At 46.7% G+C, this 71603-nt stretch overlaps 2 protein-coding genes across 4 annotated transcripts in view; both read left to right on the top strand.

The window, feature by feature from the left end:
• The window catches only part of LOC8032676 (2-acylglycerol O-acyltransferase 1), a 69971-nt gene extending 57099 nt beyond the window's left edge, over nt 1-12872 (top strand). The window contains exon 4 of the mRNA XM_029973086.3: nt 12459-12872. Coding sequence (XP_029828946.3) covers nt 12459-12610 — 152 coding nt within the window. The 3' untranslated portion in view covers nt 12611-12872. The remainder of the gene's footprint in view (nt 1-12458) is intronic.
• A 6368-nt stretch (nt 12873-19240) lies between these two features.
• Nucleotides 19241-69379, top strand: LOC8036269 (2-acylglycerol O-acyltransferase 1). Of its 3 annotated transcripts, XM_042293854.1 has the most exons (6): nt 19241-19498; nt 33941-34028; nt 40155-40657; nt 46165-46339; nt 49326-49525; nt 68707-69379. In XM_042293854.1, exons 3-6 carry the CDS (start codon nt 40168-40170, stop codon nt 68856-68858), a joined length of 1017 nt encoding a protein of 338 aa, XP_042149788.1. In that variant the 5' UTR covers nt 19241-19498; nt 33941-34028; nt 40155-40167; the 3' UTR covers nt 68859-69379. The 3 variants fall into 3 exon arrangements, with proteins under 3 accessions (XP_042149788.1, XP_042149789.1, XP_029828947.3); XM_042293855.1 differs by lacking the exon at nt 33941-34028 and having other exon boundaries at nt 46165-46282; XM_029973087.4 differs by lacking the exon at nt 33941-34028 and having other exon boundaries at nt 19262-19498.
• The last annotated feature ends 2224 nt before the right edge of the window (nt 69380-71603 follow it).

The raw sequence follows: 71603 nt of genomic DNA, 5'->3' as shown, positions 1-71603 counted from the left end.
TTGCGGTACAGGGCGCCTCCTCCGCAATAAGCTTTTGTCAGAGGGGGGGCACCTGGGCTGGGACTCGATCTCGCCAACGGGGGACCCGTTGTCCGGCTCCTTTCCTTGAAGCCACCAAGGCGGCTGTAACTAAAACTTGACGAATCAACCCCGCGGCTACTTTTCCGCTAACGTTTGGCAGGGAATGTTCCAGAAGGCGGTTGTTCAAGCAAGTGCCCGTCTATCTCTTGTATTTCCATTCACACGAAAATGTTAGGGTAGAAATGATTCCTTCAACGGTTGAGACAAACACAAAATACCAGGGGGGGCAGAGTGGCATAGGGTTAGAGCCGCGGAAAAATTTACAAAACTTCAAAAAAGCTACAGGAATAAAAGAAAAAAAGAGGGGGAGGAACGATATGGTAGAGAACAGTCCTTTCCAAAAGTGAAAAGGAAAATTGTTTACTACAACAGTAACACCAGGCAGCTGAACGTTTCAACCGCTAAGCAAAATTGAAAACACGGCTCTCTCCAGCCACTACCCATGACTCCCGTTATGTGTATAAAGTTCAAAATCCTTTTTAAAACAATAAAAGATGCAGTCACTAAACACATCTTTGTGTAGAAAGAAAAATCAGTCCAGCTGTATGTACGTAGTGTCGTACAAGGCTGCCACGACTGTGAGCTTTTCTTTTAATTCTAGAACTATTTTTGTCTCGGGGACACAGGAGGGGGAGGGGGCAAGCTTGGCAGTGAGATGCGAGCCACACTTGAAGCGAAGAGCCGCAAGCGGCTCCCGACCCGCAGTTTGGACACCCCTGCTCTATCTATACTGTGTTTTTTAGGGAAAAATGTCGGCGGAGAGGAGACGTTGTTTAGTCGGCGCGTGTGTTTACTTTAAATGTACAACTAATATTTGCACATTTAAACATTTGACCCAAATAAAAAAATATTCTGCCGCCGGATGGCCAGAAAAAAACAAACATGAATTTTGTGTAGGACTTTTAAAATATTACGTGTTGCAGAAAATCAGCATCTGCACCAAAGTCCTTATATCGAACACTTTTGCTCTACATTCCGTCCGTTGAAAAGTACAATGAGAAATCATGAGCCATTCCACTCTGTAAAGGTTGATTACCAGCGAAGCTGTTTAGTACACGACACAGACGTGATACAAAATTTAGCGTATGCTCCATTAAAGTTGTCCAACTTAGCGACATGGTACTTGCGTCTTTTGGATGCGTTCTCCGCGCCGCGACGTTCGTAGTCTTGTTTGGTTTGCCGCGTGCGCTTAGCGTTTTGGGCATGATCTTCATCGGTGGTCTTTACCGCCCGCAGCCGCGTTGACAATCTCGGTGCCGTTCCCGCCGTTGCTCTTCGTTGGCGCGTTGCTCTTCGGGAATCCGGACTATACGCGGCCTCCCCATTACGACGAGATAAGTGAAATAGACCTATTGCTAAATTACCCAAGCATCAAGGAGAATGCAGGGATTGGTGTTCCACGCGCCACACGTGCCGGCGTCGGCAGCAGTAACTGTTCTGAAGCAAAAGCCTAAAACAAATGGCAGCTTGCACGCGCGTTCGTAGACGCTTTATTTCGGCTATTTACTTCGAATCTTTTATGGGGAAAGCGTGCGCATGGGGCGCGTGCGGCGGGTGGCAGCGTAGGGTGTTTGTGCAGTGTACTAGAATACTTGGATAGTGTTGGGACGGTAGCGGCTCGGCAACGGGCGCTCCTGAGGGCGCGTGTATTGACAGTTCGTGGCGGCGCTGTAGTCGAGTTACCCGGAGAAACACGCGCAGCCCCCCCTTTTTTTACTTTGAGTGGTGCACGTGTCGGTACCACGATTTTATACACTCCGTTTCATCTTATGTTGTACCGCAGCGAAGGCTAGAAGCGCGAGCTCATAGCGTTGGGAGCTACTCTAACCACACGAGAGCTTGTGCCGCCGAGATGTGCCCAAGAGAAAGGAGCTCGCGCATGTAGCCTTCCCTGCGGTACAACACAAGGTGAAACACAGTATAGGGCACATAAAATAAAAACGATATTTTCAATTCTTTTTTTTTTATTTTTGCGGTAGGCAAAGAGTTAATGAACGGTTTAATGGGCCATGTTGCAATTGCCGCTTTAAAGGGAGCCATTATTAAAGGCCAATCCAATTTAGGAAGTTCGCGAACAAACAACGAACTTTGAGCGAAAGCAACAAAGCTTTTGTTGTGTTTGTCCGTCCCTTCTCGTTTTCCTCCTCAAGCTTAATTATCTCTACCAACCCGCTCGTTCTGTCCTGAGATATTCATCGCTAAAGCTCTGCCTTTCCTCGCTTAATTAAAAAACTGCGCGCTGAAAGGGCGAATGAGGTTGTGCTGATATTGATGCGTAGAAGAATGACACAGTTGTTTCTGTCCCCTTGTCACTAACTCGACAGTGTGTCTTCGGTGGCCTCGCCGGCGCCACACACCAAGACGACTAGGTCCCTATTCTACATATTATTTTCATAATGCGGTTTCTGAATCAAGCGAAGAAAGGCAAACTTTTACGATAAATTTCGCGAACCTCGTTGCCTTTTCGCGAATTGTCAAAATTGTGTTTGCCTTTAATAAAGACTCCTTTTAAACTGCAATTGCACCATGGCGAATTAGGCCGTTAATAAACAAGTTAACTAACAGATTTTGGTTAATTATTAAACATTGCAACGGTTATTCACCCATTTATTGTCCATCGAGCCTTATAGATATAACGAAAGACGGCATCCACATATCTGCCACATCCTTTTTTTTTTTGTAAAATATGTAATGGTCTGTAAAGAATCAAACAAAAACACCCTGTATGTCTCCGTGAATTAGATACGCCCCTTGTGGAACCATGGGTCTTTCCCTTCAAAGACCCAGCTCAGGCGAGACTTACCCGGTTGTCAGAAAGCAGCTGTCGGTTGAATTGTTATGAGCGTGTAAGTTTCAGATGGTTTACCCTCAATAAGATAATGGTCTGCATATTCTAACCATGTATGCGCTGCACATTGTAACCATTATTTCAATACCGTTCTGTGAGCTATTACAACTTTTTCCTTGCCTGATCTACGTGTGCTCATGTTTTCTGCTCAAAATGATGTGAAATAGTTGCTTGTTTTTTTTAATCTTATAAAGCATTACTTGTTCAGCCCACGGCGTCTCAGTTTTTGGAGTTAAGTTCAAAGATAAAACGCGCGATAAAAGTTGTCACGGCTTATAAGCCATTTCTCACAAGTGAACGTCGGGTGGTCCTCGGATGGTCGTGGCAGCCATGAAGAAATAGAAGATTCTCACCCCTTTGCGACCGTCGCTTGGGTGGTTCGTCGCATAAATGAACACAACGAGTGACAAGTGAAGCGAGCTGATTAAGGTCAACAAAAAGAAGACAGGCAGAAAAGAAGACAGAGAAGTTAACCTGGGGTATTAAAAACATACTAAAACAATCTCGGACTTTAGTATGTGCCTTTTCGTTCCATTATAAAATAAGATAGGAAAAAAAGAAAACTGCTTTCGAGTTTTAGATATCCCTTTAAAATATATAATGTTCGGCCTTTGCGACCAAGGAAATGGGCATTTCATTTAAGATGCTCACCATTGGACAAACCGAAAGTTGCATCTAATTCTACGCTCAAACAACTTGCAATCCGCTTCTTTAAAGTCGCAAATGTTTTTATCTAAAGGAAGGGTAATGTAGCTTGTACCGTCCAATACATTGAAGCATCATGTTGCTAACGATCGTGCCGCAGCGTAATTGATGCCGCGGTACGACCGCTGGCAGGTCGTAGCTGTATCAGAAATCCTACGTGCACTCCACCAAAGAGGCACCAAAGATTCATATTTTCGCGCGCGCAGCCGCACCTTCTGGATAACGCGCCGGTGTCGACACCAGTCGCGATCCATACCACGCGCTTCAGGCGAGCCCCTCCGGTCCCAACACTACCCAAGTATTCTAGTACACTGTAGTGTCTGGGCACGCGCACGAAAAATCCACAGAACCCTAGCCATAAACAGCTTCGCTGCAGAAACTAAAGCGCGCAGTTGATTTCGCCAGACTGCCGTCTCTTTACACACGGTGAAGTGTGTCTGCTATAGGCTCACCCTCCTTATGGCAACGAACTGTCTACTAAACATACGTTCGCGCGAACGAAGAGTCTGGAGCCGGCAACAGCTGACACCATTTTCTGAATTCCGCCTGTTAAAGTTTTGTACTTGAAATTTGGATAGGGGTTTTCTTCTTACGGCAACATGGGGCTGAACTTCCGATATGCCCTAAGATCTACTCTACCGCAAACCGCGAGGTGAACGCTGGTCTCGCGATTGCATTACCGCCCCTCCGACGTCTTCCACAGGACAAGAACTATGATACCTGGAAGGTGTCTCCCCTTTGGCGTGTTTACCGCATCCTCATATTGGGGTACCGCTAAAGGACCTCTTCGACCTAACTTACAACCGGAAGAGGACGAAGAGGTTGAACAGTCCTGAAGCGCGAGCGTTTTAGAATTTGTTTTAAAGCTTGAAACGCTTTTTAACGCTACCGCCAATCCAAAATGTCCGTCGGTCCCTCTGTCCGTCCGTGCATCCCCCGCTAAATTTAGCGGAAAAACTGACATCGTGAGACCTATGCACGATTATAGCTTCTCAGCGAAATTTGGCGGGAAAATTAATGTCGCGTAACCTGACGTCCCGGGACATAAAGACAAATTCGGCTTTCCGGCTAAATTTAGCGAAAAAATTGACGTCACGTGACGTATACACCCTGTCCGTTTCCCACTAAATTTGTCTAAAAAAGTAGCGTCACGTTGCGTTACGTGCCTTATACACCTTGGGGAAATTGACGGAACGTGAGCTATGCGTAAACCTAGTTTTTCCGCTAAATTTAGGGGGTAAATTCACGTATTCTAGCCAAAATATTAATTCAGTGTTCCCGCTAACTTTATATCGCCGTGACGTGACTTATACGCCAATTAGGATACCCGCTACATTTAGCGGGGAAATTCGTGTCTTGTGACCGAGACACCAATACAGATACCCCCACTAAGTTTAGCGTGGAAGATCGACGTCATTTCAGCTATACAATCATTCAGTTTCCCCCGCTAAATTTAGCGGGAAAATGCGCGTCACATGAGAAACAAATTTCCTCGCCAATTCCCTATAGGGTGATTTCAGATAAGATCGACCAAAGGATGGCTAGTCGACATTTTCAAATCAACTGATGTTTTTATATGTTATTGTCTAGTGTCTGGTATGAACGAATCCAAACTTAGTTTTGACTAGAAAAAATACTTGGGGACAGGAAAAATCGTAAGGCATGAGGTGGTGGACAGTTGCATTAACGCGCACTGATGGAGGGGGCCCGTTTGAGAGTGAATAACTAAAGCGATAACATTATGAGAACTCTAATACGTTTTAGGCGCAAACTATGGGTATAGCTTGCTTGTAATATAAAGTAATCATATTTATTTAAAATTTATTTATTTTTCTAAAAATTGACAAACATGCCTGCTCAAACGACAAATGGCAAACTTTGGAGGTCTGTATCTCATGAAATAATTTAATCATTATGATATAATTTGTAGATATTATTCTACTAATATATAGCTAATATTTAAAAAATAACTAAGGTATCTGTGTGATACAATAGTTAGGATATATTTAGTCAAACATGGAAAAAAAATCAAACAAAGAAAAATTCCGATGCGAATAAAAAAAAACACCACCCTCGATTTTTTTTAAATTTAGGTAACCTGTTATACTCTATTTCGGCATTCATTTCCATTAAAAACATGTTGCATCATTTTATTGAGAAAGAAGATACAACTCCCCAAAGTAGGGTCCTTTTTCAAAGCCTACACTTAGCAGTGTTTTATACAAGACCTGACTCTGAGTTCCAGTTTCATGAAACCAACACACATCTTTTATATATTTTTATTCAGATGAGGCCAATGATAACTAAAGAAATCGTTCACACACTTAAATTAAGGAGAAACTACTGTGTACAAAGAGGTATCATATTACGGACTAGTGATCCGAGAAAAGATCATGCAGCCATCGGCCACTAGGAACTTTGTTTACTTTATTCTCCTGCGACACTATATGCTATTCCCTCTTCCGCTCTACCTTCATCTCTCTCTCTCTCTCTTTCATATATATCCCTGATATATATCCAGAACAAAAACATGTTCAAGCATTCCCTTTCTGCGTGGTAGTGTTCTGTGGCTAGCAAAAATCATTTCCTCGCTAAGCTCACGATTATGGCAAAATAGTTGCCGGAAACCGCAGACGACACTCGTCGCTAGTTCTGGCAAAACGGCCGATACAATCTTTTTTTCGCATTTCCCCGCTCGCTGTCAAGGACAAGGGGGTTCGCTTCAACCAGCAAAACATGGCCGCCGACGCCTGTTTACTGAGCAGTCATGCCTGTCGCCATCTCACTCGCTGGCGTCACGGGCGATAATATCAGGCACAAAGGGGCACACCAACCGGCAGCATTATCCCCAAATACTCGAGCCTCGCGTAAATACATAGAGTGTAAACGCTGTCGCCATGTTATCGTAGTAAGACCGCCCCCCCCCCCCTCCCCCAACGGGGGACTGCAGTACGCGACGGCGTACTAACACAACGGCGACGATATCGACATCGCGGGCTCCGAATTTTCCCATAGTTCTACTCCACGGGCATTTCTCGAAACGCTTGATATTGTGTACGCCCGCCTGGAAGGATTTCAGGCGCGTAGTTAAGATAAGGCGGTTCTCCGCGGCAAAAGAAAGCAATTTCACAAAAGCTTAAAAGCGGCGGCGACGCGTGTGCGGTGAACGCTTGTAGTTTTGGTGTAGACAGGGTGTGTGTGTTCTCGTTGTTGACACCAGCCGGCGATAAGGCACTGCAGGCGGTAGCTCAGTACAGCAAGGGCTAATCCGAGTGACCATCAACGTAACCCCACCGCCAACCCCTCGCGAACCGGTCGCCGACATGGCTCAGGCTGTGTCATGAACCACGTGGTAGAAGCTCGGGTGCTTTCATATCAGCGCGTGGAGGGACGACAGTGCGATTCCGGAAAGTCTTTTTCGAAGGCCGCTGACCACAATTTTTTGTCTGGAGACTTTCCCTCTTTCTTCCTTTGACGTGGATCAAGCTTTGCCGACAGCCTCAGTTGTGACCTCTCTTTTCAAATGTACGTTTGCAGTGAGTGAGCTCCTCAGCCTCGGACTTGTCACTTGTGCACCCAGTAGTTCTTTCACTTGGCAATTATATGCCATCAGTTGGGGTTTAATTTCTATTATTTATGTATACATTATAAAGACGTCCTGGAGCTCCGAACGAGTGTTTTGTGCAGATTACTTTTGCAAACACAAAAAGACTATACCTAAGCAGCGGAATTTTCGAAGTGTTGGCGAGTTGGACCTAAACTCGTTGAAGCAAATTCTTCCGCCTGACTGTTCCACCAAAGTAAGTGCGACGGACTACCTGTGCTACCATTGCTTCATGCACATTACTAAGGAGATCTCGATGCGAAGCTCAGAGCAGTGCCCTGACATATTTGTGCCAGCTGAAGAAGCAATTGAAGATCTAAATCGCAGCATACTACCTACAGATGTGTCGCCGCTGAGACAACCAAGCGTCGTAAGAAGTCGGGACAGGCCTGCCTATGTCAAGAGAAAGCAGACAGAACTGGAGCAGGTTGCTGTCAAGAATATACGCTCAAGGCTACGTATTGCGTACGACAGGGACGCACCATCGGGGTCGTCCGAACCAACATGCTCCACATGCACTGAGTGGGTGGACAACTTTCGGCAGGCCTTTGAAACCGCCACCTCTCTCCGGGAACGTTGTCAACTGCTTACACTCCTGCCGTCAACACTGATGAAGAATGAGCTTCAAAAGATGATTCCACAGGCCTCAATGTACCTCATCAGTAAATCCCGAAAACTCAAGGAAAAGCATGGCGTGTGGTATGAGCCGGATCCTTACACGAGGTGCAAGGTGAGCCCTGAGAACCTGTCTGCTGCCCTAGAGTACTTCACGAAAGACGAGCTACAATGTTCGCGCCAAAGTCCCAACCAGAAGGACGTCATCTCTGTCATGCTCAACGGAGAGAAAACGTTCATGCCAAAGCGCTTCATGACACGCTCAATACGAGAGGCCTTCCGTATATACAAAGACAAGCATCCCGATTCCGGCGTTGGGCTAACGAAATTTTATTCGTTGCGCCCTAGATGGGTCCAATGTATTCCACACCAGGAAGTGTGCGTTTGTGTGCGCTGCGCCAATTATTATCTTTGTATTGCCGCTCTAGAGAACGTTACAGGCTCAACATTCAACACTGGTGAAATGAACTCGGCATTTCTGTGCGACCCAGCAACAGAACTGTGCCTTCAAGGAGACTGTGATCACTGCCCAAAAGGCCAGTTTCTTACACTCCAGGAACTTGATATCCCGGAGGATGAAGAGATTGTGCTTGCAACATGGGAGTCCGGCGACCTTGTGAAAAAAACTTTGGAACCTGAGACTTTCCTAAAAGTCATCCAAGTGACGGTTGGAAGTTGGGTACTTCACAACCATATCCGGCAAACGCAAGGTAAAGCGATCTACGATGAAAAACAGTGCATGCAACGCGGGAGCATTGTCTTTCATTTTGACTTTGCTGAAAACTGGACCATCGTGCTTCCTGACGAAGTGCAAGCATATCACTGAAAAAAAAACAAGTTTCGATATTTACATGTGTAGTGACGACAAGAAAATCTACAAACAGCTTTGCCATCATCAGTGAGGACCTGTGTCACGACGCCGCTCACGCTTGCTTGGCTCTAGAAAAAGTGAAGGAGTGGGTTGAAGACAACGTTGCGGTATACTCGTACGTGACGTACGTAAGTGACGGCGCCGCCAGTCATTTCAAGAATCGCTACCAGATGCACCAATTTGCAAAGGACGATTGCCCACAAGCCCAGTGGTTATTTTCTGCATCTGGACATGGGAAAAATGCATGTGACGGAGTTGGCGGACTCGTGAAGCACCAGGCCACGTTGAACAACCTGAGAGAACGTTCAGTAAGCGCAATTCAGACGGCCAGGACAATGGTGATCGTTCTATCAAAGAAACTGAAAGGCGTGCATTTTGTATATCTGGACGAAAATGAGGTTGTTCGGTATCGTGAACAAAAAAAAGAAGAGTGGCTGACGGTGCGCGCCTTCCCTGGCATTCAGTCTTGGCACACGTGGCGGCTCAGCAAGTCATCAACAGAAGGGACCTGTGACGTATATGTAGCACGGACAGTCGGATCTGCTTGGAAGCAACTTTATTAAATAGGTACAGCGAGGAAAACCTTAGCGTAAAGTGCCGAATTTGATTTCCCAAGGACTGCTCATTTTGAATGCAGGGACATCTTATTTATCACATTTTTCTTCACCGGGTATTTATCCTACTGTTTTTGTTGGTGGTTACTAATAATTTTTATCTCATCACTATAAAAAAAATCTCAAAATGTTATCCTCGAGCAGGATAAAATATATCGGCTTGCCACGATTCATTCATACACCGAGAGCATCGAAGCTGCTCCAGTTAGGCACTATGGCATCCGTCACCTGAAATTGTTTGTAATCGTAAATACACAGCCAACCTAAATATCTTACTATTATATCTTTGTTTTTGTGTGTGGAAGTAAAGTTATTTATTTTACTCTAGATGTAAAATATACCGGAAGGTACAACTTCACACTGCATCATCTTTTCTTAAATCATTAGTCTCTAATATGATACCACTTTGTACGCTTATGTAAAATGCTGTATATAGTTTCTCCTCCCTTTTACTGTGTGACCGATCCCTCTTTTTATCAATGACCTCATCTGAATAAATGTATATAAAAGATTTGTGCAAGTTTCATGAAACTGGAACTCAGAGTCACTTCTTGTATAGGACACTGCTAAGTGTAGGCTTTGAAAAAGGACCCTACTTTGGGGAGTTGTTTCTTCTTTCACAGTGCAATGATGCAACATGTTTTTAATAGAAATGAATGCCGAAATAGAGTATAACAGGGTACCCAAATTTAAAAAAAATCGAAGGTGGTGTTTTTTTTTTATTCGCATTGGAATTTTTCTTTGTTTGATTTTTTTCCCATGTTTGCCTAAATATATTGTAACTATTGTGTCACTCAGATACCTTATTTATTTTTCAATAATAGCCATATATTAGTAAAATAATGTCTGCAAGTTATGTAATAATGATTAAATTATTTCATGAGATACAGATTTCCAAAGTTTGCCATTTGTCGTTCGAGCAGGCATGTTTGGCAATTTTTAGAAAACTAAATAAATTTTTAATAAATATTATTACTTTATATTACAAGCAAGTTGTACCCATAGTTTGTTTGTAAAAAGTTTTAAAATTCTCCTAATTTTATTGTTTTAATTATTCACTTTCAAACTTGCCCCCTCCATCAGTGCACGTTATTGCAACTGTCCACCTCTCCCTGCCTTACGATATTTCTTGTCAACAAATTTTTTTTCTGGTCAAAACTAAGTGTGGATTCGTTTATACCAGACACTAGACAATGTCATATAAAAACATCAGTTGATTTAAAAATGTCGACCAGCCACCCTTTGGTCGATCTTATCTGAAATCACCCTATAATGCATTTCATGCATTAGAGGACTTTGAAGGCCAAGATCGCTTCTAATTTGTTCGTGGGCATTGGTTCCATGGAACGGAAAACTAGGATTAATCGCTTTACCTGCAAGTAAAGAAAGGTTTGACATATGGAGACGTCAGCGCTCCTGCATTTTGGCTTTGTCAAGCTCGAGTTCTTCCTGATGACGCCATAGGAGTGCCATCCTGATGGTGTCCTGCTTCAGGTCGCTCTTCATCTTGACAGTCGACGGAAGCATCAGCAGCCAGGAGTAGGACGCCATAAGGACAGCAACAGTCGCTTTTGCTCGTGCTTTTTGCCGGAACTTTTACGATGGACCGCCACGATCGGGACATCGGAGAGCAGGGCATGCTGGCTCCTGTGATGTCGCTTGGTGCCCCTTCTGGACTCCTTTTGATATATAAACGCAGAATAGAACGCTAAAAAACAAGGCGGAGAAGCGTTCGAGCACAGTACCCTTACCTCCGCACAGAAAAAAAAGATAAATCTTTGCTTTTGTTTTGTACAAGAAAAACAGGGCTTTTCACGGCGCTTAAGTTGTACAAGGCATTTCAGCCTACTTGTGAAAAAAAAAAAAAAAAATGAAATATCAACACTTGGAACATGTTGTTGCTGTCCAACCCCCGTGGTATTGTTCGTAGTCCTTATATTGGAATCACGTTTTTTTTCTTAATGTGCCAACTTGGTTAATTAACCCAAATTGATTCGCTAAATTTTTAAATAATAATTGTTGCACAACCCCTCCATTATAGAAGCTGTGGAATGTGTTCAGATAAACCCAATTATGACGTTTCCATCAATGTATCTTATGTTTGTCTAACTTTTTTTTTTACTTTAAAAAATAAAAAGCGCGAGATAAAAAGAAATTGCACGTTGACGTCGCAGTTTGCTGGAGGGTATTTGTTTTTTTTATATCTAGCACGCTTTTTAGAAGTTTGAGGAAATTGATAGACATAGGATACCTTGATGAAAACAAAATAATGGAAAGTTTCTCAACACGCTCTACAACTCTTGTATGAGATATTTTGTGCAAAAATTGAGTTTTCAAAAGTTAGCAAAGGTTGTTATTAAAGGAGCGGTGCAACGATATTCAATTGGAATGTTTTTCACTTTACACGAGCCTAGTGGCACTAGTGAGACTCAAGGATACTCGCACGCAATGCCACTGGCCAAGAAACTCCTTTGTTGCGGTGTAATTTCAAGGACAAAAGCGATCCTTTTAATTCGATCTCTCCTTTGCAAAATTTGATGACGTAACGTGGGGATCGCAGTACACCCCAATGACGATATTTGAATCTGGTTCATAGATTGGACCCGAACATTGCGTGGGCACTCGACTTGTGCTCGTGATAATTACTAGCTTGGAAAGTATTCGGTTAGTGGCCCGTGTCCAATCGCTGCAACGACGACAATAGCCGAGTCATAACAATGTCTGGAACCCAGCCCATGTCCTGTGCTTTTCCAACCTTAGCGCGTGGCTATGATCACCACTGGCGGCACATAATCGGCTCCAGATTACGTGACCGCTTGTTCTGGCTGCGAGTTGAGGGGGTGAACTCTGCTCATTAGCTTTAATTTTTTCTGGGACTTTTATTGCGTGGGGTGAGAAACGAACGCGTGTTTCATAGGTCATTAACGTCAGGGATGCGTTGTAAGCCGTATTTGCGCTAAGTACAAAAATCGTTGCATCGCCCCTTTAAAGTCTTGGCAAAAGGTAACTGGAACACCATGGCCATCGAGTAACTATGAAACAAGATTTTCTGTTCACCGAAATGTTCTCTTTGCTATTGTAGCAGATTGTTCAAATGCTTGCTTTTCTTTTTTTTAACAGTGGGAAAACCACTTGGAGTGCCCAAAATAGAAAACCCAACGGCGGAGGATGTCTCCTTCTGGCACGAAAAGTACATCACAGCCTTGACGGAGCTCTTCGAAGAACACAAGGCAAAGTGCGGTGCTAAGGACGCCTCTCTGACCGTGCTGTGAACGCAAAACGTCGCTACAGCCACCCCTTCGTCACACGTCCATGGTTCACCGCGACGTCAATATGGGACGTATTCACTCTAGGCCAGAGGTGAAATTTCTAGATTTATATGACACTTCTTCTTTGTTTCGAATTGTATTGTGTTAAACGTGTAGCGTTCGCTGGCGACTTGGTTTCAATCATACAAGCCAAGTCTGCTTAGGCTTTGACTGGCCCGATACGAAACATTGCATTCTTCGCAAAATAAACCTATAATTATTATTATTTTTATGATATAGTATATTGATGTACATGAAGCGCATGCATTTAATTAAAATAATATTAATAACAATAATAATAAAAAATAATCAAATCAATCAATTCATAAATACATTTTATTGGGTGTCCACGAACAAGAAGTTGGTCTTTGTACTGGCACACCGGACATTAAAACACTTAAAAACAATGAGCACACTCATATTACGAGATAAAACATGAAAATTATAACTAGGCGAAAACACAGAAACGTCAGAATTAGCGACAAATAAAATTAGGAGGAACTTCATACGTTGGTGCGCCGTGAAAATTATGTGGAGACTTGGGCGAGAACATCGCGCACAGATAATAATAATAATAATAATAATACTAATATTAATAATTTTATTCAACAGAAGCAAATATGCAAGGTACAAAGCCGGGTCTGTCCAAGCCAGTGGAGGCTTGACGGGCAGGACCCGGCAGTCGAGCGACAGGGTCGATAGCATCAACGCAGATAACCGATACACTTCAGCGGAAAAAAAAAAGTACAAGGGAAACAGAAAGTAGAACAAGCAGATATTAACGCAGACTCAGACTGATAAATTGTTCAATAACTTCTTCAACTTTCTCCTGTTAAAAACTTCAACAAAGAAATAATCGGGAAGTTTATTAAATATCAAAGGGACATAGTAAGAACGTTCACGTTTACGGTACCTTGTGAAACACAGGGGGACCTCAAATCGATTCGTTCTACGCAAATCTCTTATGGATACATGGGGTTGTAAAGAATCGCTAACCCAGAAGTGTCGCGGAAGATTGGCATTTGTAGGGTTTCGAAAATTTCTGTGTCATCGGAAATATCCAGGTGGTAACCGACGCTTTTTAACAAGTTCTTCAGAACGCGGTCAATTTTAGTCAGCCACACTTCCGCACAATTACCAAATACTGTTATGCCGTACCAAATAATGCTGTAGGCAAGAGCATAAACAATCGGTTTTTTCACTGCAAATGGCATGAACACTTTTATTATAAAGTAAGCAACTTACGCTATGGAGTCTGCCACAAAGGTAGGAGAAGTGCGTGGCCCAAGGTAGGTCTGAATCAAAATGTATTCCCAAATACCTGACACTGTCAACACAATTCAATGGAGGACACATGCAGTTAACACAATTGGTCCCGTGTAACATAACTGGTGTGTCTAGATTCACACGCTTCAACGGGTTTTTAAAGAAGACTAGTTTTGTTTTGGAGGTGTTAATTGAAAATAGGTTCTCAGAGAACCAGTCTATTACTTGCTCCACGTCATGTTGCAGAAACTGTACAGCTTGATGACTATCTAGATGAGTGGAGACTATTAGGGTGTCGTCTGCATACTGAAACATTTTGCAAGTGGACAGCCTGGCTGCAATATCATTAACGTGGAGATTAAATAACAAAGGCGATAAAACAGAGCCCTGAGGGACACCCGCTTTCAACCCTACTCGGGGACTCTTAAAATTTCCGACAGATAATTGTTGCAAGCGCCCAGAAAAGAAGTTCTTAAGCAAAGCATAAAAGGGGCCACGAAAGCCGTAATTGTATAGTTTATGAAGTAGGAGCTCGTGGCTTACGGTGTAAAAAGCTTTGGCGACATCCAAAAAAATAGCACAGGAACATATGTTACGGTCAAATGCATTGTGTAGTAAATCATAGAAATCCTCGAGCAGAGGTTGAGTGCCCCTTCCGGATACAAAGCCGTACTGGCTGGGCGATAGTACGTGCGAGCTACCAACAAAACTAGACATGACAAGATATAGAGGCTTCTCCAAGATCTCCCCCACACATGGCAGGACAGAAATAGGTCAATAGCACTCCGGCTTGTTGGGTGATCCTCCTTTGAAAATTGGTTTCACAAGCGCAGTTTTTAAATCAGCTGGGATAATGCCAGAAATCAGGAACCCATTTACCATGGTAGGTAGGACGTGCTGGACGTAAACAAAATTGCGACAAATGTTGGTAACATGGATGCCATCAATACCAGCAGCTTTATTACGCTTTAAAGAAAATAAATTTGAACGCAAAGAAACTGCGTCAAGAAGGGGCAGAAATGCAGATGCCGACACACTATGATCATGACTAGACGGGAAGAATGATAAAGCAGATTCTCTAGACGAACCAGATGATGCAGCAGAAAAAAATGTTGAGGTCATTGATTGCTGATTGTAAGTTAGATTCAAAGTGTTTGTGCAACTTTTCTTCAATAGACTTCTTTGTTGTACACCCTCTAAAAGTGTTTATCAAGTCCCTCGTTTCACGTGGATTCAACCCTGATTCAAAGAACTTTGTTTGAAAATAACGACGTTTGGTGAATCTGATAATGGCGTTAGCGTTATTACTGGCACAACAAAAAGCGGCCCTCAGTTCCAAGTTGTTTGGAGCACGACGGGAGCGCAACCACGCAGCGTCTTTTTCCTTGATTGCAGTCAGAATATTAGTTGTGAGCCAGGGCTTATCGGATCATTTCTGGAAATTGACCTTTTTCTTCGAGTCACGATAAAAAGACTGTAGAACCTCGACAAAAGTAGTGTACAGGTTAGCTGGTTCCACCGACCTCAGAAATGTATCCCAGGCAAAGGCGGCCACTAACGCATCAAACTTCACCGTATCAGTGATAAAAACGTACGAACTTTCGGGCCTGTTACCCTCGGACCTAGAGACCTGTTTACGTAATCGGCATCCTATTAGGTAGTGGTCGGATAACTTCTGCGCAATGACGGCGGATCTGACTGTGATATTGGGTGCACGAACGTTAATATGGTCAATAAATGACACCACCAATTTTCCAGACAACAGCTCCTCTCTTGTTGGAAGGGAAATAGAGCTTTCGACCCTATATTCCGACAGCAGATTTAAATAATCACACACTATGAATTTTACAGGCTTCAGAGTGTCGATATTAAAGTCTCCAACTAGGCAAAATTGGCCCATTGAACGAAACTGCTTGAGCACCTGCTCTAGCTCCGCAAGAAAAAGTGGTGCGTTCTCGGATGGGGGTCTAGAACCTGCTAATAAAAAAACAGTGAAAATCCAGGCCGGGAAACATTAACCGCGAGCAATTCCTCATGAGCGAAATGTACATTCACCTTTGAAAGTAGCCATAAATCTTTAGCATAAATTGCAATGCCTCCGCCTCTACCAGTATCACGTGTGTAAACAAGTTCTTTATAGCCGTTCAAAGTGAATTCAGCACATTGTAGAGATGATATACTGATCTCAGTAAGGACGAACACGTCTACTGGAGGCTGAAGAGTAGTAATGTAAACGCGAAACTCTTCCCAGTGCTTACGCAGGCTCATAATATTAGCATGAATAAGTATTAGACAGTTTTCCGAAGTAGGTCCCAAACGCAAAGAAAAGAACTACAGCCTGGAACCGAAAAACAAGCCGTCATAACTTAAATAATCTTCTCAAGGTATCCAACTGTGCTTATGCGCACCGCGGGCACACGTTCACTTTTCCTTGCGTAGATTTTCGCGTTCTTTAGCCCCACGAACTTGTAGGCCCTTTCCCTGCCCTTCGTTCCTGCCATTGAGAAGAGATTTTTGTTGGCTTGCGTGAGGTGGTCATTAAAGAACACCTTAGGTTCATCTGACTGGGACAGCCAATGCAAACCGCCACGTGCCCCCATCCAAGTCTCCTTTACAGTAACAGATGCGAAATTGACCAAAACCAGAGGAGCCGCGTTCTTGGAAGACGGTGAATTGCGACGACTTCAGAGGATTGAAAATTTTGGATGGAGAACTTATGAAAAAGATCTTCCATGACTTTAACCAGGTCTTCCCCCGACTCATGAGAAAGACCTTGTATTTCCATGTTACAGCGGCGGCTGTATTGTTGTGCATCAGTCAGTTCTTCTTTGAGCCGTGTAATTTCTCGTGACTGTTCGGTCATTGCAACCTCGACTTCGTGGACTTCCGTTTGAAGATTTTTCACTGACTCTTCATTAGTCTTTACGAGAGTTAGTACGGATTTATATTTCATACTATATGAATCAACTGTTGATTGAAGCTCTCCAACAGTGTTACGTAACTCATCCACTGCAGGCTTAAGAGATAGGAGCTGGTCAACCTTTGCCGGAAGAGGCAAAAGAGTTTCGACACTAACCTTCAAAGAAAGAAGCTGCTGAAGTGCCAGGTTTATTGACGCCAGCTGGCTAGCCACGGAGGAGATGTTTGGTTGGTCCAGGAGATTACCGACGGAGGTATTAAAGCTATCCTGAGTTGCGCCACCACCAGCCCCACCACCCGAACGGAGTTCGTTCGTGCGACATGTGGGGCACCTCCACCCCTCCCTTCTAGCAGCGCCCATTCCCGAGAATGTACCCTCCGCGACACCAGAGCAGGGTTTACCGAGATGATACCCACTCCTGCAGGCCGTACAAGTCAAATACCTCCCGTCGACCGGGAGTGAGAGCACACATTTAATGCACTCCATAGTGACAATAAAAGAAGATAAAGCAACTAAATGAAATGTTCATACAGCCTAAGGCACAACAGCAGGAAAACACGAGGTGCAGTCGGCGGCAAACAGTTTCCAAAAGAAAGGCAAAGGGAGTCTTCGTCTCACCTGTACAAAGTGCATCGGTCAGAACACCGCAAAAATTCGCCGCCGACTACAGAAGGTGGAACTTGGGAAGCTGGTTTTATGGACAGCGGAGCTGCGGAATCAGGCGTGGCGACGCTGAGCGGTCGGCTCTTGATTGAAGGAGCCACGGTGGCGCTTGCAGTTTAGCACGGCACGTGGGACGTCAGTATGTGACGCTTGCAGATTTCAGCGCGCTGGCCATGAGAATGCTGGGCTCGAAGATGGTCCTGCGTCCCTGTACAAAGTGCATCGGCCAGAACACCGCAAAGAATTTAAGAAGAATTAAAAAAAATCGGTGAGCTTTTCTCCGCATCCGCTCAAAGGCCGGTGAGATTTTCTCCGTATCTGCCGGTTTTGCGGTGAGCTTTTCTCCGGTGAGCTTTACTCCGGTGAGCTTTTCTCCGCCGTCCCCACTGAATAGGTGGAAAAATTGGTGAGAGAGGCAAGGTTTCGAGCTATGACCGGAGTGCAAACTTTCTCAATTCATATCCCAACAGAAATGCATTGAAACAAGGTATGTTAACATTTATTTTCAGGTAATAATCTTTATCTTCACGAAATCAGAAGATATATTTGTGACTTGGTTGTTTTCAGGTAATTTTGTGAATAAGGGATCGAAAAATGTGAGATATCTAAATAAATCAAATTCCTGAAGAAAAAAAAAGCGAAATCGAAGATTGCCCTTTGAGAAGCCATCATGTTTTTCCCACCTTCTGTATAAAAAACAACAACGGGAATAAGTCTATCTATTAGGTAATTGCCGAGAATGAACGCCAGCAAGATGCCATAGAAATCATATCTCCGCACACTGACAATTCTAAAGTGCATTGTTCCGTCTTAGAAAGAGAAATATAAAACCAAAGTGAAAGGAATAGAAACTGTCTCGAGTGCACTCCTAATCTTTTCTAGCTTTTTTTCCCATTCACGTAATACTCGTTTTTTTTTTTTTTTTTTGGGGGGGGGGGGGGGGGGAATGGTTTTGTGGTTAAAATAATGTATCAATGAATGGCGTTCGCTCAAACATATGTTTCTTTTTTGTTGTATGTCCTTCCTTGCACGACGTTTTATATTTTATATCTTGGTACCCTTTTATGCTGCTCAACTGTGTGTGTTTAGTCCGTTACTAAACGTAATATACTATTTTTTTTATAAAAGTAACAACAATCTAAGCAATTATTAAAAAAAAATACATTGCTACATTACCTACTACTGCAACAAAAATGTAACGTGACAATCACAACAATACTTGAAAAATAAATGATTTACTTATCAAGTGAGTATAGAAGCTTTATTAAATGCAAACAAAAAAGTGTGTATATAGGGTATCCAACATCGATCTTAGTGGTGCGTCTTCTGCTCGCTGCGCCCATCGAAAGATGGCGCCACAAGATACAAGCACCGCTAACTCGATCGTCTGCGAGCACGATTCACCGTTGACCTTAACAATTTTATTGCTCAATTATTTTTTTTTTCAAAAAGGAGGCTACGTTGTAAGCTTTTACCGCGTTAAATGCACCAGTCAAGCGGACATTCGGGAAAAGTTTGAGCTCATTTATGTGCAGGCGCCGATTTTTCCTTCTCGTTTCACAGAGCTAAGAACCACTCCAGACACCCTTTATTTGATAAACGACTTTGAACAGCGAGGAGCTACCCACATCTTCGCTTGTTTCTTGGCGAGACGTAAATATCTTTTAAGAGTAGAGTTATGCGAGGAGATGCTTCCGGCATCTGCGCGAGGAATGAAGAGATACAACGTTGATAACGCAAACAGAGGTTCGGCCTGCCAGCCAGCCGCTCTACCAGTGAAAAGGGCACGGCCAGTGGCAAACACGCCCATTCCACAACCGGCGCATTGATAACGCCAAGCGGTATCTCCAGACGAAGAAACACGGCCGCAGCAGATCCGTCTCCGTCGTGCTCGTCGTCTTGTAACAGAGGAAAATTCTTCGTCTAAAGAATCGATATTCGTTTCCACATTGGAAAGGCGACGCGCAGGATTCGAGAAGTAAAGGGAGCGTTTCAAGGTCGAGGTAAGCCCGCTTTCTTTTTGGAAGTTTAAAAGTCGCATTGGCACTGCTCATTGTTTTCGGTGTAAACCAGATATTTCTCGTTATTTACACCCCGAGCACGTTCCTTGAATATCGGGTTAAACATGGTTTTCCTCGAATTTGGGAATTGAATTTCACCATTTCCTAATTAGTCTTCTCCGGAAATAACTTCTATGAAACAGAGAGTTGGTAGCAACCAGTCTTGTAGACGTTGCTCGTAAAAAAGTAATCAGTCACAGTTACGAATACCCTTGCTTAAGAGGTATTCAATTACACTACTCGATTACTTGAGATGAAAAGTAGTATGCCGTTGATGGAAAAAGTGACAGTTACTTTGCGATTTCTTTAAATTTGCAAAACGTCGGAGTTTTCTGCCAGTTTGAAAACGGGCCTTTCGGACTGCCCTTTATTGGATTAGGATCGCCGAATCAGAAACAACTTCTTAATCCACCAATTTCGCTAAACCATAGATGGCGTTAGCGTGTTGTCCCGTCTGGAGTCCCTAGAATTTTGTCGTACCCGATTACAAAACAGCCGATCGCAGCCAAACGCGAGAGTGTATAATAAACCATTCTGAAATCGCGTGGGACGGGATAAACAAACTGGCACGCTGGCGCCATCCATCCGGCAGCGCTGGAACTGCTTATAACTGGACATGACCTCCGAGAACCCGAAACGCGCGCGCGTGTGCTCGGAGGCCATGAACTAGACTCAAGGTTTTCCGTATATGCGCGATAAGATTTGTGGACCGCCTATGCAAAATGGTAGTGTATACTTAAACCCCTTTTGAAATATTGCCCCTGTTGTCAGTTCTCTCTGCACGATGGTGGACTAAAACCGCTAAGTCACGGAACACTTCTGCGTTTGGTTAAATTAAAAGGCTAAAACTCTCCCACACCCACACACAAAAAAAAATGTTTAGCGCAGCGACGCTGCACTTCCGACGCTGTGCGATTGACTCGACGGCTCTTGTTGTTCGCCCTGCTCTGACGTTCGCTATCTTGTGGAATTACTTGCACGTTCCCCGATGTCAGTTCCGCCATTGTGTCTGCCCTTCTAATAATGGGCACGTTACTTTCGAAAGAGGTTGTGTAACATTGCCACGATTATTTCAAACCCTTGGTGAAACAATAGGTTAAGACGGCATGTTGGGCTATAGATAGAATTAGTAGAGCGTGTTGGTTAATTATCTTGGTATGCCTACGCAAAAGGAGACAAAAGGAGACACACAAAACCACATCAGGCACGGACAGCGCTGACACGGACGCTGTCCGCGTCTGACGTGTTTTTGTGTGTCCCCTTTGTCTCCTTTTGCGTCCGCATACTAAGACGTCGGGCTAGTTGGTTGTACATTATGGAACTAAAACACAAACGAAAGATAAAAGAAAATAGAGCAAACAAGAGCAAACCGGACGCGGCGTACTTTTAACTTACTTTTTTTTTTAAATGCACCAGTGAATAAAAAAAAAAAGCAAATGCGCTAAAAACTGCAAAGATAAAAAGGATACGCCATGTGCATACCAAAACCCTTTATCAGAGATCGATAGTGAAGGTGCGTTGACAAAGATATCCTTGCCATGCAATTTGATAAGAAAGGCTTTATGAATTTCGCGCGCCACTTTTATTTTGAATTTGCTCACCACTTTAGTTTCTTCAAAATCTGGATTGCGTTCACAGTGGTCACAGTTTGCTGACAAGTTACCAAACGGAGACTGTCTTGTAGTGGCAGAGTCCTGCACATCCGCGAAACTGAGTTGCGTGGTGCTTTGTGCATATTCCCTTTGTTGCTGCCGACTCTTCCGAGCTTCCGTTGACCCTCTTACACAGGAATTGGTTCGTTCATTCGGCGCAGAAAAGACAAGCGGTATATGGAACCGATTAGCCAATTTTTCCAGGTTGTGTGATAATCTGTGTATGTAAGGTAGGATCACAGGCGTGCCCTTCTTCATGGGTGCACATATAACTGCTCATCACGGTTTGTCATTTTTTTTTGTCAGCGTTTCTGACATCTCACAGAGAACTTGGGGACAGATGCCTGCGACCTCTAGTCTGTTGAGTTGTTCATAAAAGTTGCTGCTCATCCCATGATGGCATGATTTTTTTTTTTTTCAACCAGACGGCACTGCAGGTAGAGGCAATTCCCCTCTTCCCCTTTTTAGGGGCTTGGAGTGAGCGGGGCCAAACGGTAACATTCCTTTCTTGGACCGTGATTTTTACGCCCAGCAGACATGGACGTTTCAAAAACGAAGCCCCAGATTCTGAAACTGGAATGTACAGAGCTTTCCGTTTTATGTGTAAAGTTCAATTTAAACGCACAGCTCGTTAAAAGCTTAAAAGGCAACTCCGGTCAATATGTTTGAATTTGGGGTTACGATTATTTTCAGCTAAGGCAGTGTCCCTGAATTAGAAGGTATAATTTTTTTTTTCTCGATAGTGTTGTAGTTTTCTAAATATCACGGCTCGAAGTTTGGTTTCGGGCGTCTACGGCAAAACCGAAATTGTCCCCTAGAGGCATTTCAACACTGATCATCATCCGTACGGCCACGACGTGGCGTCACAAGGATGCTGCGGTACGCAGTTCAGCCAATCAACCGCCGCTCCACCAAGACGTGACCTTACAAGGGTGCTGCGCCAGCGTTCCCTGACTAAAAGCTAATCCGCTTGCCGCCCGCTAAAGAGCAGCTGGTCACATCTTTAAAGTCGCTTTTAGTGGAGTACGCGGCTTCACTTCGACGTAATATTTCGGTTGTGATCATATTTCGTGTCACTAAAGCGATACCATTCATTTAGTTTGGTTTCAAATTCGACCGGAGAATCAGTCCAGACATCACTTCGTCAGTGAACTGCACATAATTAGACACCAACACACACACACAAAAAAATGTTATTGTGTCTAAAAACTGTTACGCATAAAACTGGTGCTACTCTGGAGCTTATGGAGATCCCACGCTTTTGAACACACAGTCCTCCCTCGAAAGAGACCGCAGTGGGGCAGAGGTAACAATTCAACAGCTCCAATGAACCTTCTACCGTGAGGCCACAAGAATGCCGGAATGTAATTTCATTTTCTTCAACGCGAAGTTTAAGATATGCCAGTATGCCAGCAGTTGTTCGTAGTACAGAATTGAGTATAATGAATTCTCTACATCAATAGAGAACCCGTTTGCTCATTGCATATGGCTCCTCCCCAGCGACGTAGACTTTCCATTTTCCCGTGGGGGTGGGGGGGGGGGGGGGGGGCAAGCTGAGTTCTCCCTGGGGGGAGGGGGGCAAGCTGAGTTCTCCCGGGGGGGAGGGGGGAGGGGGGGGGGTGGTGCGCGTTCACCTCTCGCCAGATTTGGAGATTGAAGCTAACGAAAGCACGCTGGGATTCAATTTCCCATGTATTTTGTCAATAAAGGCAATGTGGGCGTTATTTTGTTTACATGCCGCTACTAGAAGCTCGTTACATGGCACATAAGCAGCGTTTCGGAAAGGATCACGGCCCGGGCTCGGGAGGGGGGGGGGGGGGGGGGGAGGGCTCTGTCCCGCCAGATTTCACCAGGGGGGGCACGAACCCCGATGCCCCCCTGTAGTTTACGCCTATGCTCCTCCCTGTAAAAAATGTAATATTTTTTTGGAATTTCAAACTATGAAAGGGTCCATCAGCTTCAAAGTCTAAAGGTTTTTGCTATGGAAAGCGCCCACTTTCAGCTGCCATGAGTCTGATTTGGTTGCTATATCCTCGAACGGGCATTCATTCTTGTGTGTTTTAGCTGTGAAGAAGATTTCTAAATTGAGTTTTGTTTACCCAGCACTTTTTTCTCATAACCTTGATAATTTTAATATTTGCAGAAAGCCTTAGGGTACGATTTGACTTTAGTCGGCAGAACTCTCTTTACAAGTTTAAAGTGTTTTTCCATGGCCCCTCTGGACTTCTTTTTGAACCACGTTTCCCCCAACGACGACAAATTGGACGTCAACCTTACTACCGTCTGGATGCGCGAGGCAAGATTTTAGTCCTACGTCGTTTGTCACGGCTTGACTACATCCGAGGTGCTGGACCTGTTTTGGTGGTGGTGTTTTGCCTTCAGCTAGCCACGGGACAAAAATTTACAAGATGCTTCGGTTCGTTCGATTAAGCAAGTTGTCAGACATCGGGGACGTCCTGCAGATGCTCTTCCCACGGTCTGTCGCGTCTGAACGGAAAGTTGGCAGGAAATAGGGTGAGCACCTGAGACTCGCCACTCAGGTCACATGCTTCATGTGAGAAACACTTCGAGCTTCGCTGCTAAAGAATGCAAGAGGGAACCTTTCTTTGAAAGGTGTCAGATTTCTCGAAAAAGCGCATACAACATCGGAAGCCTTTAGCATCTTGCAAAGGGGACCCGACTTCAGCATTGCGCTTAAGATCAAACCTGTGGAAAAGCTGTGCCTTGTCAGAAAACGGCGGAACAGCAAGAGAAAGAAAAGTGCACCTCAGAACGGGTTGACTATTTTGCGCACTCTGGGAGCAGATCAGAGAGAAAAAAAAAAAATACGAACCGTGTTGTATCTCACATCAAAGACAATTGCCTTCAACGTTTGACAGCTGAGAAGGCTGTCAAAGGTTTTGTCGTTGTACGGGAGACATTGTTGAAATAGAACCCCAGGAAGGCCATGAAAAAAAACTTTGAACTTGTAAACAGTGTTTCGCTGTTTAAGGTAAAATCGCAGATTAAGACTTTATGCAAGAAATTAGACTACGGGGCTAGCGAAGAAAGTGCTAGCGGTAAAACGTTACGTTTACAAGTCTTCTTTACAGCTAAAACACTCAAGGATGAATGCCCTCCATGACTCACGTAACTGAAATACATTTATGGCTGCAGAAGGTGCGCGGTTTCCTCTTCAAGCACCTTTCGGCTTTCGAGCTTTTTCTAGTTAAACATTCCGAGGAAATAATAACTTTCTTACATGAAGGAGCGACGCAAGGAGCAAGCGAATATTTAAGTAATATAGGGATTTATTCTTCTCAATTCCGCACAAACAACTGGTGGTGTCTGTTAAACTTTGCATTCAAGAGAATGGCGCAATTCTTTTTCGGAATTCATGCTGCCTCAAGATAGAGGTTTTGTCTTTTAAGCTAGCTATTAACCTATTACGTCGACTCTACGGTGTGTTTTTTTAGAAAGAACTCCATTTGCAAAAGCGTGTGATCTGCGTAGGCTCGGCATCAGCCTCAGTTTTACGCGATATTTTTCTCGCCGTCTATGACAAGGCGATTTCAGAAAAAAAAAAAGAACAGAGGAAGAAAATGCAACAGTTTTCATATACATTAATGATCTTTTGGTGTTGGCGTCTATTGACGTAGAGTTGAGTGACGAAGTGATTTCTGGGCTAATGAAGCTTTTCACGAGCTGTGTATTTAGATACAGCTTTACTCATGAAACAGCAACCTCTGACCGATTGCAGTCTTTGTATCTTAAGCTTTATTTTGGAAACGGCCATGTGTGCTGGGCGGTCGAGTCGCGGTTCAAGAGTGGGCTGCTAACGCTTGACCCCGCTCACTCCAAGCTGGTATAGAGGTGAATTGCCTCCACTTGCATTGCTGGCCCGGTTAAAAGTTCGTGCTATCATCGGATGAGCAGAAGCTTTTTATTCACAGATGAGCAAACTAATGGTAGCAGGCTTCTTTCTACAAGTTGTCTGTTACGTGTAGGAAATCCTCGCGAAGAAAGATAAAAACGAAAAGCCGTGACGAGCAGCCAGACGATGCACCCTAGAGGAAGGGCAGGGCACAACATCAAGAAAGAGGCTAATCGGTTCCATATACCGGTTATCCTTTCTGCGCTGAACAAACTAGCCAACCTTTGTAAAAATAATTGAAAGCTCAGAGGAGTCGGCAGAGACAGAGGGAGTATGCACAAAGTGCCACGCAACTCAGATTCTCGAATGTGCCAACGGTATGACATTCCTCTTTTCCGTGGGAAGAAGCATACATGAGCCAAACGGAGAGGTGCATCAATGAGAGATTAGGAGAGAACTCTGCCGCTACTAGACAGGTCCCATCTGGTCACTTGACAGTACACAGTACATTCGGATCGCTGCAAATGCAAAGAAAAAAAAAATGGCGCCAAATTTATGACGTTTTTTTTTTCTTTCTTTTATTAAATCGTATGCTAACCATGTCTGTGCCATCGCCTTTTCGCTAGCTCTCTCTCATAAGAAGTTCGCGTATATCCGCCGTGAGCAATTCATGCGTTAGAGGGAGTAGCCTTTTTATCTTCACTGTTTTTAGCGCATATGTTCTATGCATTTTTTTTCACTTGTGTGTTTCCAAATAAAAATTAAGTTGAAAGTACATCATGGCCTTGTATCTATCTTCTGTTCCTGTCTTTAGGCATTTTACTTTTGGAGTGAAACAATGGTACGTTAAAAAAAAGTTAAAAGTTGTATACGTGGGTTATGACTGTTACAGGGATACCTGTTGGATGACGCTAGTTCGACAGCACGTTTGTGCCATCGTAAGCCGTTCGGCGAGCAAGTATGCTAAAATACGTCCTTGGGCAACACCACTCAGACAGAAGGCCTCCGCACGCGTCATCACAGTCAGATCGATCGACGCCTGAGATTCAACACGAGTGCTGCGTCGGTGTTCGGCTGGGGCTCGTGTCCAATCAACGCGTCGAAGGTCGGACTCGGGCCCAAGAGCCGAGTTAGCTCGATCCGACTCTGATGACATTTCATAGAGGGAGAGGAGACCATGCGGAGGCCTCCTGTCTAGGTGGTGTTACCTTGGCGCATCGAGTCGCATAGAGGGGCTCGCCAACCAAAGGACGATACAGAGAACGGGTAGAGAATGCGCGATGACGAAGCAGCCAAGCTCGCGCCGTCATTGGTTGAGGTGGGGGAAAACAAACGCACACAGTGCGCAAGGAACAGACACACTTCCATGCCGTATTACGAGGGAACGCAAGGCTCTCGATCATTTCTCCAACTCGAACTAGTGAGCCAGCCCTACATTTGATTCCCGCTGGCGGCCCTATGCTAATGTTCTCAAATAAACGTAATATATACACAACTTAGAATGTTCAGGCAGCAACGAGCAGCCCGCAACCAGCCGGTGTCACTCACTGAAGCGCTGGAATCGACGTTACTAAGACACTGTTGGGAAACTCACCCTCGAAACCCGGACCGCTAGCGTCCACCGAGATCGAACTACGTACGATTACAGCGCCGCCCTTTAGCGGCGAGTCCAAACATGAAAGTTGCTTTATATAGCTACTGCAAAATGGTGCTGCGAGATGGCGCCACGGGCACTCGTGCGACTCGGACTGAACCGGTAAGTGCATCCGTGCAATTCCCGGGGTGGCCGCCGCATGAGAAATGGCGGAGTTGCGATCGCGTCCAGTTCGATTCTGGAGTACGGATCGGAGCCACTTTTTCAAGGCAGGCTCCTATGGCAGTTTCCCAACTGAGTGGTTCTAGTAACGTTGGCTGGTATGAACCGAAAAATGTATGAAAATCGTAACTCGGAGGAAAATGTCTTCGTAAAATAATACCGTAAAAATAATCCCAACTGACAAAAAAAAAAAAAGTAGTGCGTGGAGTTTTATTAAACAGCAACCTAAAATGTTTGAATAAAACTGCATTTGTGATGGACTACTAACGTGCAGTAAATTCGTTGTAAAAAATAGCGTGGTATGATTTTTTTTTTGCATTGAAACTTGCGTACATAATTCGCTTTTCACGGTAACGTTCGTGCAAAGAATAATTTTTTCGGAAACTTTTTTTTTCCCAAGGCGTCGGCGACCGATTCTCCCCAAATTAAACTTATTAAGGCTGCGGTCTTACGGCAGCCATCTTGAACAAGGCGTTAGTTCAACCAATAGATGGCGACACGCACCCGTGGGGTGGCCGAAACATTGGTTCACAGTGGGATGGCTCGAGCACCATCACGTTCCCCTCGTGGCCTTGCTCGCGCCGCTGCCAGCTGTGCTCGGCTAGCTCAAGTAGCGTGGCCCAGCAAACGGATGTATGCCAGAATGTCAGGCTGGGTATAAATTGTTCTCTGATATAGGGACATACGGTTCGGCGGTTGTAACGGGCTTTCGCAATAAATCTTACCAAAAAGGAATAAAATGTTGATTGACGTGTCAATATTCTATCAATGAAAATTTCCTCTGCAGGAATGCACGCTCAGTAGACTCAACCAGTGGAAGCCGACGTCAAGTAAACTGCTTCGCGATTTACGGTACTTACCTCACCATTTTAATGACGACTAAAATAACGTCACGAAATATTGTGTTTCACGGGGTCCGGAAGAAGTTGTAAAGGTTGTTACATTATAGTTCCCGTAAAACAAACGCCGTTGCAATATTTTCGGAAGTACCGACACACATAATGTTGTAAGTACAGCTTAGGAAAACCATCAGAAGAAATAGGAAGACGTTTATTTGCAATGAAGACGCTATGAATGAACGGCGTTTAGCGACAGCAAGTTATGAGCGTTCGGGAATTTATAAGTTGACGTGATTTCTAACTATGGACATGCGAACAATGAAGACCAGTTTTGTCGGGAGATGGTGTTGCGGTGATGACCTGATATCGGATGACTCATGACGAACAAGCAAGTTTCTTCTCAGCGAATGGTAAGTGTCCAGTGTCAAGCACAACACGTGGCTACCAACGTTGTCGACGTTTCGAACACCTGCCGCTTTCGACAAAAGTCCTGGCACCTGGGCTAACTTTGTGGAAAGACTCGAAGTCTTCCTTGAATCCAACGCCATCATGAACAGTAACTGAAAACGATCCACTATTCAGTCGGTGGGTGGCGAAACGTATCCATCTACGGAGTCATGGGCGATGCGTGCTCTAAGTGGCTGGAAGTTTACATGATGCCTCCCACGACGTTCAAACACGTCATTGACGTTCTACGGTCTCTTTTACCTACTTTTGCCCTACCGAAAATACTTTTCTCTGATAACGCGCAAAATTTTGCTTCAAATAAAATAAAGAAGTTTTTGAAGAAACAAAACCGGCATGAGGCATCACATTAGTGCACCATACCATCTTGCAACTAACGGGCAAGCAGAGCAGATGATGTGCGAAACGAAAAAAAGCCCTTTTGAAGCTTACGGAAGAAGCAGTTCAGTGAAGAATCGCCAGGTTCTTGTTCCGGCAGCACGCGACGGTCTCATCTTATACGAAAAAACACCCGCCGAAGCAATATTCGGCGGGCGAAGAGCCACACCCCTCGATCTCATATTACTGTAGCCTACGAACAAAGATCGAGAGATTCCCAGATAGAGAGTAATGGCAGTTTAATCGGTCGGAAAACTCGTCTACGTGAGAAATTTCAGCTAAAGTGGGGCCTTCCATGTAAAACTTGAGTAGAAAAGGCTCTATGTTGGTTGACCAGGAGGTGTCATCTCTCTGAATACGTTGGATATCAATGACCTTCAGTGTAAATATAACTAAATCACAAAACTCTCTTTGTGTATTGTTTAACTGCCCTTGTATTTGATAGTAGAAGCTATAGTGGTGATATGAACCTTTCACACCAGGCTCCTTCTTCTTATTTCTCGCCTCATACTCCTTTGCGGTTTAAGTATGCTTCAAGAATCTTTTGGAACTGGGACACTTTACGTCAATGAGGCCATTTGTTCCAAGTAGTCAATCAGGGAATGGTGCTAGAAATCCGTCCCTCATATTAACGAGTAAGCCGCACTTCCGCACATTGCAGTTTTTCTGTTCAACGTACAGTTGTAAAGCAGCATCCTCATCGATTCTACCTTATACTGTTGCGGGTGACGAAAGTCTTTGGGTACACGATACTTGAAACAAGTCTGGCACTACGTTGTGGTTCGATACCCACTAATGTCGTCGTCCTTATGGAGCCTCATCAATTAATAATTACCTCGTCACCTCATATTGCTCTTCGTCAACAGTAATTACAAAAGGCTACCGCCATATTACAATCCAAGAATTGAAAAATTTAGTCGTTCAGTCGTTCAACAAGTTTATTATTATTGTTATTACGTTACATTACCTCGAGACGATCGACGTCCATCGTCGATCTTCAAATACTTATACCTGTATATAAATTAGACGCATAAGAAGGGGGGGGGGGGGGGATGTCGGTAGCCGAGTGCATGGTCTAGCGCACACCAGCTCGGAGCACATGGAGCGAAAGCTCGCGCTGCAGAACCCACCCCGCCCCGGCCCGTTTCGATCTGGAGGAGCATCGTACCGGCATGCGGTCGTGTATCACTACTGCGTGGTGCACGTTAAAGACCCCAGGTTTGCGGCTGTACCGCACTGGCTAAATTGTTCATCTACAGCTGAGACACCAGACGCCCACTAAGGCAGACTAACTTCCGGCTGTATAAACATACACACAACAATTTGCAATTAGACGCATAATAACAAAGAACACAGCGTGCCGCATCTTTTCTTTTGGTGCTTTTCTTTTTTTTTAAACCAGCGCAAGCTCGTGCGTTCTTTCTTTTGAGACGGTTAGAACGGTCGCACATAAAACACGCGTTTCTCCTACCCGCCCGCTTCCTCCTCTCATTATGTGCACTTTGTTATAACTAAATAAGCTATAATGATGGTGTATTATTCATATTTACTTTCAGTTTCAGTCAGGGAAAAGGAGTTTCGCGGGAACTAGCGCCAATAAATGAGCTGCGCTTAGAGTATCGGCACTCTCTTCCCCGACAGTGTTGTGAACGCCGCCATTTTGTTGCTTGTGCAGAGCAGGCGCAACTGCCGATCGTCATGATTCAAAAGTGCGACGTCCTCAGCATTAGATTCGGTGTTAGGAAGCTCATGTAATGTTGCTTTGCTTTGTCGAAAACTGTTTAAAGTGGAGGACGGAAAAGCGTTTCTTGTGATTTCAGATATAGCTTCAAATAACTGGCAACCATGATTTTAAGCCACAATAAGGCCAAGTGTCGCTACTCTGAGGCGTAGCTTATTTAATGACACTATTCATGCTCTTGTTCAAAAGGCTTGTAATACCTGGAGGGGCCATGACGTAAGCCCCGCGGATTCCACAAGCCACTACCTTTTGACACCTGCCTCTTCTTCATTGTTCCCACTTGTGCCAGTAAATTAGCTTGCGGTTCCGAGTAACGACACTTGGCTTAAAATTGTGGCTTAAAATCATGGTTGCCAGTTATATGAAGCTTTATCTAAAATCACAGGAAACGCTTTTCCGTCCCTCACAAATGTTTAAACAACCCGCGACAGAGCATTTCAATATTGCATCAGCTTCCTAGCATCGCATCTAATGCTGAGGAAGTCGTACTTTTGGATCATGATGATCGGCAGTTGCGTTTGCTCTGAGCGAGACCTAAAATGGCGGCGCCCAAACCAATTTTGGGGAACTGAGTGCCGATACTTTAAAGCTCATGTAGTGACTCTAGGCATAAAGTGAACTCGGGTGTAGTGCCACTAAATAAGCTACGCTTCAGAGTAACGACACTTCGCCATATTGTGTCTTAAAATCATGGTTGCCAGTTATCTGAAGCTTTATCTGAAATCACAGGAAACGCTTCTCCGCCCTCTACAAATGTTTAAACAGTTCGCGAAAGAGCAAAGCAATCTTAGATGACCTTCCTAACACCAACTCTAATGCTGAGGAAGCCTCCCTTATGAATCAGGACGATCGGCAGTTGTGTCTGCTCTGCATACGAGCCAAAATGGCGGCGCCCACAACAATGGCGGGGAACGGAGTGCCGATACTCTAAGCGCAGCTCATTTAGTGGCTCTACTCGGGTGTATTATTTTCCTCTTCGTCTTTGTTGTTTATTGATTTCAATCATATCGAATAATGAACGCATTATATCACGCTACGCTTGTGTAATTATTTGTCTTAGATTTATTAGCCTGACCTAATACTTAAACCATTCATTTATCGATAGTAAATCGTCCAATATATTTTTTAAATGTGAAGGTAAAAAACCACGGAGATTGATGATGATACAGATGCCAACGCCGCCCTCGGAAATTTTTTGAACACTAGAAATCAGCAGTTTGTCTGCCATCCGCCAGGTAGCGCAACAAAACACCCAAACAGTTTTTAATTGTTTTTAAAATTAGCTGAGCTCTACACCTATTAAGAAACCAAAGCAAGATCATTGTGAAAATTTAATACATCGCAATGTATATCTATTCCAAACAATAAATGTTATTAAATGCCAATAAATCTGTTTGATGTCCAAAACAGATATGCGTCAAAAACAGGTAAGTTTGAAGGGCTCCTGTAGCGTTATGACTTTGAAAATGGAAAAAAGCCATCGTCCACCTCTTGGGCAATCATTGTAGCTCTAAATGTTATAAAATATTTTATCATAGTTTAATTATTTCTTCAGCGGCATTTGAACTACCATGACTCGAAGCACAAAAAAGTGCGACGTTTGATATAAAATATTTAAACAAAAAAATTTTACACAACATTAAATTTTTTTTTGCATATTACCAATTATAAGCACTACATCTGTAGCTAATTTCATTGCCATAGCGCTTGTCATTAAAAACATATTTGTGCTGAAAAATGTCAATTTTAGGGCAATATTTGGAGGGATGAAAAAAACAAAGTAGTGCAAACATCAAAAAAGTGGATCGTTAGATTCTGCTCCGACATCATCTTAACAAAACTGCTATATTGGAACCGTGCTATCTTTAATGGATCGTTCATAAAACATGAACTAGCGGAGCAAGTTAGGGTCCGCGCCATCATATTCGCAACGCTACAAATGCTCATAAACAGTAAAAACCAACACATACATAATATCAAATGAAAGAGGATTGCATTACCTTTCGAATGACATCAATCCCAAAAAACAGTATTTAAAGGGAGATGAGTAATGGCCTGCCAAAAAGTACCTAAACTGCCACATTCAGTGGGACCGTGGCCTTAAATGGTTGTGAGATGGAATAAAAAACCCAAAGCGCACAGTGCCCTAACCAGAAGAAGACCCTTCTAGAAGGTGCACATCATAAAGCCCAGAATATAAGTGACCCGCACGTACTTGCTCACTTCCAGGGAGAGCTTAGCGAGCACGATCACGTGATGGCGCCACTACATAAAGCACAATAAATGACGTGGAGAAGACGAATTTTCGATTTAATTGAATCGCAAACTTTCCAATTTTGTTTCATAACGACAAGGCACCAAGAAAATCTGTTAGCAGATACCGATTCACAAATAAATTTTATGCTGCAACGCGGTATAAAAATTTGCATTTATCCTTTAATTTAGTTCTTGAAACGCGTCAAAATAAAAGGTAAAAGAAAGCTTTTTCAACGGAGTTAGATGCCCGTAGAACAGTACTGAAAGCAGAAAAAAAAAAAAGAAATAATGCTGCGCCATCCGTGTATTTTCCGCTAAATATAACGGGGGAATATGACATCGCGTGACCTGATGCCATGTGACCTCGACGCCAATTTAGTTTCCTCGCTAAATGTAGCGGTGAGATGGACGTGAAGCGACCTATATAGTGATTTAGATTCCCCGCTAAATATAATGGGGCACTTAACGTCACGGAATTTAAACACCAATCCAGTTTTCCCCCTAATTTCAGCAGGGAATTTTGCGTCACGTAACTCGTAGGCCGACACGCGGAGCGACTCTGTTTACCAACACGGCCGGGAGGCCGCGCATGCGTAGAAGCTATGTGGGCAAAAGCGGCCGGGCTCTCCGCGTTTTCGCCACTGCGTTGTGTGGCGTGCGCTCGTTGTTGACGTTGTAGATACGCTTCGAGCTTGATATCTGCGTCGTATTTCTTGTCAACGTATGTCGTATGCTATGCCCGACTATTTCAGCTCGCTACCCGAGCCTGAACGGCACGGGTACCGAGACTAACTGTGCGTGGACGGCGTTGCCTTCAAGGATCCGTACGCCGTAAACTAGGACTGCTGGAGTTCCGACGGGAGGTTTCTGCCACCGACGTGAATGGCTCACGTCGTCGTTTATTTAGTTTTCTCACCAAGTCAGTTGACGGCCGACACGGTGCAGGCGTACAAGTCTCTCGAGGCCTACGATTACTTCGAGCAGCTTTCCGCGCTGCCGGCTGGATCGGCAGACTGTGGGTCTGAGGAAGTGCATTGGTTAATTGATTAAACACATACAGCGTCCTTCGAGTCAAGGTATGACAGTTTTCTTACCCTAATGATCACAAGGCACTACAAGTGGTAACGCTTTTCCCGTTCTGCCGCCGGTCTTCTTCCACAGCACGGGCATGACGAGCAGTGTTGTAGGCGTTACAAAAAAGGAAGTAAGGAAATACGTTACTCTACTTGCAAATAAAAGAAACCCTTTACCGACCTACGTTATCTCAAAATAAAATGAAAGCGTTACCGTTAAAAAGTAACGGACGTTCTTTCGCATTACTTTTTATTGATAAATTGACGGTAACAGTGTTGTTGTTGGTGTTTTTTCTTTTTTTTCTGTGACAGCGTTTTTGGGCACTTGGACAAAGGGCTTAGGGGCAGAGGTTTTTCCGAAGTGGGACTCTTTGCATGGGGAAAAGACAACATTTTGCAGGTGGGTGGAATGTAGTGCAATAATTAATGGCTTGGCGCCTATACTTGGTTTTAGCTTAAGTCGAGACGCAGCAGAAGCTACGAGCTAATGGAACCGATCAAGCAGCGTCAAAAGAGCGAGTCACTGGGTCTTTCTTATTTATGACCGGTTCAGTGATGGTAAAACACGTACTACAAAAACATAACGAACACCATGATGTTTTTTTTTTTTTTTTTACGCTGTCTATTGGTCCTATCAATCGTAGCGCCGCGTCTGGGTTGAAACTAAGACAAGTTATGAAAGCACGAAAAAAAATTACTGTTTTCAGGTCTTGGGAAGAATGTGTAACAAGTAACGAAACTACTAGTACGCGTTATTCAAATTAAGTAGCGTAAGTACGTCCCCCGTTACTGTCTTGAAGAAGTAACGAGTACGTTATTATACATTACAGGGAAAAGTAGCGCGTGACCGGCAACGCTGCTAGCGAGCAACCGACGAGCGCTTGGCCGGTGATTTGTGCGCGAACACCGTAGGAACAAAATCTGGGTGGTCTCAATCAGATTACGTTTTCCCCGCACATAAGCAGGCCTCGGAACGGAGATCGAAATGAAAGCCACACTTGCCTTCAAGAAAGTGCTAGCCGCACAAACGGTCGTCCGCGCGAGGCAACCATTAGTTTCGATCCACAGATATTATCCACCTTTACGCGTGTTTCAGAGTGAGCCGGAAACTTTTTGGGAATTCACTCCGCTACTTTTTCTGTACTTTTCGGTGCAATTAACGGCTACACAGCTTTGCGACATGCTGAAATTCTATGACGCCCATGTAGAACCCGCGCCCTTTTGCCCACACCACCCGGCTCCGGCGCGATCGCAGCGCCACCGCAGCTCCGTGACGTCAAGCCCGCGTGTCTGTCTATACACCAATTTAGTTTCCGTACTCAATGCAGCGAAGAAATTGATGTCAAGTGACCTGTACACCTCGCGTCCCGTGACACCGCTTACACCTGCTCTTCCCTCACTCCCCCCTCTGCCGTCTCTTCTCCGTCTTCTTTCTCTCTTCCTCCCTCTTGCCATCCGTTCCTCCCCACCTACCTCTCCTCCCTCCCTCCTTCCTCTGCCTCCTCCCTTCCTCTTCTTTCTTCCTTTCTCTTATTCCTCTCTCCTACCTTTTCCCTTCCAGCCTACTTCAATTCCTCCCTCTCCCCACCTACCTCCCGACCATCCCTCCCTCCCTCCCTCCCTCCCCTGCCCCTCCTTTCCTCTTCTCTGTCCTTCTATACCCATCCCTCTTTCTCCTCTCTCCCCACCTACTTCCCTCCCTCCCTTTCTCTTCCCCCACCTACTTCGCTTCTTTCCATCTGCCTATCTCTCTTCCTTCCCACCTACTTTCCTTCTCTCCTTTTTCTCGTCAATCTATCCTCTACGCACATGCACCCCCTTCCATAGCCCCTCTTTTCCATCCGCCCTCCCTCTCCACAACCTTGTCCATCCCTCTGTATTTTCACTCCTATCTCCTTTATCCCCACGTCCCCCCGCTTTTCTTCCTCTCTCTTCCTCTTACTCTGCCCCCTTATGGTGCGTCCAATACGAGCAAGCTCCATTCCAAAAAGTCCCTCAAGTGCTATTTCCCCTCATTACATTTGACAGATTTTCTAACCCAGGCAATCTAAACAACAGGTTCTTCTAAAAAATATTGGGGTGTGTGTACGTTTATTCAGCCTAGAACTTAGTCTGCCTCAACGGGGCAACTCGTCTCCCAGCTGTAAATGAGAAATTTAGCGAGTGCAGTACAAACCGCGAGCATCAGGTCTTAGACGTGAACCACGCAGTACTGACACATGACCGCACGCCTGTATACAATGCTCATCCAGATAGAAACGGGCAGGGATGGGGATTGAATAAAAATTCAAAAGCGTAAACACCAAGGAGAAAGAGGGGACAGGAAAGAGCGCTTACGCAACTCTGTCCGTTCTCTTCCTTAGCTTTAGCAGCGATGTCATGGACGTTTGACACCATATGTATCCCTTGCTGCTGGGGCTCAGTACAAAATTTCGGTCCTTTTTCGAGGACACCGCGAATATCATCCGGAAGGGGCTCGCAGCCTAAGAGCGTAACAGACTCGCCTTTCCTCTGCGTCTTAGATGAACGTAGGTATTTTAGATGAGAGATGTGAGAGCCCCAAAGGAATTCAGTCTTTTGGTTTGCTGTAGTCAGGAAGAACCTGTATCTGGTGATGTGCCCATCATTGGGGATGCCGATGCCGGCAAGGGCGCTGAGACAGGACCGATAAAACCGGACCTGTCGCCACATCTCAGACCGCAAAATCCTGCACATCCTCTTGGCGTGTTGCATTGATGGTCTTGCATTGCCAAACAACGCACAAACGTCTTGTGGAATCACAGTGTGTCTGATGGCAAAAGAGTACAATCTTGCTTGGCAAGTATAAGGCGATGGAATTGACGTAAAAAGAAACACAATCTGCAGAAAAGACACACGGAAAAGGGCCCAGTGTAAAAGAAAGATATTGAATCAAAATTAACCGTTGGGCTAGTTGGCTACACATTGTATAAAAATTCAAAAGCGCAAACTCCAAGGAAAAGAAGAGGGGACAGGAAAGAGCGCTTACGTAACTCTGTCGGTTTTCTTCATGAGCTTTAGCAGTGATGTCATGGACGTTTGACACCATATGCATTCCTTGCTGTTGGGGCTCAGTACAAAATTTCGGTCCTTTTTTAAGGACACCGCGTATATCATCCGGAAGGGGCTCGCAGCTATAAGAGCGTAACAGATTCGCCTTTCCGCTGCGTCCTAGATGAACGTAGGTATTTTAGATGAGGGATGTAAGATCCCCTATGGAATTCAGTCTTTTGGCTCTCTGTAGTCAGGAAGAACCTGTATCTGGTGATGTGTCAATCATTGGGGATGCCGATGCCGGCAAGGGCGCTGAGACAGGACCGATAAAACCGGACCTGTCGCCACATCTCAGACCGCAAAATCCTGCACATCCTCTTGGAGTGTTGCATTGATGGACTTGCATTGCCAAACAACGCACAAACGTCTTGTGGAATCACACTGTGTCTGACGGCAAAAGGGTACAATCTTGCTTGGCAAGTAGAGAAGGCGATGGAATTGACGTAAAAAGAAACACAATCTGCAGAAAAGACACACGGAAAAGGGCCCAGTGTAGAAGAAAGATATTGAATCAAAATTAACTGTTGGGCTAGTTGGCTATACACATTGTATAAAACTTCAAAAGCGCAAACACCAAGGAAAAGAAGAGGGGACAGGAAAGAGCGCTTACGCAACTCTGTCGGTTTTCTTCCTGAGCTTTAGCAGCGATGTCATGGACGTTTGACACCATACATGTATTCCTTGCTGTTGGGGCTAAGTACAAACTTTTGGTCCTTTTTCAAGGACACCGCGTATATCATCCGGAAGGGGCTCGCAGCTTAAGAGCGTAACAGACTCGCCTTTCCGCTGCGTCGTAGATGAACGTAGGTATTTTAGATGAGGGATGTAAGAGCCCCAAAGGAATTCAGTCTTTTGACTGGCTGTAGTCAGGAAGAACCTGTATCTGGTGATGTGTCCATCATTGGGGATGCCGATGCCGGCAAGGGCGCTGAGACAGGACCGATAAAACAGGAGACCTTGCATCGACGGTACTCGTTGCTATCAGCAAGGTGACAGAACTGCATTGTACCGTCGTTGAACATCCACTGCAGCCTCAAACGGACTTCAGTTTCACACTGTCGAGTTCAGGAAAAGAAAAACTCCCACTAGTACATCACATCGTGCCGATAAGAATTGTCGTCTCTTCGCATCACCTGCCCCAGGCTGCCCCGATACAGCAATGAACGAATCTAACATAGCAGTCGTTACGATTTGTCGTCGCCACGAATGAAAGCTTATACAATCCTGTGCGCAACAAAGACGAGGACAAAAGCAGAGAAGAGGACACAACAAGGCGCAACTTTCAAATGAATTTTATTGAAAACGTGTTCCGGTATATAGTCTCAACCATCGTCACAATGACAACAAACAACAAAAGTAAAGGAAAAACACCATCACAGAGCATAACTGGGAAACAACACTGTCTCGTTCTCAGGAAACGAATGAAAGATATAAAGCAAAATATTCCTAAAAAAATCGCGATCACCAAAAAAGTTACGGTTATGGAACGATACAGTTTTCTGAAGCCAAGATTCTACTCGCGAGATTAGGAAAATTCACTGAAGATTGTCTCAAAACTCAGAAAACGAAAGAAATTGAATTTTCGCTGATTTATTACTTAAAAGCGCCGCAATCTAATGCAAACGGCAGAGGTGTCGACAATCAGCTGATCGCCGAGATCATGTACTGCCACTATTCAACGCGCTGATCAGATTGAAGGATACGCGCTGCAAGTGTAAATAAACAAGGTGGTAAATAACAATACGTTACAGCTATGCGAAAATTAGTAAGTACAAACGAATAAGCTCGTTGACAGAAGAACCAACGGGAAGACAGACGTGAGCCCCACAGCTCCGTACGTATCCCGGTTAGGGCTAACACGCCTTGAGAGTGGAGAGCCAACTTGAAAACAGGGGTCGATAAACACTTCACGCGACAATATTTTGCATCCTTGTCATGATCGAAGGTCATTCTGTCGAGACTTTCACGTTGATGTAGCCTAAAACACTTTGCACAACCAATTTCGTCCACCGCGTCGACCGCGACAAACCAGCCGCCATGTTTTAAATCCAGGATTAAGAAACAACCAAAAGCAAAGCGCCCAATGTTGAGCGCTCAAGTTAAGCGTAGTTTAGTGCTAGGTTTAGCGATAAGCAATTTTGGTGCAACCGAACGAAACCGAAACTAAGCTTAGGTTCCCGGCTAAGCTCCGCTTTGCGCTAAGCGGCGTTGGTGCAACCGGCCCTAAGTGTTCTCTACATAAACGTCAACAATCACCCATTCAATACTGAATTTCTTGCATTATAGGTGTTTAAAGGTAAAGGTTACTGCGAATTTCTTTTTTTTTTTTTGTTCATCCTAAATACGAACAACAGAAAGGCGAAAGGCAAAGAGAGCGTGCTAGAGGACAGGCGTTTGAAAGACCAACCTTGCAATTCTCATTCTGTCAAGGTCGACACTTTTATCTTTGGAATTACACCGCGACAAGTAGGTTAGTTGTGTTGCTTGCAAGCGCACTTAGTTCAGGCAAGTAAACTGTGTTGTGTACGTTTAGACGGGGAAGTTAGCCGTAACGGGCGCCTGGCGTCTCAGCTGTAGATGAGAAATTTAGCCGGTGGAGTGCCATTGCTGTCCTGGAATCTTTAACATTCTTCAGCAGGTGACACACGACCGCACGCATTTACGACGCTTTTCCAGACCTAAATGGGCAGGAGTGAGTAATGAGCCATGTAGCGCGAGCTTTCGCTCCACGTGCTGCTGTGCGCAATACTTAGTTTCAGCCATAGCCTCCTCTTTTTCCGAGAAAGCCTGGCAGATCGTCACGAGAAGCGGCCGCCTAAATTGAAAAGGTAGAGCGTCAGACACCGGATGAGAGGAAAGCCACGTGATGGGCGCCCCTCAGCGGCGAGATGCCCAAATACACTTCTCCTGAGCGATGGAATGTCAGATCGTACTCCTCGCGTTCCTCGCGCTAGCACTTCGTTTTTCGTCCGCTTTGAAAATCATGCTTCGGGTCCACGCCGCTGCAAAAGATGTGCGCTGACGTTCAGGTTCCTCGAGAAAGGCTCTCTGCTTCCAGGTCCTCGCGCTCCAAATCTGCGACCGGGCACTCTATGGCTCCGTGGTCGAACTGCCAGGCTTTGTGGGTGTAGAGGAGGCTATCTTTCAGCCTAACTCCAGACGCAGCCGATGGTATACAAGCGCAAACACGTGGTCCTGAACAGTGCTTGCACTGCACGAGCGCGCGTGCTTGGCAGAGACGCTGAAAGCCCGGAGTTCGCGCTTGTAGCAATGGCTGCGTCTGTACTTAACTGAAACGAAGTATAAGATACTCGCCCACCGACCAGAAATCAGCGTGTCAAGCAAGAAACATTCCATTCAAATGTTGGTGCACCGTCCCTTTAACCATTTTCCTTCTTTTTGTTTATTATGGAACACTGACGATGCTGTCTGAATTCTCTGGGACTACGTGCAGTGTTTCAAGTACCATGAGGGCGTTGGGCGTCGAGTTCGCACCTCTCAACATACCGCTCAGGCGGCGGATGCAGACGCTGGCGGCGTTGTTCTGCGCGTTCCTCTTCTTCCTCAACGTCGTCTGGGGCGCGGCACTCTTCGCGTACCTGCTCTTCTTCACGTCCTTCTACTACGTCCCGCTGCTGTACACCATCTGGTTGGTCTACGACTTCAAGAGGCCCAAGCGCGGCGGACGCCCCAACGGCTGGGTGCGTCGGTGGCTCGTCTGGAAGTACGCCGGAGAGTACTACCCGGTGAGCCTGGTGAAGACGGGCGAGCTGGACCCCAACCGCAACTACATCTTCGGCTACCATCCGCACGGCATCTCTTGCGTGGGTGCCTTCCTCAACTTCGGCACGGACGCTACGGGCTTCAGCGAGCTTTACCCCGGCATCACGACGGTGCTGCTCACGCTCAACGTAAACGTCCACTGTCCTTTCTCGAGGGAACTCTGCCTGCTTTGCGGTGAGTACCTGGTAAACGGCAGCGTTTCACTGGAGTGTCGACAACCCTACAGCGGAGGCATCAAGCACTAACACACCCTAGCTAGAAAGGCCAAACTGCTGTATTTTCTAGCGTCATATAAAGCCACAGTCAAACTGTTCATACATCGTAAAACGATAAGGCATTCCCTGCAAATATGACATAATTATCCGTGGACATGCCTCAAGGATCTTAGAAGCATGTTTGCTCTGTATGTACAAAACATGTCTACAGGCAGTTTTTGTATGACAAGTGTGACCATTATAGAAGGAAGGCCTCAGGCAGTGTCTGTAGACTGTCTTTTGTATGACATAGTAGTGTGATCCCGTTATCACAGGTCGGACTGGGCTTCCAGCCAAACGCTGATGTAGCCCTCGCGTCCTACCTTCGCTCCGTGTCGGCCTTTTTAAGGTGACGCCAAAGATTTCACGGCGTTGCTATGTGTCCGCGATTGGTCTTGCCCCTAAGTAAGGCATTCTTCCTGTTTAAAGGGTAACTGCAAAGAAATATTTGTTTGAACAGCCTAGCTGGGACACGCATGTGACAAAACAATTTTCCCGCGACAAATTCACTTTTTTAAAGCAGTATTTATTGCGCGAGACTGATTTTAAGTTGCGGCTATCTCGTCCGTAGTAAATCGCGCGCCAAAAAGTTGGTATCATACGTCACGGAGCGGCTGTTATAGGTCACGAAGTGACGTGCGCTAGCAACTCTTCTCATTAGCTAAGAGATTGATTGACAGGTTAGATATTGGTTGTCAAACCTTTGTGACATGTTGTAATTCCCTTTTGACCCGCATGTTTTTACGTTTAAAGAATAACCCACGTCATGAGGGTTATTGCTCTTTACAAAAGGTTTACAGAACGGGTACTTTCATTTGGATTCATACTATAACAAACCAAAGCGTCGCCATTTTTCGAGTAGCGTTTAAGTGTACGACCGTCATTTGTGAGCGAAGTACCAGGCCTTGCGTCCGTAAGCAAGGTAGCGGCCACTATTCTCTGTTTCGCTTTCAGTCCGACCGCTGTGACGTCACAATCTGAGAGGGAGCTAATCAGGCGTCGCTATAAGTGCGTCATCACGGCGCTTTTTGTGTTTGTGCGTTTTCCTCAATCGGAGTGGAGTCTCGATTGCGAAAACGAACTTCACAGGATTAAACCAGCTCTTGGTATGCGGGAGAGTGCATCGCCCAGAACCCGCCGCCATGAAGTTCTTTTGTGTCGTCTTAGATTTGGAGACTCCTACCTCACCCACGAGCATCTGCTCAGGGGGGAAGCCCCAGTCCCGTGCGATGACTTAACAATTTTACACATTTTGTGGCTGTGCTCAGGGCTTGAGCAAGAAGGACGTACACATTTCCCCGAGTTTTTTTCACACTAACCGCGGCTAACTTTAGCCGCAGTACCTAGGAGAGGGATTTTGAAATCACGTGACTGGGCTCGGTAGGGATGTGGGGAAACATGGCGGCACCCCAGCGAGTGAGCGCTGCTCGCTTTGGAAATAATATGTCGTTGTAGCTGCAATATCGAGCGCGTTAGTCAGCAACGAATGATGCAGGAAGCTTTCGCTTTGCCTTACCTCAATTAAACCGCGAAGCATGGGCAATGACATCGGCGCATTTTTTCGATAGTGTTTCGATTCTGGGCATTCCTAAGCCTAAATGAACGCGATAATTGTCGGCATGGCAACGTCTTTGGAAAGCGGATTGCCTTGACTCAATCAGCCGGGTATTGAGAGCACACAAAAGCAGACAGCGTCCAAACAGACTTTCTTCTAAATTATCCAAGCATCGCGAGGAGAACGCTGGAAGTGTAATTCTACGGTCCACGCGCGCTGGCCTTCCTCTTATAAAAGATTCGAAGTAAAAAATCATAATAAGGCTTTAACGAACGCGCGTGCAAGGCAAAATTTGTTTTATACTTTTTGCTTTAGAACGGTTACTACTGCAGACGCCAGCACGTGCGACGCGTGCAACTACAGTCGTAGCATGCACCTCGGTACTTGGAGAATTTAGATAAAAGGTCTGTTGGGACGCTGTCTGCTTTTGTGTGCTATCAGCAATCCGCTTTCCAAAGACGTTGCCATGCCGACAATTATCGCGTTCATTTAGGCTTAGGAAGGCCCAGAATCGATAGACTATCTAAAAAATGCGGCGATGTCATTGCCCATGCTTTGCGGTTTAAGTGAGGTAAAGCGAAGCGAAAGCCTCCTGCACCATTCGTTGCTGACTAACGCTCCCGATATTGCAGCTACAACGACATATTAGTTCCAAAGCGAGCGGCGCTCACTCGCTGGGACGCCGCCCATGTTTCCCCGCATTCCTACCGAGCCAGTCACGTGATCTCAAAATCCCTCTCCTAGGTACTGCGGCTAACTTTAGCCGCGGTTAGCGCTTCGAGCAAACGGGCCCAGGTTCCTTTTCACCCAGCGCTGCTAATTGGGGATACTCCTATAGTACCGGTTGATCGTGTCATAAATTACTTAAAAAAAACAGGCTTCCTACTGGAGTTGTAATTTTAATTCTATGACTTTTAACCTTGTTACATAAACCTTTTTTTAGATAATTTCTATCAATAAGTCCTGATCATGTTTCAACTAAACAAGCTTGGCGCAGTATGGCCATAGTAGCTTTGCGCCATAAAGCCCGTAATCACTAACAATCTAACGTTTATTGGCCAGTGACAGAGTGCTCTGAATCGGTAAACAACCGACCATCTGATAGTTTTCACCATTGCTGCAGCTGTGAATCTCGCGGTGATATGAAAACATCTGCGGAGCGTTGTAATGCTGCGAAAACACTTCGCGTAACGGTGTTGTCATGTCTCTATAGCTGTAACCTTGTGAAGGGTATCGTTTCGCTTTACATGCAATGGTATTTAAGTTCAGGTGAAATAGTCAAGGCGATGTACTCATAAATGCTCATAAAGGCACGTTTAAGATAAATAACGGGGTTGAAATGCAGACGTGCTTGTGGAAGTCTACGATTATGGCGTGCAATTAACCTGGGTTTGGGTTACAACTAAAACAACGTTACAAAATTTTGAAGGAGACAAAAAATGGGACTAAGACAACGTCTCAATAAACAATTACCAGCTCACCGCCACTCTAATTTTTTTACTTTTAATTAGGCTCTAAGAAAGTTCAGTTAATCCCCTCCTCCTGTGAGATCTTTTCTTTTTTATATTTTCACATTTGGTTTTACTTTCTCGAAGCTTTTTTTGCTTTGTTGTTGCTTTAAAATTTTTTTTTAAAGCCTGGTGTTCTGTCTTAGGTTTAGTATGGAGAGCACCGAAGAGCTTAAATTGTGCCCCTGGATACCCCGACTCAATGTTTAGGTTTCTGCAAGTCAACTGATATGATACATTTTGACGACGGGTACAATCCTGTGGGACAGATCATGCGAAAGTTAATTTGGGACTATAACATTATTGGTACCTTTAATTAGGTTACACTCATTGTCCCGACGTCTGTTGTGACTGATAACGCTATCTGAAAAAAAAATTGTTTTATTTAAAGATCGCACTTTTATGAAAATGTTTTATTAAAAATAATATATCCTGCATATAAGGTAATTGTGACCATACCCGCAAAAGTACTCGCAGAAAAAAAAAATATTTTTTTTTTTTCAGTTGAGAGTTGGAGAGAGTGACTGATCTGGGGAACGCAATAAAAATAAATATTTAAAATAGAAAGGAAGGGAAAGACGCTACTGTAAAGCCCTCACTGTTCGCGAGCACTTAATTTTTGCAAACTTCCCGAATCGAAATTTCGCGAAATTTCGAAGCTCGCAAAAATGTCAGTCTTGAGAGTTTCGATGCAGGCCCCTGGAATTCGCGAAATTTAGTGACCGCGACTATGACCTATGTGACCGATTGACGAAAGAAATAGAGGCCGAGAAAGTGAATTGTTTAACAGTACTTGTGAAAACAACAGCTACCGTACTTTTCACCCATGCCGTAAACGTCACTGATGACAAGGCTGAGAAAGGTGGTGGAAGCAGCCCACATAACTGAAACAGAAGACGTAAAAAAGTACATTTGTGGCTAGAAGCACATTCAGCCAGTTTAGGTGGTACATGGGTTCTTTACGTGCGCATTTTCCCAGCACCCATAATTTGTTTTCAGACACGCTTTATGGCCGCGTGAAAGGTTGAACAATACACGCACAGGCACACGCGCACGCACACTACACTACACTGCACTCACTCACTCACTCACTCACTCACTCACTCACTCACTCACTCACTCACTCACTCTTCTCACTCACTCACTCTTCTCACTCACTCACTCTTCTCACTCACTCAGTCTTCTCAGTCACTCAGTCTTCTCACTCTTCTCACTCTTCTCAGTCCTCTCACTCACTCACTCGCTCACTCGCTCGCTCACCCACTCGCTCACTTGTTCGCTCACTCGCTCACTCACTCGCTCACTCGCTCACTCACTCGCTCACTCACTCGCTCACTCGCTCACTCTTCTCGCTCACTCTCTCACTCACTCACCCTTCTCTCTCACTCAATCACTGTTCTCCCTCACTCTTCTCACCATTGTCATCAGTGACGTTAACGGCATGAGTGAAAACAACGATAGCTGTTGCATACAGTTATATATACATATAATCCTGGGGCCGTAGACTCGTCATACAAAGATTGAATTGAATTTTACGGAGACCGGCGATTAGACTCCCCCGACGATGACGCGGCGTTTTTATGGGCGAATTCCAACTGGCGAGCTGCGCGAACGTTCGGCTCGAGCTTTGTGTTTGACGAGTCTCCCCCGTAAACAAATTTTAGGTCAACCAGGAAATGCAATTAACATTGGAAATATTTCAAGGTTAACAGCTATCAGAATCACAGCCGAATCGGAATATTTTGAGCGTACAAACGCCCTTCCGTCGCATATCACACATCCGAAAAAAATCAGGGTCATTGGGCTGTGGAGGCATGCCTGATATTCCGCAGAAGACAACTGCTGCGCATGCCCAGAACACCTTCCACAGCCAAGTAGACAAAAGATGGCAGCGTGCAGAGGGTGAATACTATACTTGGTTCCAGCTTATGTCCAGACGGTGCCGACGTTACGAGCTAATGGGACGAATGAAGCAGCGCCAAAAGCGCAAGTCACTGAACCTTTTGTTGTTTATGATTGGTTCAGCGATGATAGAACGCGTACCGAAACATGACCAACACCCTGATGGTGTGCTTTTGGGGCTGTCTGATTTGTCCCATCAGCTCGTAGAGCGCCGTCTGCTTCTAGACCCAAGGTGAAGCGAAGTGTAGAATGGTCTATAGACCAATTTATAATTTATGAATAAGCGCATCTCTTCACACGAGCTGTGGTGAACGTTGCGCATATTTGGAGCCCAAAGTTATAATGGCCTCGGTGACTGACGTTAAAAACATCAGTTCGCGTGCACCCCTGAGCACTCGTCTGGAGTAATTCCAAGGTTCGCGTCGGCGTCTTAATTCCTGACGAGGCCGTTGGATTCTGCAGGTCTTATCTCGGCGGACCGGAACAGTCTGCAGTGGACCCTGACGAAGCAGGGCGGGGGCAATGCGGCAGTCATTGCCGTCGGCGGTGCCCAAGAGGCCCTGGACGCTCACAAGGGCATGTCCGTGCTGACGCTCAGGAACCGCAAGGGATTCGTCCGCTGCGCACTGCAATGCGGGTGGGTAGCACAAACCGCCAAGTCAAAGCCCATACACACATTTGCGTTTAAGCGCGATGCGCTCAGTTGCAGCAGGTGGGTGCAGAACGTTGCGGAGGTCGTTTGCGCAAATCTTGCGCGCGCAGTTGCTTTGAAACGCAGTCGCCCGAATACGCTATTGTTGCTTGCGGCGCACCAATAGTAGGCGAAACCCATGGCAACAGAGCGTCACCCGGCGATGTCACCGACATGGCCGGTTCCGGGACTATCTTGTTGGCGTCCGCGACGTCTGTCCAGCTTGTGCCATCGCAGCTTTGGAGTAGCCTGCTCTCGCAGTCCTCATCGCTCCCCAACAAGGAAAATCAAGATCCAGTCTCCAAACGGAAAAGCGGATGCGCGTCACCGAGGGGAACGCACGTGACCCTCCCTTTCTTTTCTCGGCTTCTGTGATGGGTCTGCCGCAACATTCCGTATGCGTAGCCGCGTTGAAAAGTTTAGTCCGGTTCAACTTTCTTGCGTTGAGCTGCGGCGCACTGCGCGACAACACGCGTCGCTAGCAACCGCTTCCCGCCACAACCACCGCGCTGAAACTCATTCCGAGCTAGATGTGTGTTATTATACAGCAGAGCCTTAAGGCTCTGCTGTGCAATAAACAGAATAGACCTCCGTCATAGACAAACCTCAAGTCGTTTTTATTGTACAGCTAAATTGTGGCGAGCTCTTCATTTTTGAGATATCAACAATATAGGAAGTTTTAACATAGTTGCTGTAGGTCGGTATTTTTTCTTATTAAATAGCTAGTTAGAAAGTACTGCCGAGTACAGCATTCGTTGTTTTTTGTTGAAACCGGCAACTGTGTTAGGGTTTGCGCTCTGTGCCCAGTAAGCAGCTTTACTGAGAAATTTACATACTTGCTGAGACGCACTTCTGGGACATCTCGCTACCCCATTTTGTTAATTAAGCCTGCCGCATGGATGATTCATTAGATATTTTTACAGAAACATTTTGGACATCTTTAAATTTGTGAGCATACATGTTCCTTATGATACAGTGTACATTGTTTTTTGGTGCGTGTGAATATATTAGGTTAATTTTAGAGTACCAATCATTCTTTTGCAATAGTCAGGGTAGGAGTGGAGTGCGTTCATTTAATGGGCTCCAAAGTTTCTTAGAAAACGCAAAAGTACGTTTGGGTAATTTTACGTTGACCTAGACTACTGATAACGCTTGTCCCTTCGAAACGTACTTTTAGAATGTTATGTTGATATCAAGTCATTCTGGCTGTGTCCCTACTATTCTTTAATCTACATCGCTTTAAACATGTTAAAAACTGCACTCGCCCCTAGGCTGCTATTTTTTTTTATTTACTTAACAAAATTTAAGGATGCTTCAAATTTTCGTTGCGAAGCACTGAACTACACATATCAATGTCTGACAGTGTATACATCATTAAGTAAATATACGAACTCATCTCCGGGCCTGTATCGAAATAAAACCTATTTTAACTGTTTGCAAGATCCTGGCGGCTTGTTATTGGTTGTAAGCATACCTTCGTACATTTATTGCTTAAGGTCGAAGTAGCCTTCATACGACAGAAGCAACCGAAAATTTCTGTAAATAGCGCGGAAGTAAGATAGTCTTGGAAGATGGGTGGCCCACTGCGCTGGTGCACCGCAGCTCGAAGCACGTTGAGCCAATGCTCGCACTGCAGAACCCAGCTGGATCCCGGGTTTAATCCTCACCCCCGCTCGTTTCGATAGGGATGAGCTTCGCATACACCATTCCAATACTTAACAAGTCCTAAGCCCAGCGTGAAATCTCCTCACCCCCAGCGCGTGCTTATCCGTCGCTTCAGTAAACTAGCAGATCACCCGCCATACGCACGAACACTCAAAATGGAATTGGCCAGGAGACCCCCCCCCCCCCCCCCCCTTTTTTTTGAAAGGTTCATACAGGCGTGCTGTCGTGTAGTACGACTGCGCGTTGCACGTTAAAACGAAACCCAAGAAAGAAGTGGTACTGACCTGAAAAAAAATTTCTCATCTACACCGAGGAGCCGGCATGCAAGACGTGCGTCTCAGCTGAGACTGGGTGAAAGAAAGCACTGCAAAGACTGGGGCGCGCGAGCGTCTTGAGGCGGGTTTGAGCATAGCCTCCTCTATAGGGAGTATTCACCGGACGCCATATTTGTGGGTGCTGTTTAGAGCGGATGCTCAGAACGAGCTTACATCAATAGGCTGCAAAGACCGGCACTCTCGATGGTGCGGAATGCACGTTGCAAAAGAACTGTGGAAGCTGGCCATCTGCACGCGCTCAGAATTCGCGCACACAGATGTGGCCGCCAGTGAATACTCCCTATACTCACAAAGCCTGGCAGTTTGACGACGGAGCCCTAGAGTGCCCGGACGGAGATTTGGAGCGCGAGGATCTGGTAGCACAGAGCATCAAAGAGCCAGTTCTCGGGGAACCTGGACGTCAGCGCACAGCTTTTGCAGCGGTGAGGACCAGAAAAACACTTCTTCGCTCGGGAGAAGTGTTTCGGCGTCTCGCCGCAGCGGGGCGCCAGTCACGTGGCTCTCCTTTCGCCCGTTGTCTGCCGCTCCCCCTTTCTCATTTCGGTGGCCGCTTCTCGTGGAGATCTGCCATGCTTTGTCAGTATATGTGTAGGAGGCTATGGTTTGAGTCCTGCTCAGCTCGTGCCCTGGTTTTAGCAGTGCTTTCTTTTATCCAGTCTCAGCTGAACGCTGTTTCTAGCAACCCGGCCCAGGGGCCCATTGGGGCTGGTTAACTTCCCGCCGCCTATCCACGCAACACATTTATTATTAGGTATCTTTATTTACTTCTATAAATGAATCAGAACTATTATTTATTTAGGCTACGTGTAGTTTGCTTTCACTGTCAGCTTTGATCACTTCGCTGGCGTCTATCTACCTTTCTTCGCCACTTCTTCGTGACACTTCGAAGCACGTTCCGGCACTGACAAATGCCGCGCATTGTCCGTCTCCAGGGCCGACCTAGTGCCAGTTTTCTCCTTCGGTGAGAACGACATCTACTACCAGGCGAAGAATCCACCGGGCTCGAGGCTACGCCGGTTCCAGGAAGAGATGAAGGCCTTGACGGGATTCTCACCCGTCATCTTTCACGGAAGAGGCATATTTCAGTACAACTTCGGCTACGTACCTTTCCGGGAGAGAATCGTCACCGTGGGTGAGTCAGTCGACCGTGATATCAAATACCACCAGCGAGAATACATCCTACTCCGCTCATTTGGGTTAAATAGCTCGCCCAATAGTGTGCTAAACCGCGGCGTGTGTGTACAGTTGGCGTACCTGAGAAAGGATGCGCGCTGTTTGCGTTATCCCGCAGTTGCGCCGCGCGCCGAGAGAGAGAGAGCCGTTGGCGCACCTAGATATACCCGCTCGAGTGTCCGTGACGATAGATGACGGCAGTCACACCCCTTCTCCCGATATCAAGGTCGTGCACAAAAGGCATAGCGCTTTGGGCATGATCTTCATCGGTGGTCTTTACCGCCCGCAGCCGCGTTGACAATCTCGTTGCCCTTCCCGCCGTTGCTCTTCGTAGGCGCGTTGCTCTTCGGGAGTCCGGACTATACGCGGCCTCCCCATTACAACGAGATAAGTGAAATAGACCTATTGCTAAATTATCCACGCATTAAGGAGAATGCAGGGATTGGTGTACCACACGCCGCACGTGCCGGCGTCGGCAGCAGTAACTGTTCTGAAGCAAAAGCCTAAAACTAATGGCAGCTTGCACGCGCGTTCGTCAACACTTTATTTCGGTTATTTACTTCGAACCTTTTATGGGGAAGGCGTGCGCGTGTGGCGCGTGCGGCGGTGCCAGCGTAGGATATTTGGGCACGCATATGAAAAATCCACGGAACCCTAGCTATAAACAGCTTCGCTGCAAAAACTAAAGCACGCAGCTGATCTCGCCAGACTGCCGTCTGTTTACACACGAAAAAGTCTGTCTGCTATAGGCTCACCATCCCCATGGCAACAAAGTGTCTACTGAACCGACGTTCGCGCGAATGCAGAGTCTGGAGCCGGCAACAAAAGTCACCATTTTCTGAATTCCGCCTGTTAAATTTTGTGCTTAAAATGTGGATAGGATTTTTCTTTTTACGGCAACATGGGGCTAAACTTCCGATATGCCCTAAGATCTACTTTACCTCAAACCGCGAGGCGAACGCTGGTCTCGCGATTGCATCACCACCCCTCGGACATCTTCCACAGGACACAGACTATGATACCTGGAAGATGTCTCCCCTTTGGCGTGTTTACCGCATCTTCTTATTTGGGTACCGCCTGTACTGTTAAAGAAACTCTTCGACCTAACTTGCATCGGGAAGAGGACGAAGAGGTTGAAGACAGTCCTTAAGCGCGAGCGTTTTGGAATTTTTTTAAAGCTTGATGATGATGATGACAACATTTAATTTGCCCATAGATGGGGTCAGGGAAGGGGGAGTGCTGAGAGAGCCTCCCCCTCTCCCCCCTCAGTCGGCGGCCAGGAGTTCTTGTTCCTTGGCGGCGGCCTCGGCCATCTGGACCAGACGGACCTGTTCACCCGGGTCCGAGCTGAGCAGCACGGTCTCCCACTGCTCGGAGGTTCTAATGTTTAGCATTAAAGTTTGAGTTCTATTTCTGTTGTTTCTATGTTTTTTAAAGGGGCAGGCCCAGACCATATGTTGCAGGTCGGCCCTGTCCCCGCAATGCTTACATGCGCTGGAGTAAAGCCCCGGATAGCAGTGACTGTACGCCACGGGGTTTGGAAATGTATTAGTTTGAAGAAGGCGCCACGCCACTGCCTGCCATTTGGACAGAGTCCTGTCTGCTGCGGGGTATTTAGCCCTTCCCAGCCTGTAGTGGTTCATCACGTCCCGATAGGCAACCAGCCTGTCTCTGTCCGACCGGCGGAACGAGTGTGCGTCAAAGATGTTGGTGACGTCGGCCCGGTCGGTTAAGCCTCGAGCCGCGTCGTGCGCCTTCTCATTCCCCGGGAGGCCAGAGTGAGCTGGCGCCCACACGATGTGAACTCCCCTAACTCGATCTCCGTGGAAACCGGTCCGTAGAATTTTGAGTGCCTCGGACGATATGCGTCCCCTCGTGTAATTTAAAATTGCCGGCTTGGAGTCGCTTACTATGAATTTGATCTGGGAGGACGAGGTCATTGCCAGTGCAATGGCTGCTTCCTCCCCAACCTCGGATGAAGTCGTGAAGACCGTGCCAGAATTAATTAACTTGCCCTCTCGATCAACTACCGATGTGGCCATGGCGTCGCGACTACTGTAATCTGCGGCATCCACGTAAACCACGTCCTCGAGGTGTGCGAACCTTTTATCTAGTGCTTGTGCTCTGGCCTGCCTGCGTTCCGTATTGTGTTCGGGGTGCATGTTTCTTGGTAATGGTGGGATATGTATATGCACCCTGATATCGGGTGGAATGTCGTGTTTTTCCCCGAGTCTTCCTTCGTAGTTGATATGTAGCGTCTGGAGGATGTGTCTGCCAGTCGGACTCTTGGTGAGCCTTTCCATCTGCGCTATCCTCTGTGCTTCTACAAGCTCGTCTAGCGTGTTGTGCAATCCTAGTGCTTCAAAGCGCTCGTTGGAGGTCGTGATTGGTATGCCAACTGCCTGCTTGTAAGCCCTTTTTATTAAAGCGTTGATTTTGTTGCGCTCATCTGCCTTGAGGTCAAGGAAGGGAGCGACATAGGTTACTCGACTCAGGACGAATGCCTGGACCAGCCTGATTAAGTTGCCCTCCTTCATTCCGTGATGCCTATTGGCTATCCGCGAAATGAGGCGGGTGGTTTGACACACACTTTTTTCGAGTGTTCGGATTGTCTCGATGTTGTGGCCGTTCTCCTGAATTTTCAAGCCTAAGACCCTAATGCTGTGTACTACCGGGATGGGCAGCCCCCCGCAAGCGTATAGATGAATTCGTGGTTTTTCGGTGGTTGCTTCCTTTTTCTGCCCTCTCCGGGTTGGCCGATAAAGGAGCAGCTCCGATTTTTGTGGGGAGCAGCTTAAGCCTTTCGGTTCCACGTACCCTTCCACCGCGTTTATTGCCTGCTGTAGTGTGTCCTGCACGTGCCCGTCGCTGCCGCCAGCCACCCAGAGTGTGACGTCGTCAGCATACAGGCTGTGATTTAGGCCATGTATTTTCTCTAAGAGGCTGGGCAGGCCGATCATAGCGACGTTGAAGAGGAAAGGCGAGAGGACAGAGCCTTGCGGCGTGCCTCTGCTCCCCAACTCCAGCTCGCCAGACTCAACCCCCCCTACTGTCAGGGTGACCGTCCTGTCAGATAAAAAATCCCTGATGTAGTCGTAGGTCCTTTGACCTACCTCCAACTGTTCTAAGTTCTCTAGAATTGCTGCGTGTTTTACATTATCAAACGCCTTTGTGAGGTCGAGCCCCACAATGGCCCTGGTGTCTAGCGGGGAACATTCCTCCCCATCTATAATTTGATGTTGGAGCCTCAGCATCACGTCTTGAGTCGAGAGCCTGGGCCGAAAACCTATCATGGTATGGGGAAAGAGTCCCTTCTCATCCATATACTTGTTTAGTCTGTTTAACACTGTGTGCTCCATCAGCTTCCCCACGCATGAGGTGAGCGAGATGGGCCGCAGGGTCTCCAGATTTAGCTTTTTGCCCGGTTTCGGTATCATGATAACCTTAGCGGTCTTCCATTGTGTGGGGATTTTACCGTCCTTCCAGCACTTGTTCATGTACTTGGTGAGAGCCTCGATGGAGTCGTCATCTAGATTCCTCAGCATTGTGTTTGTTACCCCGTCCGGACCCGGAACGGATTTGGTGCGGAGACCTAGTATGGCTCCCCGCACCTCCGCCGTCGTAAACGGTTGGTCAAGAGTCTCATTCGAGGCTCCAGCGTATGTTCTAAGTTGTTCTTTTGGATTGGTCCCGATGTATCTGTTGCGGACTTCCTTGATTAGGTCATCGTTCGTGCCCTGGTAGGTGTGCAGAATTTTACTTAAATTGTGTTTCTGCGTGGTCTTACTTTTATCTGGGTCGATTAAGTACCTAAGGATATTCCAGGTTCTTGCAAGGCCCATCTGTAGTTCCATACCGTCGCACGTGCTGTGCCAGTTTTGGAGCGACAGCTGGTTTGCGTAGTCCTCTATTGTTTTATTAAGGATCGCTAGACGTCGACGAAGTGCGCGGTTTAGTTTTTGTTTGTTTAACCTTTTCTGCAAGCCTTGCTTCGCTTCCCACATGTGCAGAAGCTTAGCGTCGGCTTGTGTTAGTTCGGCTTCCTCCGGAATGGTCTTTGTTGCTTTCTGTACGCATGTGTGAAGCTGTTCGACCCACGACTCGATGTCCTCAATCTCGTGCGGTTCTGTTTTGTCCTCGCATGAATAACGTTCGGCTGCTCTTAGTTCCCTGAACTCGTCCCATTCGACGATCTTAAGCTGCGTGCCCTTTTTTGGTTTGTGGGGGCCCGCTTCTAGTTTTGTGGCCACTATATAGTGGTCACTTCCTAGATTTTCCTGCGTGTTTAGCCACTCGGCTTCCTTTTTAGCGTTCTTTGTGAATGTTAGGTCCGGCGTGGTGTCCGCACATACGCTGTTTCCCAACCTAGTGGGGTACGCGGGGTCGGTGACCAGAGACAGCCTCTCCTGCTGGGCATCCAGCCAGAGATTCCGTCCTTTGATCATTTCCCGCTTGTATCCCCAGGCTGGGTGGTGTGCGTTGAAATCACCTACTATCACTAGTGTTTGACGCTTTGCAATGTCTAATGTCTTGCGAAGCAGGTTCGCGAATCTATGTTGCTTGCGTGGGTTGCTGTATACGTTTAATACAAATAGGCTTCCCATGCCCCTTTTTTGGCTTGAGATGATCTCCACGAGGACGTGGTCCACGGTAGTTATGCCGGTATCGCGCCGTATAACCGGCAGATTACGTCTAACGAGGGTCGCTACTGTTATACGTTTATCGTCCGAGGCCGGTTCCTCCTCACTGTAGTACGGTTTGTACCCCGAAAGTTTAGCCAAAGCTCCCGTTTCTTGCAGGCATATGACGTCTGGCGCCTCTCCTGCTATTTTATTGTCTATGAATTGCTGTAGGTTCCCCCTTTTGCGGCGGTACCCGCGGCAATTCCACTGCCAAATTATGTATTTGTGATTATTCGGTGCCATAATCCTTAAGCTGTGTACTTTCTAGGCTTGTTCTAGCGCTTTCCAATGATACGGGTCTGGCGTAAGGCTTGGTGGATTTCATCGGCCCTGCTCCTCCTCCCCCGCCGGTGAAGCGCGGTGAGGTGGCCTCAATCGCCGTTACCCTAGCGTTAAGTGCTGCGATTTGCGTGCCTATGCTCTCGGCAAATTTCGCCAGCATGGCTTCGAATTTTGTGGTGAGCATTTCGCTCAGCTTCTCCCCGAAATGCTGCAGTGTCTCTGCGTCCCTTTTTTCTGCTCTCTTTGGGAGCCTTGGGATGTTTGTTATTGTTGGGTCTTTCGCCTTACGCTTCGGGGGAGGAGACTCGGGCTCCGAGTTTTCCATCTCGTCACTGGACGAGTCCTCAGCTAGCAGGACCTGTGTGGGTCGTGGTGTGTTTGCCTTGCCCTGGTCTGGCGGTGGGGCCTGCGATTTCGAGGGACCCTGCGTTTCGGGGACTAGTTTGTCGGCGTTTTCGCTTCCTCTTAGTTTTGCCACTTCAGCCTTTAGCTTTGTATTCTCGGCGACTACCATCTCTAGCATTTGCTTGATTTTGGTGAGTTCCCCCTGTTGCTGCCTGTCTGCCTGTTGCGCGCTAGTTTGGTTGCTAATCTTTTTCTTTGCATTCTGCGGAGCCGAGCTGTGGGAGACCGTGCTAGCCCAGCTCACCTTGTTCTGCTTGGTTCCTCCCGGAGTCTCGTGTCGGCCGCCTCGGGATGTCGATCTTGACTCATGTCGGCCTTGGGTGTTAGGGCTCCGGCATCTTGACTTAGATCTTGACCGGCGCTGCTGCCGCTGTCCCGCGTCGTTGTCGCTCCCTGATCCGCGGTGGGGTAGACGTGGGAAGGAGCCCGAACGATCTCTCGTCCCCCTTTCTTTCGTTCTCCCGCCGCCCTCGCTGCCACCCAGAACGGACGTCGACTCTGCGTTTCGGTGCCCGCCATATTGACCAGCGCCATTCTGACGTTCTTTTTCTCGCTGTCTCTTCCGTAGTAGGAACGGCGTTTGGAACCGGTTCTTACAGTTTTTGTCTCCAGTGGGGTGATCCCCACAGCACAGGGCACACTTGGGGTCACATTTATGCCCTTCTCGTGGATTCTTTGCACCGCAAGAGCGGCATATTTTGTCTTCGGGCGTCGGGCAGACGTCCATGCGGTGTCCCACTTTTCCGCAGGTGGAGCACACTTCGTGCTTTTTTTTATGCAAGAAACACCGGTACTCCGCTCCACGGTAATATACATAATAGGGCACTTTGTTGCCCTCAAAGACGATGACCGCCGAGTTGGTTTTTCCCATTCTTTGTGCCTGAAGGATGGTAGGGTTCTTGTTGTGGACAAGGCTGCGCGTAATGTCTTCCGCGGTGTCATAATCTGGGATATTATGTATAACCCCCTTAGCAGTATCCTCTGGTGGCGCCGCGTACGCGGTGACTTCATAGGTCTTGCCTGCGATGCAGATTTTTGAAATGGAGTTATATTTCTTAGCTCGTTCCATGCTTGGTGTGCTTGTCACGATGATGTTTTTCTCCGGGTTGACCCGTAGCAGGTCTCCCTCGGCTTCCTGCTCTTTGAGACCGATGGCGCAAAATACGCCGTCGCGTAGCCTCGCGGAGCTCACCTTGGTAACATCGAGGCCCTCTCGTGGCCGCAGAATGATTTTTATGTCCTCGCGTGGGAGGGCTGGTTGCTGACGCTGTTTCCTGTGTCTCTGAAGTGGTTTTCGGTTTCCTGTCCGGCCACCTGCGTCGTTTTTGGCTGTGCTTGTCGCCGTGAGGCCTAGCTTGTTGAGGGCTCGTGTGCCCCGTTGTCGGTGGCTCACGAGCCAGCCGGCCTCTGCTGTACACTCTTCCGGTGAGATGTCCTCACCTGCCACTTCGACGTAATCCATCTTGGGTCTCGGTGCCTTGGGGAGGGCTCCGCCCCCGCCGCTGGCCTGCTGCAGGTGCCGTATTCCTCGTTAGGGTTAGTGGGGCGCCGGCCCGTCGGTAGGAGGAATTGGCTGAACAAGGCCAGGCGGTGGTCCGATTTCCATAAACGTGGTGTCCTCGGGTAGCAAATACCTTTAGGCACCCGGTGTTGTGGTTCTTGCTGGAAGGTTTGGGGTATTTTTCGCCTTTGAAGCTGATTGTTCGCAGAGCGCCGATCGAAGCTGTGCACGCTCGCGCCCTTCGCTTCTTCTTCCTTAAAGCTTGAAATGCTTTTTAACGCTAAAGCCAATCTAAAATGTTCGTCCGTCCCTCTGTCCGTCTGTGCATTTCCCGCTAAATTTAGCGGGAAAACTGACATCGTGAGACCTTTGCACGATTATAGTCTCTCAGGGAAATTTCACGGGTATATAGATGTCACGTGACCTGACGTCACGTGACATACAGACCAATTCAGTTCGCGGCTAAATTTAGCGGACAAAGCGACGTCACGTGACCTATACACTACATCGGTTTCCCACTAAATTTGGCGAAAATGTAGCGTCACATGGCTTCGGGTGACCTATGCACCTGGGGGAATTGACGGCATGTGACCTATAGGTAAAAGTTTTCCTGCTAAATTTAGCGATAAAATTAACGTCTGCTAGCCAAAACATCAACTCAGTGTCTTCAATAAATTTAGCTTGAAATCGACGTCAAGTGACTTATACCCCAGTTCGGTTACCCGCTGCATTTAGCGGGAAAGTAAATGTCTGGTGACCTAGACACCAATATACTGGGTGATTCAAGGAGACGTCAGGCTCTTTAAATCGACCGCAAAATTTGGTTTCTTAACCTATCACGCCACGATTTTGTGCAGCGTTGCCCACAGATGGTGCATTCTTTTCGTAAAATTTTGCAAAGAGCAAACTTACCCGAGAAAAAAATAAAGAAAGAAAAAGGCTTAGCTCATATGGAAAGGCAGCGAAGTCACCGGTCTTCAAACAATACAGCGCCGTTTCGCACGGGAGACAAGAGATGGCGCAAGCGGTCGCGATGCCAGCTGCCGCCAACGAACGAGCATACGGCGCCGAGAGCCGGCGTCTCTAGCAGACGATCGTTTCGACTCAAAAGCGGCGCGCGTTCCGCAGGCGGTGACAGACGCAGAAACAAAAACAGGCGCGGTAACAACAAGGAACTGCAAAGCAGACGGCATCAGTACCCCGAAAAAAAAAAAAAAAGAAAAACAATCAAAATAGCCCGACAAACCATTTTTTAATTGATTATCTGTCTATTCAGTGTTTTATTAGTAAGGATGATAAAATAATCCACTGGCAACTGATATCAGAAATGCTCGCGCCGCTTTTGACTCGAAACAATCGTCTGCTAAAGACGCCGGCTCTCGGCGACGTATACCCGTTCGTTGGCAGCAGTTGGCATTGCGACTGCATGCGCCATCTCTTGCCTCCCGTGCCAAGCGGCGCCGTATTGTTTGAAGAGCGGTGGCTTCGCTGCGTTTCCATTTGAGCTAAGCCTTTTTCTTTCTTTACTTTTTCCTCTGGTAAGTTGCTTTTTACAAATTTTACAAAACCAAAACGACGCACCATCTGTGGGCAACGCTGCACAAAATTGTAGTGCGATAGGTTAAGAAACCGAATTTTGCGATTGATTCAAAGAGCCTGGCCGCAGCTGATCTCGCCAGACTGCCGTCTGTTTACACACGAAAAAGTCTGTCTGCTATAGGCTCACCATCCCCATGGCAACAAAGTGTCTACTGAACCGACGTTCGCGCGAATGCAGAGTCTGGAGCCGGCAACAAAAGTCACCATTTTCTGAATTCCGCCTGTTAAATTTTGTGCTTAAAATGTGGATAGGATTTTTCTTTTTACGGCAACATGGGGCTAAACTTCCGATATGCCCTAAGATCTACTTTACCTCAAACCGCGAGGCGAACGCTGGTCTCGCGATTGCATCACCACCCCTCGGACATCTTCCACAGGACACAGACTATGATACCTGGAAGATGTCTCCCCTTTGGCGTGTTTATTGCATCTTCTTATTTGGGTATCGCCTGTACTGTTAAAGAAACTCTTCGACCTAACTTGCATCGGGAAGAGGACGAAGAGGTTGAAGACAGTCCTTAAGCGCGAGCGTTTTGGAATTTTTTTAAAGCTTGATGATGATGATGACAACATTTAATTTGCCCATAGATGGGGTCAGGGAAGGGGGAGTGCTGAGAGAGCCTCCCCCTCTCCCCCCTCAGTCGGCGGCCAGGAGTTCTTGTTCCTTGGCGGCGGCCTCGGCCATCTGGACCAGACGGACCTGTTCACCCGGGTCCGAGCTGAGCAGCACGGTCTCCCACTGCTCGGAGGTTCTAATGTTTAGCATTAAAGTTTGAGTTCTATTTCTGTTGTTTCTATGTTTTTTAAAGGGGCAGGCCCAGACCATATGTTGCAGGTCGGCCCTGTCCCCGCAATGCTTACATGCGCTGGAGTAAAGCCCCGGATAGCAGTGACTGTACGCCACGGGGTTTGGAAATGTATTAGTTTGAAGAAGGCGCCACGCCACTGCCTGCCATTTGGACAGAGTCCTGTCTGCTGCGGGGTATTTAGCCCTTCCCAGCCTGTAGTGGTTCATCACGTCCCGATAGGCAACCAGCCTGTCTCTGTCCGACCGGCGGAACGAGTGTGCGTCAAAGATGTTGGTGACGTCGGCCCGGTCGGTTAAGCCTCGAGCCGCGTCGTGCGCCTTCTCATTCCCCGGGAGGCCAGAGTGAGCTGGCGCCCACACGATGTGAACTCCCCTAACTCGATCTCCGTGGAAACCGGTCCGTAGAATTTTGAGTGCCTCGGACGATATGCGTCCCCTCGTGTAATTTAAAATTGCCGGCTTGGAGTCGCTTACTATGAATTTGATCTGGGAGGACGAGGTCATTGCCAGTGCAATGGCTGCTTCCTCCCCAACCTCGGATGAAGTCGTGAAGACCGTGCCAGAATTAATTAACTTGCCCTCTCGATCAACTACCGATGTGGCCATGGCGTCGCGACTACTGTAATCTGCGGCATCCACGTAAACCACGTCCTCGAGGTGTGCGAACCTTTTATCTAGTGCTTGTGCTCTGGCCTGCCTGCGTTCCGTATTGTGTTCGGGGTGCATGTTTCTTGGTAATGGTGGGATATGTATATGCACCCTGATATCGGGTGGAATGTCGTGTTTTTCCCCGAGTCTTCCTTCGTAGTTGATATGTAGCGTCTGGAGGATGTGTCTGCCAGTCGGACTCTTGGTGAGCCTTTCCATCTGCGCTATCCTCTGTGCTTCTACAAGCTCGTCTAGCGTGTTGTGCAATCCTAGTGCTTCAAAGCGCTCGTTGGAGGTCGTGATTGGTATGCCAACTGCCTGCTTGTAAGCCCTTTTTATTAAAGCGTTGATTTTGTTGCGCTCATCTGCCTTGAGGTCAAGGAAGGGAGCGACATAGGTTACTCGACTCAGGACGAATGCCTGGACCAGCCTGATTAAGTTGCCCTCCTTCATTCCGTGATGCCTATTGGCTATCCGCGAAATGAGGCGGGTGGTTTGACACACACTTTTTTCGAGTGTTCGGATTGTCTCGATGTTGTGGCCGTTCTCCTGAATTTTCAAGCCTAAGACCCTAATGCTGTGTACTACCGGGATGGGCAGCCCCCCGCAAGCGTATAGATGAATTCGTGGTTTTTCGGTGGTTGCTTCCTTTTTCTGCCCTCTCCGGGTTGGCCGATAAAGGAGCAGCTCCGATTTTTGTGGGGAGCAGCTTAAGCCTTTCGGTTCCACGTACCCTTCCACCGCGTTTATTGCCTGCTGTAGTGTGTCCTGCACGTGCCCGTCGCTGCCGCCAGCCACCCAGAGTGTGACGTCGTCAGCATACAGGCTGTGATTTAGGCCATGTATTTTCTCTAAGAGGCTGGGCAGGCCGATCATAGCGACGTTGAAGAGGAAAGGCGAGAGGACAGAGCCTTGCGGCGTGCCTCTGCTCCCCAACTCCAGCTCGCCAGACTCAACCCCCCCTACTGTCAGGGTGACCGTCCTGTCAGATAAAAAATCCCTGATGTAGTCGTAGGTCCTTTGACCTACCTCCAACTGTTCTAAGTTCTCTAGAATTGCTGCGTGTTTTACATTATCAAACGCCTTTGTGAGGTCGAGCCCCACAATGGCCCTGGTGTCTAGCGGGGAACATTCCTCCCCATCTATAATTTGATGTTGGAGCCTCAGCATCACGTCTTGAGTCGAGAGCCTGGGCCGAAAACCTATCATGGTATGGGGAAAGAGTCCCTTCTCATCCATATACTTGTTTAGTCTGTTTAACACTGTGTGCTCCATCAGCTTCCCCACGCATGAGGTGAGCGAGATGGGCCGCAGGGTCTCCAGATTTAGCTTTTTGCCCGGTTTCGGTATCATGATAACCTTAGCGGTCTTCCATTGTGTGGGGATTTTACCGTCCTTCCAGCACTTGTTCATGTACTTGGTGAGAGCCTCGATGGAGTCGTCATCTAGATTCCTCAGCATTGTGTTTGTTACCCCGTCCGGACCCGGAACGGATTTGGTGCGGAGACCTAGTATGGCTCCCCGCACCTCCGCCGTCGTAAACGGTTGGTCAAGAGTCTCATTCGAGGCTCCAGCGTATGTTCTAAGTTGTTCTTTTGGATTGGTCCCGATGTATCTGTTGCGGACTTCCTTGATTAGGTCATCGTTCGTGCCCTGGTAGGTGTGCAGAATTTTACTTAAATTGTGTTTCTGCGTGGTCTTACTTTTATCTGGGTCGATTAAGTACCTAAGGATATTCCAGGTTCTTGCAAGGCCCATCTGTAGTTCCATACCGTCGCACGTGCTGTGCCAGTTTTGGAGCGACAGCTGGTTTGCGTAGTCCTCTATTGTTTTATTAAGGATCGCTAGACGTCGACGAAGTGCGCGGTTTAGTTTTTGTTTGTTTAACCTTTTCTGCAAGCCTTGCTTCGCTTCCCACATGTGCAGAAGCTTAGCGTCGGCTTGTGTTAGTTCGGCTTCCTCCGGAATGGTCTTTGTTGCTTTCTGTACGCATGTGTGAAGCTGTTCGACCCACGACTCGATGTCCTCAATCTCGTGCGGTTCTGTTTTGTCCTCGCATGAATAACGTTCGGCTGCTCTTAGTTCCCTGAACTCGTCCCATTCGACGATCTTAAGCTGCGTGCCCTTTTTTGGTTTGTGGGGGCCCGCTTCTAGTTTTGTGGCCACTATATAGTGGTCACTTCCTAGATTTTCCTGCGTGTTTAGCCACTCGGCTTCCTTTTTAGCGTTCTTTGTGAATGTTAGGTCCGGCGTGGTGTCCGCACATACGCTGTTTCCCAACCTAGTGGGGTACGCGGGGTCGGTGACCAGAGACAGCCTCTCCTGCTGGGCATCCAGCCAGAGATTCCGTCCTTTGATCATTTCCCGCTTGTATCCCCAGGCTGGGTGGTGTGCGTTGAAATCACCTACTATCACTAGTGTTTGACGCTTTGCAATGTCTAATGTCTTGCGAAACAGGTTCGCGAATCTATGTTGCTTGCGTGGGTTGCTGTATACGTTTAATACAAATAGGCTTCCCATGCCCCTTTTTTGGCTTGAGATGATCTCCACGAGGACGTGGTCCACGGTAGTTATGCCGGTATCGCGCCGTATAACCGGCAGATTACGTCTAACGAGGGTCGCTACTGTTATACGTTTATCGTCCGAGGCCGGTTCCTCCTCACTGTAGTACGGTTTGTACCCCGAAAGTTTAGCCAAAGCTCCCGTTTCTTGCAGGCATATGACGTCTGGCGCCTCTCCTGCTATTTTATTGTCTATGAATTGCTGTAGGTTCCCCCTTTTGCGGCGGTACCCGCGGCAATTCCACTGCCAAATTATGTATTTGTGATTATTCGGTGCCATAATCCTTAAGCTGTGTACTTTCTAGGCTTGTTCTAGCGCTTTCCAATGATACGGGTCTGGCGTAAGGCTTGGTGGATTTCATCGGCCCTGCTCCTCCTCCCCCGCCGGTGAAGCGCGGTGAGGTGGCCTCAATCGCCGTTACCCTAGCGTTAAGTGCTGCGATTTGCGTGCCTATGCTCTCGGCAAATTTCGCCAGCATGGCTTCGAATTTTGTGGTGAGCATTTCGCTCAGCTTCTCCCCGAAATGCTGCAGTGTCTCTGCGTCCCTTTTTTCTGCTCTCTTTGGGAGCCTTGGGATGTTTGTTATTGTTGGGTCTTTCGCCTTACGCTTCGGGGGAGGAGACTCGGGCTCCGAGTTTTCCATCTCGTCACTGGACGAGTCCTCAGCTAGCAGGACCTGTGTGGGTCGTGGTGTGTTTGCCTTGCCCTGGTCTGGCGGTGGGGCCTGCGATTTCGAGGGACCCTGCGTTTCGGGGACTAGTTTGTCGGCGTTTTCGCTTCCTCTTAGTTTTGCCACTTCAGCCTTTAGCTTTGTATTCTCGGCGACTACCATCTCTAGCATTTGCTTGATTTTGGTGAGTTCCCCCTGTTGCTGCCTGTCTGCCTGTTGCGCGCTAGTTTGGTTGCTAATCTTTTTCTTTGCATTCTGCGGAGCCGAGCTGTGGGAGACCGTGCTAGCCCAGCTCACCTTGTTCTGCTTGGTTCCTCCCGGAGTCTCGTGTCGGCCGCCTCGGGATGTCGATCTTGACTCATGTCGGCCTTGGGTGTTAGGGCTCCGGCATCTTGACTTAGATCTTGACCGGCGCTGCTGCCGCTGTCCCGCGTCGTTGTCGCTCCCTGATCCGCGGTGGGGTAGACGTGGGAAGGAGCCCGAACGATCTCTCGTCCCCCTTTCTTTCGTTCTCCCGCCGCCCTCGCTGCCACCCAGAACGGACGTCGACTCTGCGTTTCGGTGCCCGCCATATTGACCAGCGCCATTCTGACGTTCTTTTTCTCGCTGTCTCTTCCGTAGTAGGAACGGCGTTTGGAACCGGTTCTTACAGTTTTTGTCTCCAGTGGGGTGATCCCCACAGCACAGGGCACACTTGGGGTCACATTTATGCCCTTCTCGTGGATTCTTTGCACCGCAAGAGCGGCATATTTTGTCTTCGGGCGTCGGGCAGACGTCCATGCGGTGTCCCACTTTTCCGCAGGTGGAGCACACTTCGTGCTTTTTTTTATGCAAGAAACACCGGTACTCCGCTCCACGGTAATATACATAATAGGGCACTTTGTTGCCCTCAAAGACGATGACCGCCGAGTTGGTTTTTCCCATTCTTTGTGCCTGAAGGATGGTAGGGTTCTTGTTGTGGACAAGGCTGCGCGTAATGTCTTCCGCGGTGTCATAATCTGGGATATTATGTATAACCCCCTTAGCAGTATCCTCTGGTGGCGCCGCGTACGCGGTGACTTCATAGGTCTTGCCTGCGATGCAGATTTTTGAAATGGAGTTATATTTCTTAGCTCGTTCCATGCTTGGTGTGCTTGTCACGATGATGTTTTTCTCCGGGTTGACCCGTAGCAGGTCTCCCTCGGCTTCCTGCTCTTTGAGACCGATGGCGCAAAATACGCCGTCGCGTAGCCTCGCGGAGCTCACCTTGGTAACATCGAGGCCCTCTCGTGGCCGCAGAATGATTTTTATGTCCTCGCGTGGGAGGGCTGGTTGCTGACGCTGTTTCCTGTGTCTCTGAAGTGGTTTTCGGTTTCCTGTCCGGCCACCTGCGTCGTTTTTGGCTGTGCTTGTCGCCGTGAGGCCTAGCTTGTTGAGGGCTCGTGTGCCCCGTTGTCGGTGGCTCACGAGCCAGCCGGCCTCTGCTGTACACTCTTCCGGTGAGATGTCCTCACCTGCCACTTCGACGTAATCCATCTTGGGTCTCGGTGCCTTGGGGAGGGCTCCGCCCCCGCCGCTGGCCTGCTGCAGGTGCCGTATTCCTCGTTAGGGTTAGTGGGGCGCCGGCCCGTCGGTAGGAGGAATTGGCTGAACAAGGCCAGGCGGTGGTCCGATTTCCATAAACGTGGTGTCCTCGGGTAGCAAATACCTTTAGGCACCCGGTGTTGTGGTTCTTGCTGGAAGGTTTGGGGTATTTTTCGCCTTTGAAGCTGATTGTTCGCAGAGCGCCGATCGAAGCTGTGCACGCTCGCGCCCTTCGCTTCTTCTTCCTTAAAGCTTGAAATGCTTTTTAACGCTAAAGCCAATCTAAAATGTTCGTCCGTCCCTCTGTCCGTCTGTGCATTTCCCGCTAAATTTAGCGGGAAAACTGACATCGTGAGACCTTTGCACGATTATAGTCTCTCAGGGAAATTTCACGGGTATATAGATGTCACGTGACCTGACGTCACGTGACATACAGACCAATTCAGTTCGCGGCTAAATTTAGCGGACAAAGCGACGTCACGTGACCTATACACTACATCGGTTTCCCACTAAATTTGGCGAAAATGTAGCGTCACATGGCTTCGGGTGACCTATGCACCTGGGGGAATTGACGGCATGTGACCTATAGGTAAAAGTTTTCCTGCTAAATTTAGCGATAAAATTAACGTCTGCTAGCCAAAACATCAACTCAGTGTCTTCAATAAATTTAGCTTGAAATCGACGTCAAGTGACTTATACCCCAGTTCGGTTACCCGCTGCATTTAGCGGGAAAGTAAATGTCTGGTGACCTAGACACCAATATACTGGGTGATTCAAGGAGACGTCAGGCTCTTTAAATCGACCGCAAAATTTGGTTTCTTAACCTATCACGCCACGATTTTGTGCAGCGTTGCCCACAGATGGTGCATTCTTTTCGTAAAATTTTGCAAAGAGCAAACTTACCCGAGAAAAAAATAAAGAAAGAAAAAGGCTTAGCTCATATGGAAAGGCAGCGAAGTCACCGGTCTTCAAACAATACAGCGCCGTTTCGCACGGGAGACAAGAGATGGCGCAAGCGGTCACGATGCCAGCTGCCGCCAACGAACGAGCATACGGCGCCGAGAGCCGGCGTCTCTAGCAGACGATCGTTTCGACTCAAAAGCGGCGCGCGTTCCGCAGGCGGTGACAGACGCAGAAACAAAAACAGGCGCGGTAACAACAAGGAACTGCAAAGCAGACGGCATCAGTACCCCGAAAAAAAAAAAAAAAAAGAAAAACAATCAAAATAGCCCGACAAACCATTTTTTAATTGATTATCTGTCTATTCAGTGTTTTATTAGTAAGGATGATAAAATAATCCACTGGCAACTGATATCAGAAATGCTCGCGCCGCTTTTGACTCGAAACAATCGTCTGCTAAAGACGCCGGCTCTCGGCGACGTATACCCGTTCGTTGGCAGCAGTTGGCATTGCGACTGAATGCGCCATCTCTTGCCTCCCGTGCCAAGCGGCGCCGTATTGTTTGAAGAGCGGTGGCTTCGCTGCGTTTCCATTTGAGCTAAGCCTTTTTCTTTCTTTACTTTTTCCTCTGGTAAGTTGCTTTTTACAAATTTTACAAAACCAAAACGACGCACCATCTGTGGGCAACGCTGCACAAAATTGTAGTGCGATAGGTTAAGAAACCGAATTTTGCGATTGATTCAAAGAGCCTGGCCGCTCCTTGAATCACCCAGTAGATTCCCCACTACATTTAACTGGGCAGATCGACGTCACGTGAGCTATGCAACCATTCAGTTTCTCCGATGAATTTAGCGGGAAAATGTACGTCACGTGACAAAGCAATTCCCTCACCAATTCCCTCTAATGCAATTCATGCATTAGAGGACTTTAAAGGTCAATGTCACTGCCAATTGTTTGTGCGTTTTGATTCGATAAAAAGGAAAACTAGGATTTATCGCTTTACCTGTAAGTATGGTGCCTGGAACGCGCCTCCGACTGGTGCGTTTACCGCGTCTAAAAAAGTGGTCCCTCGATTTTCGCCTGATGACGTCATAGAAGTGTCATGCTGTCGCCGGTCGCCACCCTGGCGGTGTTTCCGCAGCTGTGGTGGATATAGCAGACGCCTGTTCTGCTGCAGGTCGCTCTCCACTGTGACAGCCCACGGAAGCTAGAGCAGCCAGAAGTTGGGACGCCTGGAACACTTTGACGACAGCGACACTCGGGTTCGCTCGTGCTTTTCGCCAGCATTTTTACGACCAACCGCCAGGATCGCGACATGCAACAGCATGACACTCCGGCTTCTGTGACGTCATTTGTTGCCACATTAGGACCACTTTTGGATGTATGGGCGGGATAGGACGCTAAACACACCAGTCAGAGACGCGCTCCAGGCGTCATACTGTAAGTAAAGAAAGGTTTGACATATGGAGACGTCAGCGCTCCTGCATTTTGGCTTCGTCAAGCTCGATTTCTTCCTGATGACGTCATAGGAGTGCCATCCTGTTGGTGTCATGGAAGTGGTCGTGGAGGTGGCCGACGCCTGTCCTGCTGTAGGTCGCTCTTCATCCTGAAAGTCGATGGAAGCTTAATGAGCAGCCAGTAGTTGGACACCATAAGGACAGCAACAATAGCTTTTGCTCGTGCTTTTTGCCGGAACTTTTACGATGAACCGCCACGATCGGGACATCGGAGAGCAGGGCATGCTAGCTCCTACGATGTCGTTTGGTGTCCCTACTGGACCTCGTTTGATGTACAAACAAGGAATAGAACGCCAAAAGACCGGCCGGAGACTCGTTCGAGCACCGTGCCCATACCTCCCCACAGAAAAAAAGCGTTTCTGTTGTCTTGTACAAGCACAACACGGCTTCTCACGGCGCTTAAGTTGTACAAGGCGTTTCAGTCAACTTGTACAAAAGAAAGAAAAGAACAACTGGAGCTTGCTATTGCTGTCGACCCAAGGTGGTACTGTTCGCAGTCCTATTAAAGAAGTCTAGATTTTGTTTCTCAATGTGCCAACTTGGCTAATCAACACCGGTTAATTAGCTAACTTTTAAAATAATAATTGGAGCGCAAACGCTCCAATATATAATTGACAAAATATGTTGAGATACACCCTAATATGACGTTTCCATCTATGTATCCTATGTCTGTATTTTTTTTTTTACTTTAAAAAAGAGTGCGAGATGGAAAAAAAAACAAAATCCTACGGTGACGTCGCAGTTCGCTGGCGGGTAGCCATGTGGGATATATTTTTAAATCTAGGGCGCTTTTGAAAAATTAGAGAAACTTAGACAGACATAGGATAGAAAAATGAACATTCGAGAGAGGTGTCTGTGGTTTGGGAGCAACGATACTAATAAATAAATATATACACCAACCAAATCTTTGTTTAAAGGCGGAACCCTACGTTTCGAGGCCTGCTAGGTCTCTTCTTCAGGTGTTGACTGCGTCTATGGCCGTTGAAGAGTAGTATTCAATTTTCTTCTTCTACGGCTGTGTCTCGTTTTGCATCGGTGGGGTGGCGAAGTCCGTTCACGTAGACGGTCGGCGGAGATGAAAGTTGGGTGAGTTTGTAATGCATAGTTACGAAGAGGGAAACAGCGCCAAAAGTGCGGACGACCAAGAACGAGGAACGAGGTTATGCATAGTTACATTGCGCTCGGTCTGTGTGTTCCTCGTTTTTTGTCCTCGGTACTTTTGGCGCTGTTTCCCTCTTTGGTCGGCAGAGTGCCCAGGATCTATTTATGTTTTCTGGCTTCGTTTGAATGTGCCAGGATTCAATGAAAAGTCTTTCTGGGATTCGTCTCAGCGGCAAGGATGCTGGTGTTGGAAAAGTCAATCCTGTGGTCCTTGACGTCGCAGTGCTCAGCTGCGACGTATTCATGAACGCAGCGCCGTAGCTGAGCACTGCGGCATCAAGGACCACAGCATTGACTTTGCCAACACCAGCATCCTTGCCGTTGAGACTTTTCATTGAATCCAGGCACATCCAAACGGAGCCGAAAACATAAATAGATCCCTCGACACTCTACCGACCGTCTACGTGAACGTACTTCGCCACCTCACCGATGCCAAATGAGCCACAGCCGTAGAAGAAGAAAACTGAACACTGCTCCTCAACGGCCAAATCAGCAGTCAACCCCTGAAGAAGAGACCAAGCAAGTCTTGAAACACAGGGTTCCGCCTTTAAACAAGGATTTGGTTGGTGTATATAATTTTATTTATTATTAGACATACAATACATCGATGAAAACGACATAATGGGAGTTTCTCAACACGCTCTGCAACTTTTGTATTATATGATCTACGCAAAAATTTGGTTTTCAAAAGTTAGCAAAGGTTGTCATTAAAGTCTTGGGATAAGGTATCTGGAACACCATGTCCATCGACTAACTAATCCGAAACTCACTGTTCACTGAAATGTATATTTCTAATTGTTGTAGTTTGTAATAATTCTTGCTTTTCTTTTCTTTTTTAACAGTGGGAAAACCACTTGGAGTGCCCAAAATAGAAAACCCAACGGCGGAGGACGTCTCCTTCTGGCACGAAAAGTACATCACAGCGTTGACAGAGCTCTTCGAAGAACACAAGGCAAAGTGCGGTGCTAAGGACGCCTCTCTAACCGTGCTGTGAATGAAAAACGACGCTGCAGTCAATCTTTCGTCACACGTCCATGGTACACCGCGACGTCAATGTGGGACGTATTTCCTCCTGTTTTGCCAACTCTAAGCATTATGTTGAGTGAATGAGTAAGGCGAATGGACGGGCGGACTGACCCAAGTGCGGATGCTTTATTGACATCCCGTTTGGACACACGCAGCAACCAGGTCGGGCTTCAGACATATGGTCGTCCTTAGCCCATGCTGTACTTTTTGATTTTCGCGCACTTCAGAAGCTTGATTATGTTAAAAGGCGCCCGAACTCCATGGTGTTTCGTAAATCAGAAATTGGGATCCTCCGCTTTCGGAGTATGTTTCTCTTGGAATTCGTAGAGTGTTTATTGGAGTTTATTTTGGACGTATATTTAATGTTTATTGGAGTTATTATTTTTAGATTTATAACACGGGCTAATGTTTTCTGTTTTTTTGCTTTTTATTATTAATGTACTCACGTTTTTTTTTTTTAATTTATAAATAAAACTAAATGACGGCGGAGAAGAGCCTCAAGTATCCGTAAATTCAGAGTACCAACGGTTAAAAAGGTACTCACTCTTTCTCCAGACAGGGTGTCCTCTAAACAAATGTACAGTTGTTGTTTTTTATCCGGAAAAATAAAATCTGCATCGCCGAACGCTCATTCCGCGCCCAAATGTAGCGCCAGAGGTTTGAACCAGATGCCAAAGTTTCAGCACGAACCTTTATCTGGTTCAAAAGTTGCAAGCGATTTTCTGAAAATATCAATGCGAAAAATGGCGGCCGACGGACCTCTCGAATGCATGGAAATCTACGGCGCCAGAAACCAATGGGCCGCATTTTCCCCATTGACGCTTTAATAAAATCAGTTGTGACTTTTGAACAAGATATCGGTTCGTGCTGAAACTTCGGCATCTATAGTTCGGACCTCAACAGCGCTTCATTTGGGCGGAGAATAAGTGTTCGGCGATGCATAATTTATTTCTCCGGTTAGGAAAAAAAAACTGTTGCAAATTTGTTTTGCTGTCATTGTCAGCTTCAGAAATCTGTGGCGAGTGCCAAGCATCTTGTTATCGCTCCACAGCCAATGAGTTGCAGCATCAGCCGTTAAGAACACATCCAACAACTAATCAGGAGCAAGAAGAATCAACATAACGAGACACGCACGTTTCTTAAGCTGTCACTCACTATGCGGAGAGCAAGTTGTCTGCTTCTTGCGCAAGAGTTGCTGTGACGTCAGAAAGACGCCGAGCTCTAACTGGTTCTGATTGAAGGATAGTGGGTAGACCTCAAAGCAAGCTGCCTTGAGGTATACCCACTATCTTTCAATCAGGGCCAATCAGAGACCGGCGTTCTGACGTCACCACAACCCCCGCAAAAGAAGCAGACGAACTTGCGCTCCGCATATGCTCCGTGTGGGAACTATTGGCGGCATGCGCCATCTACAGGGGCCGCTCATCTGACTATCATCAACGTCGTTTGTGACGTCACGGGTAAGACAGACAGGGACAGACCGCACAGATCTTGGATCTCTCGGCTCGTCAGCTCGCCTCGTGCACTGTTTTGGGTAACGCGCGGCAAAGCCTGTTTTACGCGTTATTCATTTGGTGAAGTGACATTCGTAGCAGGACATTTTACCCAAGCTTGAAACCGTGGCACGCGTAGTCGTGTTAGCACGCACTTTTGGCGCTGAGGTGTCGAAGCGCTCAGGTGGTACATGGCGTGCTCTTTTCTCTCCCCGTTACAAAAGCTGGATAATGGAAGTATGATATCCAACGCTTTACCCCACTATAACATCTTCCACGGGAGATTCGAACGAAATTTGGGAACTTTTCAAGTCTGTAGTAAAACACTTCAGTGAAAGCGACTCCGTGTATCATGTGAGTTCCCATCTGTTCTTTGAGTGGTGGTCTTTCTTATTAGTTCCAAGTTGATTTATATTTTAATGTTGTAATCTAGTAAACGAACATATTCTCAAAATCATTGGCGGGAAGAAGCGATGGCTGGGTTCCGGAGTTGTTTCAACGAATTGTCCGCCTATTCACCCGGTCGATGAGACACGTGCGACGCCCCCTCGCGATCGGGTCTGTCAAATCTATAGTAGATGGCACCCCAGCGTCACAAAAGACGAGGTATACACCTGCTATGAATTACTACCGTTTTTGTGCTTGATTTTGTAGACTCAAAGAATAGAGCGTAATGCGTGATGCGCTTCTCAACCAGCAATATTAAATTAGAAAAACAAAAAAAAAGGTTAGTAACGATTGGATAGAACAAATAAATAAATCGCCTGAATTTGCCGAGATATAACCGACAAATTAAGAAGTTATAATCATTTCGGCTTTTCTTTCGAGCGGAGGTCGCGATGTGACGAAGATTTTTGCCAGATATATACGATGCGGAAGGAACCACGCGTCAATTACTGTCGAGAATTTGCTCGTCAGCAACTGTTCACTCAAGCTTGGATAGAAGCGTCGGTACCTGCAAGCTCAATGTAGCTAAAACATGTGTGCCGCGCTTTGCAACACAACTGTGCCCGCGTGCACAATGACAAGACGTCATTTACTTTCGGGAATGCAAAACCTTTTTTTACGGGAGTCTCCACAGATCCCAAAAATCAAGACGTAGAGGCTGTGAATAGCCCTGACGCACACAGCGCAAGCTGTAATGTGAAGCTCCAGGCTTGTTTTTGAAAATTTTAAAGTTTTTAATAATAAAAGGAACTTTGACGCGGTGTTTTCAGTAG

This window comes from Ixodes scapularis, unplaced genomic scaffold, assembly GCF_016920785.2.
Source record: "Ixodes scapularis isolate PalLabHiFi unplaced genomic scaffold, ASM1692078v2 PGA_scaffold5__190_contigs__length_132052651, whole genome shotgun sequence".
Classification (NCBI taxonomy): Eukaryota; Metazoa; Arthropoda; class Arachnida; order Ixodida; family Ixodidae; genus Ixodes; species Ixodes scapularis.
Note: the sequence above shows the minus strand (reverse complement) of the source record. Positions and strands in the feature narration are given on the sequence as shown.

Coding starts and splice junctions, on each gene's coding strand:
- LOC8036269 (XM_042293854.1), top strand. CDS start 40,168: ATGAGGGCGTTGGGCGTCGAGTTCGCACCTCTCAACATACCGCTCAGG. Junction 46,340..49,325: donor CGCTGCGCACTGCAATGCGG/GTGGGTAGCACA, acceptor GTCCGTCTCCAG/GGCCGACCTAGTGCCAGTTT. Junction 49,526..68,706: donor GGAGAGAATCGTCACCGTGG/GTGAGTCAGTCG, acceptor CTTTTTTAACAG/TGGGAAAACCACTTGGAGTG.